The 57,556-nt window shown below is 45.9% G+C and overlaps 1 protein-coding gene across 7 annotated transcripts; it reads left to right on the plus strand.

Moving 5' to 3' along the window:
- Positions 1-2,314: 2,314 nt before the first annotated feature.
- Positions 2,315-57,044, plus strand: Fubp3 (far upstream element binding protein 3). Of its 7 annotated transcripts, none has more exons than XM_075985777.1 (19): positions 2,315-2,487; positions 22,429-22,534; positions 32,406-32,439; positions 34,776-34,825; positions 35,178-35,249; positions 36,498-36,555; positions 38,449-38,611; positions 39,898-39,996; positions 41,977-42,081; positions 43,670-43,772; positions 44,320-44,420; positions 47,463-47,604; positions 51,039-51,199; positions 51,940-52,013; positions 52,251-52,322; positions 52,447-52,520; positions 54,204-54,272; positions 55,109-55,300; positions 55,764-57,044. In XM_075985777.1, exons 1-18 carry the CDS (start codon positions 2,404-2,406, stop codon positions 55,261-55,263), a joined length of 1,722 nt encoding a protein of 573 aa, XP_075841892.1. In that variant the 5' UTR covers positions 2,315-2,403; the 3' UTR covers positions 55,264-55,300; positions 55,764-57,044. The 7 variants fall into 7 exon arrangements, 6 of the variants coding, with proteins under 6 accessions (XP_075841892.1, XP_075841889.1, XP_075841887.1 ...); XM_075985774.1 differs by having other exon boundaries at positions 2,318-2,487; positions 55,109-55,236; XM_075985772.1 differs by having other exon boundaries at positions 2,318-2,487; positions 32,409-32,439; positions 55,764-55,883.
- Positions 57,045-57,556: the final 512 nt, after the last annotated feature.

Raw genomic sequence — 57,556 nt, forward strand, 5'->3', positions numbered from 1 at the left:
TTCTAACCCTCCATCCTCCAAGCGCTCAAATTACAGACATGCACTGTCATGCCCAGCTTTTTACTTTAAAAAATGATTTATTTGTGTGTATGTGTCACATTTGTGTGGTGCTCATGTGGGACAGAAGAGAGTGTCATGTCATTTGCAGCAGGACTTTCAGGAAGTTAAGAGCCACCTAATGTAGGTGCTGGGAACCAAACTTGGGTCCTTAGCAAGAGCTAAAGCTCTTAATGGATGAGCCATCTCTCTAGCTCCATGTCCAGAACCACATAGTTTCTGGAGGCCTATTGGGACAGCATATTTGAGCAGCAAGCATTTACTTTTCTGGCTGAGCTGACTCTCCAGCCAAAGGAATAGTTAATGACAGTCTTAGAGGCAAAGTCATCTACAACCACAGTGTGTATGGGTTCTGTTTGTTCTTTTGAGACAGGATCTAGCACAAGCTGGACCTACCTCACTGTATATCGGAGAGTGACCTAAACTCATCCTCCTGCCTCTGCCTCTAAAGAGCTGGGATTCTACTGCAGCAGCCGCTCGGCTTCTGCAGTTAATGTCGAAGACTTTTTCCCTGTCCTCTTTGGACAAAATTCTTTTCATGTGTTCATTGAACAAATAAAAAGTCAAGCAAGTGCAACAGGGGGTTTATAATAAGTGTTAGATAGTGAAGTCCAGGACAGTAGAACATTCCACAGTGGCCTGACCAGGTTAGAGTCATTTTCCCCTTCTGTCCCCCTGGAGATAATCGACCAGACTAGAGAGTTACTCAACCAGAGTGAACCAGAGGATGAACCAGAACCTGGTCATCCTAGTTCAGTGGTCTGTGACCTTTGCAATGCAATCCTTCTGGCAGTTAGTGTCTTTACCCCACTTCTGCTTACACAGAGAGCCAGCGGGAGTGTGGAGGAGTGGAAATTCTTTCCTCAGAGGTATAAACAGTAAGCAGGCGCCTCACTGATAGGACGTCAAGCAGAACCGTGCCTGCCTGTGAGGCTGAAACTCTGTGAGCCATCCAGAGTGCTGGCTCCTGCTTCCAGGTGGTGAGCACTCTGCAGTGGCCACACTGCTCATGCATGCTTCTCTCCACGTTTTGAAACGATCTGTCTAAAAGTGATCAATTTCAATTTTGCAACTTGGTTATTCTTTTATTTTGCCATAATTTAGGAATTATTCAGCTTCAACATTATTCAATTCAAAATGACTTTCCTAAGCACCTCCTATGTGCCAAACTCTAGGAATACAGGTCAACACAAGAGGCGGCTCTAGGGTGGTAGATGGCTCATGGGTATAAGGGCTTGCAGCCAAGCCTAACGGCTTGAGTTTGATTCCTGGGCCTACATGGTAGAAGGAGAGATCCAACTCCAGCAAGTTGTCCCCTGACTCCACATGCATGTGGCAACACATTCATACATGCACACACAGAAATGAAGGAAAGAAGGGAAGGAGGGAGGGAAACAGAGTCTCAAGTATCTAGCCCAGGGTGGCCTAAACCTCACTATCTAACTCAAGATGACCTTGAACTCCTGATCGTCCTCCGAAATGTGTTGGCAAGTGAGCTGTGATTTTGTTGTTGTTGTTGTTCCATCAGGATTGAAGGCAGAAGAACGGTGTTCCAAAGTAAGACTCCTTGCCTTGAGAAATCACTGTCACTTCTTTTTCCCCAAGCCTGCAGACATTCATGAAGGCCTCTTGTCTCAGCAGGCCCGGAGGCACTGATGGTCCTCTGGTATTTCCTGTTCCCCTAGTGAAAGAATGTGAAAGAGGACACCCAGCTGGCTTTCCAGCCAAGGTGGCCTTCTTGAGCGGTGTCCTCAAACCCATTCCTGGCAAACGGATGGCCAGTCCTGGGGCAAAGGCAGAACACGGCCATTCTGGACTACTGAGCTTCCTAGTTCCACGTAAAGGTACTCGATCCTAGTCAATGCAGCACACCATGGCTACTGGGCGTGGGGGGGGGGCAGTGCACCTCGATGCTTGGATGAGGTGTTCGGAGAGCCACGTCTCTCTTCCATCAGGTGCCAAAATCTGACAGCGGGAACTTGACGGCCGCACCTGCGTCCCAGCAGCCGTCACACAGCCACCCAAAGCCGGGGACCCAGGACCCCCTTTGGAGGGCGGGGTCGCGACCCGGCCTTCTTGACGGACAGCCGCCTCGTGCGCTAGGCAGGCCCCCTCGCGCAACGACCACGCCCCCACTTCCGGCCGGACAGCGGTCACGTGCCTTGAGACCCCGCCTCACAGACGCGGCTTTTCCCCAATCTATCTCTCACTGAGCGGGCAGTGCCTTCCCTTCGCTTCCCTTCCGCCGGAAGTGGGGCGACTTTCCCTTTCCGGCTACGGGTCCCGGAGCGGAGCGGGAGGCCGGACCGGGGGAGCGGAGCGACGGCGGCGGCGGTGGGGTCGGCCATGGCGGAGCTGGTGCAGGGGCAGAACGCTCCGGTGGGCATGAAGGCTGAGGGCTTTGTGGATGCCCTGCACCGGGCCCGGCAGGTACGGGCGCGGGAGGCCCGGGCTGGGGGCGGGAGACCGCCTCGCCGACGCCTAGGGTGGGCGCCTGGGACGCGTGAGGCCCGGGCGGTTCCCTCAGGCGCCCCAGGTCCGGAGGAAACCTTAGTCGAGAGCTCCTGGCGTTTGCTCCCCCGGTTGCACCCACAGGTCTGCCAGCCGGGGTTCAAATCCTAGCAGCTCCTGGTGGGCACTCGGCTTTAGACCCAGGGCATCCATCTCACGCCCTAGACATAGCTCCTGCAGCCGTGGAAAACTTCATCTTCCCCTTGCTGCTGCATTTCAAGCGGATTGGAGGAAATTCGAGAACATTTTATGCTTAAGAGGGTTATTTTATTTATTTATTTATTTATTTATTGCAGAAAGGAGAGGGGAGGTGTTAAGTGGGTGGTCCCCAAGAGTTCCTTCTGCCGATTAGCCCTCCTCTGCTGGGAAAAGTGTGGGATGGACTCTCTCCGAGCGTGAAACTTTACCATCTGGCAATATCGTGCGTTTTGTCAGTGAAACTGGTCATTTAGAGGACTTGAGCTTCCCAGGAGAATGAGTGTGGGACCTCTCTAGCTCCTGGCATAGTGCCTAGAACAGAATTGTCCTTGTATCTTGCCTGAAACTTAGTGACAAGTTACCCTGACGCTCAAACTTCCCTCTGTTCAGTGATGTTTATCTTCTCTGACTTTGTAAGTTCGCTGGTTCTTTGAAAGCTGGGCTGTAACTCATGACGGGTTGATTCCTAGCAGAATGCCACAGGGCTTGTTCTTAGGAAGTCCTCACCTGTGCATGTAAAAATGGGGCCTTTTTAGCACCTCCTAGTAGTCCTGCGAGGGAACCCTACCAGTCTCCCATAGAGTTTGCATAGTACTCATGGTTCTGTAGACATTATCTTGGAGCCTAACACTTCCCAAACGTTGGACTCACCCAAAATCTTCTCTAGGCAACCAGTACAGTAGCGAGCATCCGTCTGTCTTCTTTAGAGTTACTCACCAGTTACAATGGATGAACATTCCACCCAGCTCTCCTGCCACCACTCTGCTCACTGGCACTTTCTAGTGTTTTCTTCTGCCAGACAGGGTCCTGAACCCTGTTTTGTACTAGTTTGTAATATCTGCTGGATTTCCCTCTATGCCAGAGTGTTGGTTTTCTGTGACCCCTACCAGTTAATCACTGCTTTAGAAAGTTCAGGTCTTTTGCTGTGGCCCTGTAGTTGAACATAAGAATGATTTTTTTTTTTTTGAGGCGGTTTCTCTGTTTAGCCCTGGCTGTCCTGGAACTTGCTCTGTAGACAGGCTGGCCTCGAACTCAGAGATCTGCCTGTCTCTGCCTCCAAAGTGGTAAAATGAATTTTTAAGCATTGCTAAGAAAGACTCTGCATCCCTTAACTTGTTCAAAGGGATGCCTTCTGGTAAGTGCTGCCTTAGTGTGGAGCGCTGGTGAGGAAAATGATCAGCACTGTTCTTACTTCTGAAGTACACCAATATCTGGAGCCCAATGCCATGCATGAGCTGCTTCTGAGTAACAACAGCTGGAAGGCCGTGCAACCTTTGAATATTTGAAAGGGATTTTAAAAAGAGAGAGAGCCTGGCATAGTAGTGCATGCCTTTAATGCCAACACTCAGAGGCAGAGGCAGAGGCAGGTGGATTTCTGAGTTCAAGGCCAACCAACCTGGTTTACAGAGCTAGTTTAAGACTGCCAGAGCTATATGAGATCCTGTCTCCCTCCCCCTCCACACACACACACACAAAATAGGGGTTGGTGCTAATTTGGGGGTTATTTTAGTAGATTGCATTGGATAAAGCTGGAACATTAGAAATCTGCATTGTAGAACTCTCCTCTTGGAGAGGACCTGGATTGTATTCCCAGCACCCACACAGTGGCTAACAAATTGGTAGCTCCAGTTCCAGGGGATCTGATGCCCTCTTCTGGTACTGCATACAGGTTATGCACACACATGTATGCATGCAGGCAAAACACCTACACACATAAAGTAAAATTATCTTTTAAAACATCTGCATTATATGCATATGATAAAGCTTAGCAAGGGAGATTCTGTTTGAGTATCTGGATAGTCAGGTTTCCGTGTCTCTATTGCCAAGATGAGATGCCTCCCTCAGCCCAGTAAGTGGAAATATTTTGTTTTGTCCTGTTTGTACTGGGACTTGAACCAGGGATATGATAAGCAAGCCTTTCAACATACAATGAAAAAATATTGAGGTCTCATTAAGATGCCCAGGTTGACTTTGCACTCAGGCTTCTGCTTCAGCCACCCACATAGCTGGGATCACAGGTGTGCCTCCTAAACTATATTTCTTCATTTTTTTCTTTGTTTTGTTTAGCTTATTTATTTTTATTTTATGTTCATTGGTGTTTTGTCATGGGTGTTGGGTTCCCTGGAACTGGAGTTACAGACAGTTGTGAGCTGCCATGTGGATGCTGGGATTTGAACCCAGGTCCTCTGGGTGAGCACTCAGTGCTCTTAACCGCTGAGCCATCTCTCCATGTTTCATATTTTAATAAGCATAGAGCTTTCTCCCTTCTTGAGTGATCTCATAAATATCAAGGTTGAAGACGGTAACATGTTAACAGGGTCATATGCCGTCACGGTGTGCAAACTACAATAGCCTCCCACTAGCTTTCCTGAAGATAGGTTCATTTGCCGAAGTCAGTGTTCTTTAGGGCTTTTAAGTTCCTGTTTGTTATGGAGGTGATTTTGTTGAGGCAGGATTTTACTGTGGCGTTCAAAATAGCCTCATGCTTAGTTTCCTAAAAAGCTGGAATTATGGAATTAGACACCATCAAGGGCCTATGATATGCATTACCCAGCTTCATAGTTAGTGTATGTACTCAAACAAAGTGCAGTATAGATAGGTCTTCAAGAAGATGGGCGCCATGCCTTGCACCCAAATAAAAGTGACCAAACCATTATAAAATCGAGGTTAGCAAAATAGCTTAATGGATTAAAGGATTTGCCACCAAACCCGAGGACTTGAGTCTATTTCAGGACCCATGTGGCACAAAGAGAGAAGTAACTTCCATAAAACCTATGACCTTCACATGGGCCCCATGGCACATGTGCAACCACACAAATAAATGTAATTTTAAGTCAATAGACGATAATCTTTTAGGAAGTTTGTAGGCCTGGAAATCTAATCATTTCTGGCATCTTTGTGGGGGAAATATTGATTAGTGTGTGTCCTCAGAAGTTCAGCCGCCTTGTGGTGCTGTCATTTCCTACTTTTGAGACTGAGAGTAGACTGCTTTGGCTAAGTGTCCTTTTCCCTGGGCTAATATGAAGCTTCAGTACAACAATGTTGGCAGAAGCAGCAGATTTCTTTTAAGAGAACAGAGTGTGTCTGCTAATAGCAAAAGCTCCATTCCCTGGCTATTGGATGCACCTTGACAGCTCATGCTTTTGCTCGTTTAATATGTGGGTCTGGTTCCTGGCTCACTTGAGTTGCTGAGTGCTGAACAGAATGAATTTGTGTTTTGCTGAAATCAGTGCCTTGTGTCTGTATACTCCTTTCATCTTTCCCAGATGCTTTGGGGAATCCCTGATCTGCTCCTGAGACTTTGCTCTGGTGGGGCAGTGCTGAACCCTTGTTGAGCCAATAAGAGTTTCACTTGGTGACTGCCCTGTGGTAGTGCAGCAGTTCTAACCTGTGAGTCTTGACTCCTTTGAGGGTCGCATATCAGGTAGTATCTACATTACAGTTCATAATAGTAGCAAGGCTACACTTAGGCCGTAGCAACAAAATAATTTTATGATTGAGCATTGTATGGCAAACTCATTAGGAAGGTTGAGAACCACTGTACTCGTAGAAGTTGGAAACTTACTTGGTATTGAAAAGTAGATAGTAAGATAACTGCGTTCCGTAGTACACAATACATTTTTCTCACTTCCAGTGGAATTTACACAAATAACAAGGAGTGTTTGAAATTATCTTTAGGTTTCATAGCCCACTTATGTTACCAAATTTTGCTGTTTTCTGAAGTCCCAGCTATGTAGTAAATACCATGACCACAGCTCTCCAGCTAGTGCCTCGTGGGCTAGAGAAGACCCCTAGAAACCCACAGCTGTGTCTTGTCTCACCCATGCTGCAATACTTAGAAGCTAGTGCGGTTTCACATACAGATCTAGGCATCTAGCTTGTCCAGCAAAGCTGACTGCTTTCAATGTCTGGCACAGAAGTCTTGCCGCCTTGCTGCTGTGTTACACTGCCTGTAGAGGTTCCTGACTGACAGTTTTTCTCCCATCCTTTTCCAAACTGAGAGCCCATCAAGAAACCCAGGTATCTTATAAGTAGCTACTGGCCCTTGGTTGTCATGTTTGAGCTCCACACTGTTACTAGGACTTTGATGGAAAAGAACTTGTGGGGCAGGTACATTGATTACATGCCACCTCTGTGCTGCAGGACTTCCTCTGCGTCTCTGCAGTAATTCCTACCAACCAGAGAAGAGAGGGTTGGTACTTTATGGAAACAAGTCAATTATGTGGATCAGACTCTAGAAAATGTTGCTCTAGGTAAATCTCAGCAGCCCCTTCACATCCATGAACATGCAGAGCTCCATCCAGCTGCCGCTAGAAAAAATGGCCATGTTTAGTGTGGTCTCTTTGCTTTCTACCATATTTAATAGGTGTTTGTTCACACTCTTCTGCCTTGCTTTTCTTTATTTTTTGAGACAGGGTCTCTGTATGTAGCTCTGACTGTCTTGAAATCTGTATAGACTGGGCTCGCCTTGTAATCAGAGCTCTGCCTGCCTCTACCTCCCAAGTGCTAGGATTAAAGGTGTATACCATACCCCACTGCCTTCTTATTCTATTTCACCTGTGGATCATCCCAATTGAAAAGAACAATTTTGTTCTTTTTAAGTAGAGTCTCATGTGGCCCAGGCCAGTTCACAGTCACTAAATGTAGCCTTCAAACTCTCCTCCTTTTTGGAGGAAGGCTACTTTTTTTGAGACAGGGTTTCTCTGTAGCTTTGAACCTGTCCTAGAACTAGCTCTTGTAGACCAGACTGGCCTCGAACTCACAGAGATCCGCCTGCCTCTGCCTCCCAAGTGCTGGGATTAAAGGCGTGTGCCACCACCGCCCTCAAACTCTTGATCCTTGGTCCAGCTCACAGGTGATGGAGCTAAGATGTGCATTACCACAGTCAGCTGCATTTGGAGTCTTAGAAGATCCTGGGAAGAACAGCCAGTCTGTTCTGCAGGCACAAGCTGCAGTAGTACTGTGAGAATAGGTAGTAGCAAGTCACTTGCCATAATAGGAAGAGCTGAGGATTTGCCATATCCAAGGCCCCTTTCCGGGGCTGGGCCAGTGGGAAGATAAATCACACACACTTGTGGCTACTTTCGTTTTTCTGTGGTGTAAGATACAGGGCAGGTGCTAGGATTCTCATCTCATGTTTGAAAATAAGCCAAAGGAGATAGAACAGTTTTTTCTCAAAAAAAGTATCGGGGTCTTGGAAGATAGCCCAGATGGTAAAATACCTCACCACACACTCATGAGGACCTGAGTTCAGATCCCTAGGTGCAGTGGTTTGTAACTAATCCCTAATCTACCTGGGGCAGTAGAGGCAGGAGAAACTCACTGGTCTTGTACACATCTTAGCTCCATCACTTGTGAGGTAGACGAAGAGCCAAGAGTGAGGGCTACATTTAGTGACTGTTAACTGGCCTGGGCTGCATGAGACTCTGCTCTAAAAGAGCCCGCCTAGCTGAATTGATGAATTCCAGGTTCAGTGAGAGACCCTATCTTAAAAAAAAATGGGGCGGATGACTGAGGAAGACATCCAGTGCCAGCTTCTGGCCTCACACAGGCACATGCACACAAGTAACGAATACTTTATATGGTGTGGCTCTTGGGGCTGGCTCTTAATTTTAAGTAGGATTTGATTCTTCTGTCTAGTTCCTTGGATCATTTTTCCCCTCAGTGAGGTGACTGCAGCTCTCTGACCTGGAGCAGATGCAGAGGAAGAACGCCAAGGGGCATGCCATCCTCAGCCCCACTTGTCAGCCCAGTGTCTCAACATGATCCTCTCAAGTGGACTTCTCCATGCCTGCTTTGCCTTCCGCAGGTGTTTATTAAACACATGCCCAGCATCAGGCAAGGTCTACTCTAACCCTGGCAGGATATGGACCCTTTTGAGACTCCTGACAGCAGAACTCTGCAGAAATATTTTATAGAGCACCTAGTTAGTCGATGCTCCAGGGGACCACAATGGCTGGGCAGGCCTGTTCCTGCAGAGCACCCCTAGGAGGCAGTTTAACCACCTCACTGAGCTTGTGCTGCTGAGTTCCTGAAGTGCTGCAGATGTAGGAGAGTTTCAGCCTGCCCCTGTGGATGCAGTGAATGGTTAGGAAGAGCTGGGAGCTGACATCTCATGTCAGAATTCTTTTGCTTAATGTGTAGGGGCCAGACCAGAGTTCTTACATGGCAGCTCATTTGATGGTCTTAAGGTCCCCCAGTGGGTGGTAGTGATCTGACTCTGATCTTGCTGTGGAAGTGGACCGTCCCACTAAGCAACAAGGAGACTTTGACAAGGTCTTTTTGTTTCCTCTTGGGTGATATCTCACTGGTCAGCCAGTGTCTCAGCTTACAAGCATATGCTACCATACCTGGCTTATTTAATTCTTATTTAAGCGTCAGGTTTTCATCTGTGAAGTGGAAATTTTTGATGTCATTAATTTTCTTAAAAATAGTTGATACTGGGCTGGAGAAATGACTCAGAGGTTAAGAGCACTGCTGTTCTTCCAGAGGACAAGTTCAATTCCCAGCAACCACATGGGGGCTCGCAACCATCCATAATGAGATCTGGTGCCCTCTTCTGTCCTGCAGGTATATATGCAGACAGAACACTGTGTACATAATAAATAAATAAATCCTTAAAAAAATAGTTGATACTGAAGAGATGGGAAATGTTCCTGAATAGGAGTTCCTAGGCATAAAAACATTGTTTCTTTTAGGTCTGGCTTGAACTCCATCTAGGCTTGGTAAATGCTGTGTGCAGGTTCTGCTGCCACACCCTAGCCCAGTGTTGATTTAGGATCTCTGTGCTATAGGCTCTGACTTTTCTTTGTTGCTGTTAACACTTCCACAAAAGGTTCAAGCGGCCATTTCTGGTTCCTAGTACTGTGTCCCAGGCTGTTCTGAGTACTTTGTATTTGTCACATTGTTATCCCCCGGTAACCCCCTCACAGTAAGTTCTTCAGAAGGTCCCTGAAGATCTTACAATGGAATGAAGTGCTGCAGACATCCTCAGTGTGTAGGGAATCTGATTCTGATGTGTCACGTTTCTCTGTGATGTAGTTGGGCATGGAATGCAGGACCAGGACTTGGCCCTGTGGTTTGTGGCTCTAGATCCTAGCATTGGTTCTATGGTCCTGGCCACAGTCTCCTGCTGGTAGAGGGAGCAGAATATGCCAGTCCAGGCTCGTATTCCCCCAGGCATGGTTACTAAGGCTGTTGAAGACCACACAGGTCATGGGAAACACATATTGTGTGGGCCACTGCCTAGCCTTTAGCTGTTCTGCCTGTCTATAAGGGTGAATTGGTGGACTCTAGTTTCCTGTTTGGGTTTGCAAGATGAGCCTTCATGGTATTGAGCCTGTCATCTCAATGTTGAGTGTACTGTGAATAGCAAGTGCCAGTGTCCTAGTAACAGTAATATACTGTGACTCCTTCATGACTTCTGCAGTGTTTGTGACGTCTCAGTACATTGCTTACTATTTTTATTTTGTTTTATTTTGGGGTTTAGGGTGTTGCTAGAATTCTTTCCAGGGGAGCAATGTCTGCCCCTTCTCCTAAGGTCCCAACAACAAACTGCATAATTACACCATGGAACCAATGAATTTATCAGACTTCACAGAGCATAAGTGAGGATTCTTCCCCTAAGCAGGTCATACCTGAAAAGCAACTATCCAGCAGTAGTGAGCCCCCCCCCCATAGATGCGGTCCCTGGCCCATTGTATAGTCTGACCTTTCCCCAAGACTCCTGCAGTTCCGGCAGTGTTATATACAGAGGGAGGTGTTGGGAAGTGGATGGATATTGAGAGTCTCATGGCTCTCCAGCCCTCCATAATGAGGTAGGTGTAAACAGTCAAGGAGCCTAGGTGGGATAATCCTTTTGCATTGAACTCTCCAATGACAGAACACTAACCCAAGCTGGCCTCTAATCTGAAGTCCTCCTGCCTCTGTATCCCAGGTGCTGAGATTATAGGTTCATGACAACCACATTCGATTTAAAATATCTTTGTTTGTTTTGAGACAGTGTCTAATGCTGCATTCCAGGCTGACCTGGAACTTGTGGCAGTCCTTCTGCTTCAGCTGCCCGAGTGCAAGCACTATAGTCATGAGCTACCTTGTGTGATTCCAGTTTAAAATATTTTCTTTTCCTTTTTTTGGTCATGTGTGTTGTATACATACATATTCTGGTTTTGTTTCTTAAGACAGGATTTCTCTGTATAGTTCTAACTGTCCTGGAACTCACTCTCTAGACCAGGCTGGCCTTGAACTCAGAGATCCACCTGACTTTACTTCCCACGTGCTGGGATTAAAGGTGTGCGCCACTACCACCCAGCAGCATTCATATTCTTGTTTTTTTTTTTTTTTTGGTTTTTTTTTTTTTTTTTTTTTTTTTTTTGGTTTTTTGAGACAGGGTTTCTCTGTGGCTTTGGAGCCTGTCCTGGAAAGCATTCATATTCTTGTTGCATGTGTGGATACACTCTGCAAGTATGCTTTGAGGCCAGAGGTTGACATCTGTGTCTTCCTCTTCCTCAGTTGCTTTCCATTTAATTAACTGAGAAAGTCTCTCACTGAAACCAAGCTCACAGAGCTAGTGTAGGCAGCGACTCTCTTGCCTCTGCCACCTAAGTGGACGAGATTGCAGGTGGGCCACCATGCTTGGCTGGCTTTTTTATGTGGATATGGGGGATCCAAACTCAACTCCCCAGGCTTCCGTGTCAAGCACTGTACCCATTGAGGCCTTGAAATAATAAAAGGGAAGACTTTGCTATGCATATGAGAGAACTAGGAACAGTGTGTGTGTGTTTTCTTGAAAGCATGGGTCCTGCACCTCCCAGAACAGCCCAAGAAAACGAATCTTGCCACCTTACTCACGGTCATGCATACTGGATGGACTCTGTGAGACTGTATTCGAATGTGTTCTTGCAGAAGCTAGATGGGAGAGGGCTGTTGGGTGTTCTGCTCTGTCACTGCAAATCCTGCCTCTCAATGAACCTTCAGCTAGTAAACTCCAGCAATCTTTTTGTCTCTTTTTCCTTCGACATTAGAGTTGCAGGCATTCGTGGCTATACCCAACTTTTTACGTAACGGCTGGGGATTTAAAGCCTGGTCCTCATGCCTACAAAGCTGAGCACTCTTACCTGCTGAACCATCTTCAGGCGCAAAGCCAGGATTCCTGACTTGATTCCTGGTACTATGCTGCTTTTTTACTTGTCCATCACTGTTTAAAATATAGCCCTTGTCCCTCCAAAGAGAAAAATTACTTAATAGAATTTCACCAGCAGAGTCCCCTTTAGGTCAGGGCTGGAGGTAAGGACTAGAGGACTGCATTTTGTGGACTATCCCGTTTCCTGTGACTTCAGCCTGCACAGTCTGAATAGAGGGCTGCCTGTACCTCACTTTCCTAGAGCAGATATCTGAGCAGCTGCTGCATAGACAGTCAGCTAGGATGGCATGCATACCTTGAATGCTGTACTGGAGGTTGCCTAGTAGCTAGGAACCTTGCTGAAGAGTCAGGGAAGTTTAAATGCTGTTTTCTGCTACTTCTGAGGTGGGTGGCATTAGACAGATCACTCAGCTTTTCTGTAAGTGTATAAAAATAATGCCAACCCCTAGAGCAGTGGTTCTCAACCTGTGGGTTGCAACCCCCTTGGGGAGGAACAACCCTTTCCCGTGGGTCACCTATGGCCATCCGAAAGCACAGATTCTTACATTCTGATTCACAATAATAGCACAATTACAGTTACGAAGTAACAATGAAAATAATTTTATGGATGAGGTTACCATAATATGAGGAACTGTGTTAAAGGGAAACATTAGGAAAGTTGAGAACCACTGCCCTAGAGAATGGTTGGAAGGAATAAATAAAAAATGTTCAGACTGTTTCTTGTTGTTTTATTATATACCGAAACCATTTCTTGAAACAGGGTTGCATTGTTTTTTGGTTTTGTTTTCTTTCTGGTTTTTCAAGACAGGGTTTTTCTGTGTAGCTAGCTGTTCTGGACCTTGCTCTGTAGACCAGCCTGGCCTCAGATTTGTAGAAAATCTGCCTTGCCTGCCTCTGCCTCTGCCTCCCAAGTACTGAGATTAAAGTTTTGTGTCACCCAGGTCACATTTGTATGATAAAGAAAAACATTGTTTCTTTATGCTGTAACAAAAAAGTGTACAGTATAATATAAGTGATATACTGTAACAAACATTTGTATCACCAGGATTCAAATTTAGACTGCTTTAGAACTACAGTATGTAGCCAGTGGCAGAGATTTCTGTCCTGTCCACCTGATTATACCCAGCAGTGGCTTCCCAAACTACTACTCGGAGGCTTATATTAATTATAAATGCTTGGCCAATGGCTCAAACTTATTACTGGCTAGCTCTTACATTTAAATTAACCCATTTCTATTATTTTTTTTCCTATTAAAAAACTTCTGTGCTTTATTTTATTTTATTTATTTTTTTATAAATTTATTTATTTATTAAAGATTTCTGTCTCTTCCCCGCCACCACCTCCCATTTTCCTCCCCCTCCCCCAATTAAGTCCCCCCCCTCATTTCTATTATTTTATGCTTCTCCATGTGACCCATAGCTTGCTGGTTCTTTCACATCTCGCACTTTGGGTGGCTCACAGCGTCTGTGCTGACTGCCCTTCATCTCCATCTTCAGTTTGATTATTTATACAGCCATTGGCCAAACAGCTTTTTTATCAACCAGTGACAGCAACACATATTCAAAGCATACAGAAGGACATCCTACAACATTTCCCCCTTTCTGTCTAATCAAAAAGGAATGTTGTAACTTTAACATAGTAAAATTACATATGACAAAACACTTTACAAGTAAGAATTATAGTTACAATATCTAGTCTATTTGTATTTGACAAAATCAGAAAATTCTTGATTATCTATCTTGGTGAATCTAAAGTTTCATATCTGATTTATCTTTTATCATAACTAAGGAAAACCATAACCATCTAGTCTTCAGTTACCTTAAAGATCCCAGAAGGATATAATACGTGAATAAACAGGGAGTGCCTTGCAAGAACCTTCCAAAATTCTAGAAATGGCAGAGACATCTGGCTACCTGGATAGTCACCGAGAGTTCTTCTGTAAAGCTGGGGCATTCATCTTTAGCCTACAGGCCTAGACTATCTGGTAGACTTTTTAGCAAAAAAAAAAAAAAAAGAACTATGCCACATATATTGACAAAGTTCATCAGTAGCTTTCCTCTGTTTGGAAGAATGTCTGGCAGTTTCTTCTGTGAAGCAGAAACCTGAAGGAGCACCCCATCTTTGGCAAAGTTTAGTGGTCACTTTCTTGTGGGTCCTACATGTCCAGTTTATACAGCATACTGTCAAGCAGTCCAGGCAAGAGCAGTTTCTTGCCCAAATGGCAGCCTTGCCACATTGAAAGCAAACTCCATAAGGAGCTTCTTTTATGCCCATCATCCTCTTTGAAGTAATTGGTGCTGCTATAAGCAGACATGGCTAACTGTTGAGAAAAATCTAAGTTCTTAAAACATCTTAAATGTCATATTCTGTAGGTCTTTGAAGTGGTTGGCGATTACCTATTTAATTGAAATATATCTTTGTATACCTAGAAAACCTAACTAATACATCTGTAAGTTTGCCTATTATAGATGACCATTAATCTGTGTTTTTAATTATACATTACTTTTTAAAAATTTATTTTTTTAATGTGTGTTGGTGTTTTGCCATGGGTGTTGTGTCCTCTGGCACTGGAATTATGGACAGTTGTAGTTGTCATGTGTGTGCTGGGAATTGAACCCAGGTCCTCTGGAAAAACAGTTAATTCTCTTAACCACTGGGCCATCTCTTCAGCCCTATACATTACATTTTTAAATGAACTGCATAAACATAATACCTTAAACAAGAATAGAAATATACATACAGTATAACAAAATAGACTTTTAATTTGGATCAGTAAACTAAAATCTATACCAATGTAAAATATGTTGAGGTTAACAGTTGTTTTTTTTAATTAAAGTAGATTCAATAATCTATCCTTTTTCAGTCAAAATAATAAATTGCAATAATATGTATATCAGCTGGACGATGGCGCATGCCTTTAATCCCAGCACTCGGGAGGCAGAGGCAGGCGGATCTCTGAGTTCGAGACCAGCCTGGTCTACAGAGCTAGTTCCAGGACAGGCTCCAAAGCCACAGAGAAACCCTGTCTCAAAAAAAATAGTAATAATAATAATAATAATATGTATATCATATCCCCTTCTTTAGAAAAAGATTGACTAACCGTTGACAATTTATAGCCAACCCCCTTAAATGAGAGCAAACATTCATAAACAATATTTTGGGAATTGGGGTGTAGTTTTCTAAACTACTTCCTGCTGATTGGGGTGGTATTGGCAATCTAAAGGGGACACTGTGAAATTTTAGAATTATAGTCAAATCCCGACTGGGGTATTTTGTTCAGCTGGTCCATCTCAGCCAGCAGCCTTGAAGCTGTTTTGGATGTAGAACTCAGAGGGAACTGCAACAGGCATTCTGAGACAGTGGATAATCTAGTCCATCTGTCTTTATTGGTGCCTCATCCCCTTGTTCTGAAAATATATAAACTTAAAGGTAAAATATATTGCTGTATAAATATAAACTGCATTGTATATAATCTAGTAAAAGATAATTTATTGTTTTATGTCTGAGCAGGTAAAATATACATTATGTGTCTTGTTACTTTAGGTTTATTTTCCCATGTCAATAGTTAGGATTTTAAGGTATTTTCCTCAATCAAACCTTATTTTCCTTAACCCAGAATGAAATCATAGCCTCTTATTTCCTGTGGAAACGAAAACACAACCTCTTTTCCAAAGTGACATACCTTTTTACTTAAGTTTTGGAATCAAGATATTTTTAAAATATATAGATCGATTTAATTCAGTACCTTATATAATCAAATGTCTCTCAGCAATTAGTTCATTAGCAGCCAAAAAAAAATCTAAAGAAAATACAGCAACATACATAGCCCAGACTCAGTATTTTCCATCCTTATATAACTCATTTCCTTTATATTACTCTACTCCCCTCTCTAAGGACTTTATTGTTTTAAATCTATATTTTTAATCTTAGGTTATATATATTTCTCTTCTCTTTCTCAAGCCTATGCGCATTTTTAAGCACACTGTACCCATTTAGAGGTTTTCTCCTTCTGAATCTGGCATTACCATGCATCTATAATCCTCTTCTGACCATGTGAGTCTTTAAATTGCCAAGGGGGCATGGCTAGGACCAAAGCCTGCTTTGGTGACTGGCCCTGCCCCATTAGACTTCCTAAGAGACTGTTTCATGGCAGAGATACCAGCGAGAGTCATGCTTACTGCCTCAACTCTGGGAAGCTATTGGGGCCATGCCACCAGTGCAAACCAGGAAGCCTCGTCTTAAAGGAGCCATGTCTCTGATTACCACTAGCAAAAAGAACCTGCCCAAGAAAATGTTGCTACCAAGAAGCTGTGCTTGCCTCTGTTCTTTTGTGTGTTTAGAATCCTTTTTTGTTGTTGTTTTGTTTTTTGTTTGGGTTTTTTGTTCTTTTTGGGTTTTTTGTTTTTTAAAGCTTTTTCGGGGCTTATATGAGGAAATTTTCACTGAGTCTTTTGGTGCCATATGTAACCAGTAGCAGAACTTTCCGTCCCATTCGCCCAATTATACCTGGCAGTTGCTTCCCAAATTACCACTCGGAGGCTTATATTAATTATAAATGCTGGCTGATGGTTTAGGCTTATTACTAGCTAGCTCTTACATTTAAATTAACCCATTTCTATTATTTTATGCTTCACCATGTGATCCATGGCTTATCAGGTCTTTCACGTTTGCTTCTTGGGCAGATCACAGCATCTGTCCAGACTCTTTGCTTCTTCCTTTCTTCATCTTAAGTTTGATTGTATAGCCTACCTTATTCTGTCTCGCCATTGGCCAGATAGCTTTATTATCAACCAATGACAGCAGCACATATTCGCAGCATACAGAAGGGTATCCTATAGCAACAGTGGGTCTTGTTTTGTAAATTTGTTTGGGGGTGTTTTTGAGGCAAGTTCTTGTTAGAGCCGGGGGTGTAGTGCAGTGGTAGAGTACTTGCCTTGTATTTGCAAAGCTCCAGGCTCGATTGAGTTAATGTCTACCTTATATAGTCCAGGTTGGCCTTAAATTTGCAATATTCCTACTTTGACCTATGGTGGGTTTTTTGTTGTTGTTCATTTGCTTTCTTGCATTTTTATTGTGAAACTATTTTTATTATGTATGTGCATTTGTATCTGTGTGTGGGTTTGTGTACATGCATACAGGTGTCCTTGGAGGCCAGAGGTGTCAGATCCCCAGGTAATTGTAAGCCACCTACCATAGGTCCTGGGAACCAAACTCAGGTCCTCTATAAGAACTCTTAACTGATGTGCCATCTTTCCAACCTGCTTTTGTTTACCTGCTCGCTTGTTTGTTTTGAGACAATGTCTTGCAATGTAACTCAGGCTAGCCTGGAACTCCTGGCAGTTCTACTTCAGCCTTCCTAGTGCTGGGATTACAGACACGGCTGCCATACTTGGCTCTAATCTATTTAACTGTTATCCCATACTATTATATGCTATATACATAATATTGTCTTAGTCATTTGTTATTTGTTGCTGTGAAAGGCACCCTGACCAAGGCAACTCATAAAGGAAAGCTTTTTTTTTTTTTTTTTTTTTTTTTTGAGACAGGGTTTCTCTGTAGCTTTGGAGCCTGTCCTGGAACTAGTTCTGTAGATCAGGCTGGGCTTGAACTCACAGATCTGCCTGCCTCTGCCTCCCAAGTGCTGGGAGTCATTTTTAAATTAATGTTTTAAAAGATTTGTTTTTATTATATAACTGTGTGTCCACCAAAGCCAGAAGAGGGTCAGATTTCCTGGAGTTAGAGTTACAGATCATTGAAAGCCACCTGCCTTGAATGCTGGCAACCAGACTTTCTTTCTTTCTTCCTTTCTTCCTTCCTTTCTTTCTTTCTTTCTTTCTTTCTTTCTTTCTTTCTTTCTTATTCATTTTTATTGAGCTCTACATTTTTCTCTGCTCCCCTCCCCTTCAGCCCTCTCCCATGGTCCCCATGCTCCCAATTTACTCAGGAGATCTTGTCTTTTTCTACTTCCCGTGTAGATTAGATCTATGCATGTCTCTCTTAAGGTCCTCATTGTTGTCTAGGTTCTCTGGGATTGTGATTTGTAGGCTGGTTTTCTTTGCTTTACATTTAAAAACCACTTATGAGTGAGTACATGTGAAATTGTCTTTCTGGGTCTGGGTTCCCTCATTCAAAATGATGTTTGCTAGCTCCATCCATTTGCCTGCAAATTTCAAGATGTCATTCTTTTCAGCTGTGTAGTACTCCATTGTGTAAATGTACCACATTTTCTTTATTCATTCTTTGGTCGAGGGGCACTTAGCTTGTTTCCAGGTTCTAGCTATGATAAACAATGCTGCTATGAACATAGTTGAGCAAATGTTCTTGTGGCACAGTTGAGCATTCTTTGGATATATACCCAAAAGTGGGCAACCAGACTTTGTGCAAGCACAGGAAGCTCTTGATTGAGTTTCTCTCCAATCCCTGGGGTCGTTTTAAAAAGTTAGTATGCAGAGGGATGGCTTGACTGTTAAGAGCATTGGCTGCTCTTCCAGCTGATCCAGGTTCATTCCCAGTACCCACATTGCTCCTCACAACCATCTGCAACTTCAGTTCCAGGGGATCTAACACCCTCTTATGGCATCTGAGGGCATAGATATAAGTGTAGACAAAAACACCCATAAACATAAAATAAAAACAATTTTGTGTATGTGTGTGGTATGTGTGTACATGTGGAAGTCAGAGGACAGCTTATGAAATGTTTTCCCTTTCCATGGTCATGTGGCTTCTGGGGTCAAATTTACATTGTCAGGCTTGGGTGGCAAGCTCTTTACCTTCTGAGCTGTCTTGCTAATCCTCTTTGGATTTTTACTATGTGCTATGAATGTTTGAGGCTGCTTTTAAAATTAAGATGGCCCAGTGTCAGGTGTGACATTCATGCTTACAATAGCAGGGGTCAGGTGGCTGAGGCAGAGGACTGCCCTTAGTTTGAGAGGATGGAGTAGGAGCTTGTCTAAAACAAAAGAACTCTGAAAGAGGGCTGGAGAGATGGCTCAGCGGTTAAGGGCATTGCCTGCTCTTCCAAAGGTCCTGAGTTCAATTCCCAGCAACCACATGGTGGCTCACAACCATCTGTAATGAGGTCTGGTGCCCTCTTCTGGCCTGCAACACACACAGACAGAACATTGTAAAATAAATAAGTAAATAAATATTTTAAAAAAAGAACTCTGAAATGTAGCAGCGTAAACGAATGCAGACAGGTTGTAAAAATATATATAGTTTTAATGTAGAAATAGACTTACAGAACCACCGTTCCTGCGGAGACCAGGAAAGTAGAAGAGACAGCTCGGAGCACGCTCGCCAAATTTATAGGCAGACATTAGCCCGAGGCGAACACGCCCCCTAAGGGGCGGGACTTATCCCTACATCTCCCCTTTTTGTTTAAATAAGACAGAACTAAACCAAATACAACTACATACAATAACAACAAATAATAAATATAACAAACAATATTGAGAACAAAAGCTTTGCTAAACATTCTATCTCAAGGAGTCCAAATAATGTAAAGAGTAACTACAATTATATAATCTTCAACTCCGTCAAAGATCTGAGAAGGGAATAAACACTACTCAACAAACGAGATATATCCAAAATGTGCAACAATTGACAGAGACAACTGACTACCTGGGCAATCACCCAAAGTCTCGTTTGCAATGTTGAGTCAACCAATTTTGGCTAAGGCCTAACATAACTGACATACCATTATTAAAGGCAAGGAACTTTTCAAAACTATCTTACCCTGTCTTGGCAGGATATGACAGTCCTGTTTTATCCATTGATGCACGCTCTGTATCTGTGTCAGTGGTTGAGGTATGGGCATTTCTTTGCCCAAAGGCCAGTTCTACCAAATAGAAAGGCTCCAGGTGGAGTGTCTTTAGTGCTCAACATTCTCTCGGGAATAGAGCGGTGTTGCCAGGAGCAATTGTGTCTCACTATCACGAAACTCTGAGTTAGATTAAAGGCCATTTTCTACAGCTCTTTGAAGAGGTTGAAGATTATCTATCTATACTGAGTATAATCTCTATATATCTAAAGAACCTGATTAGTCTGATTATAAATGACAAACTTAGATGACTATTTATCTATATAATTCTCAATATCTATCTAACTTAAAGACTAAGACAATAAACAACTGTGTAAGAAATGAGGATAATGACCTCCAAATATAAACACTGTACAAATATACATTGCAATATGGTAAATATATATCAATACACAAACATTATATAAGTATCTTAATCAGAGGTAGAAATATACATTGCAATATGGTAAATATATACAATATATATATCAATACAATATATGTCAATACATAAAAATGTTTTAAACAGACATAGAAACATGCATGCATACAATAGTCAATATAATTTAACTTTGTTTCAATATACAAGAATTGATACCAATATATTTGTCTAAAAGCAGTAACTCACAATTATAAATCTATTATCCCATCATTCCCTCTTTTTTTTTTTTTCAAAATGATCCCTGAGCTTATAAAATTCCTCCCCCAACCTCCCAACCCCTAAATGATGCCCCTAAACCCAGGGGTAAACTTTACTGGGAGAGGGGACGTCGTCCTCTAGAATTACTTCCAGCTGTCATGGGGGCGACGTTCTTTCTGGGGGATCCTGTGAAAGTAAAATGATGGTTAAATTTCAAGATCAATGTCTTTTAAAATTGCAAATAGTCTCTGAGTATTTTGTGGCGGTCTGGCCAGAATGTTGTACAAGATGTGCATCATTTCAGCTGACCAAGTTGGGATCGTCTTGTGCAGCTGGTATCCAAAACAGGTCTTGTAGTAGCGCTATCAGTATCATGACGTCATATCAACCAGGTAGAGTTGTTGTTGTGGGGCCCCATCTTCTTCCTGGAAACTTCAAATGTCACTTCAGGAAAAACTCATTGTTCATTGTGAAAAACTTAAACATTAATCATATAGACATATATATATATACATACATATATATATTCAATGAAAAGTATGATAGATATGAAGAAAAGCAAAGATATTTTCTAAACTCATATTTCTTTCTGTCCCATATCATGGCTCTTGACATGAGACAGAAACTCCAGAAACTCTGGGTTTTTCTCTTACTAACAGACTTGGAATTGGAGAGGGACTGAGCCAGAGTCCAACTTCAAAACCAGCTCTATATATTTATAAAGAAATGTTTAATAAGACATATAAATAAAAATTAATACTTACAAAATGTGTCCATCCATCAGTAATTAAATATTCAGGGTCCCTCAATTTCTTTGAAGATGAGTATTTTCCTGTGGAGATAAGAAAAGAACCCTGCCTCCAACCTATCTGTATTTCTTACCATCAGTATGTTTGCCATCCTTATGAAAGAATTGTTATTTATCTTTTCCAAGTGGCTTCTCTTCTTCAAACCGAACCTTTATTAATTTTGATGGTATCCACAATTTTTCCTCACCTGTGGAGATAAGAGCAAAACCCCTTCCCCAACGTAGCACATATCCTGGCTTCCATTGTGTTCAGACATTTTATTTATAAAAGAAAAATTTTTTACCTGCAATGATCAGTTCCTGCCAGTTGTTGGTCTCTGTGTTTTTGGAGCCTGTCCTAGAACTAGCTCTTGTAGACCAGGCTGGCCTCGAACTCACAGAGATCCGCCTGCCCTTGCCTCCCAAGTGCCGGTATCAAAAGCGTGCGCCACCACTGCCCGGCCAAGTCACTTTGTGTCAGACCAAATCTGCTGCTGTGGCAGCTTTTGTTGCAAAACCGCAGGTACTTGAGCTTCTGCTAATTCAGGCAGTGGGGTTCCGCTGCAAAACTTAGCCAAGGCAGGCAGAATGGGCCTGTGTGGCCGAGTATGTCTCGGACTCGGCACTGGGGCCGGAGTCATGAACTGAAAAACAGCACCCAGGAGGGTGCTGTGTTAGCTAGCGGGCTACCCGCTTGAGTCGGGGGCAAAATAGCCCAACGTTGGACGCCAAAATGTAGCGGCGTAAACGAATGCAGACAGTTTGTAAAAATATATATAGTTTTAATGTAGAAATAGACTTACAGAACCACCGTTCCCAGGAAAGTAGAAGAGACAGCTCGGAGCACGCTCGCCAAATTTATAGGCAGACGTTAGCCCGAGGCGAACACGCCCCCTAAGGGGCGGGACTTATCCCTACACTGAAAGATGTGGCATACATATATTAAGGTGGCTGAAAGTTGTGGTTTTCTTAGGGGTGGTGAGATGGTTTAGCAGATAAAGGCAATGTGAGTCTGAACTGTGGACCTCAAGTGGTAGAAAACCAACTGCCATAGGTTGTCCTCCACATATACCTCCTCTCCCCTGAATTAAATTTTTAAAAGACAACGTATAGGGAATTAATTTCTAAAGTGACAAAACCAAAGAAAATTCAACAGGTGAAACATTTGGCCTCCCAGAGAGAATGGCCCAGATGGGAGAAATGGGGTTACATCCCCTGAAAGAAGACACCGTCTTCCCTCCCAGAATACGACTAGGACTTGCTACCAAGTATTTAAATTTGATTTCTCTCTGTAGATTGCTGCTAAAATTGATTCAATTCCTCACTTGAATAATTCCACACCCCTGGTGGACCCCTCGGTGTACGGATATGGAGTACAGAAGCGGCCCCTGGATGATGGAGGTAAGTCGCTGTAAATGGCTCACCTTTGATGGCAGTGAACCTGCCAGTGATTTTGAGTCTGTGTCAGCCGTTTCTGAGCAGTTCTTCAGCGTCACATTCCTAGAGGAACAGTGAAGAGCAAGTAGTTAGGGTGATTTTTCTTAGCAATTGGCTGGCATTTGAGTTTCTATTTGCCTTGATAATACAGGAATCTTTTCAGCTGGGCTCCACAGTAAAGACTTGGCCTCAGCATCCACTTGGAAGTAATTTGACTCATTTGAGAATTGTGTTTGATTTAGTTCTCAGTTCCTCTGGCACTTGCATAGAAATTGAAGTTACTACTTTTGTGAAATACTAAGATTTGGTGCAAGTCCTGGGGAAGCTGTAGTTTAGTTGACCTCTAAGAAAGGGCATATTAGTGACCTTTCCAGTCTCTGCCAGCTTTTTACCATTCCCATTTGTTTCTGGTATGTGGTTGTTGTTGATTTTTTTTTTAAATCAGCATGTGCTTACTAGGTTCCATGGTGATATTTTTAGGTATGCATTTTACATACTTTAACCATATTCCCGTCCATCTTCCTCACCCTTCTCCGAGCCATCATCTTCCCCATAGTCCCCAGATATCGTCATGTATGACAGACTCTTTCTAGAAGCATCCATCTGTTGGTTTATATTTCCAACTCAGAGTGTCTGTCACCAGTGCTCCACCCTTCTGTTGGTCACAGAGTTCACACTTGCTTTGTCCTTTCTTCTGTGGAGCACACTGTGAGGGTGGTGAAGTGCACAGAATGACTCATGGGTTTGCATATAGCTGGTGGGACTGTCTGTTCTGCTTGCTTTTCTGTTGATCTGCGTACATAGCCAGTTGTGTATGGATGCTTCTGTGGTGTGTTGTTAAGGGGGAAAAGTCCACCAGATATTTAGAATATTGTGTTGTGTAATCTCCTTTTCAAAAGTGTGTGTTTTTTGTTTGTTTTGAGACAGGCTCTTTGTACATCACTCTGGCTGGCCTGGAACTCACTATGGAGACCAAGCTGGCCTTAAATTCAGAGATGTACTTGCCTCTGCATATTGAGTGTTGGTATTAAATGCATGAGCCACTATGCCTGACTTGAGTGTTCGTTCGTTTGTTTGTTTTAAGACAGGGTTTCACCAAGCAGTGGTGGTGCACACCTTTAATCTCAGCACTTGGGAGGCAGGGGCAGGTGGATCTCTGTGAGTTTGATGCCAGCCTGTCTTTTGAGGCTAACTCTTGTGACTCCATACTCTTTTTAGAGTGAAATCTCTTGTCAATTTAAAAACAAAACAAACAAACAAAACAGTTCATGGGCTATGGAGGTAGATATAGCTCAGCACCTGATGACCTGAGTTCAATCCATGGAAAGAGAGAATTGATTGCCATAATTTGTCCTCTGAACTCCACAATGCATATGTGCATGCATGCATACAAAATACATTAAAAGAAACAGGAACAAAAGATCGGCAGTGATGGCACACACCTTTAATCCTAGTACTTGGGGTGGCAGAGGAAGGAGGATCTCTGGGAGTTCGAGGTCAACCTGGTCTACAGACTGAGATCCAGGACAGCCAGGGCTACACAGAGAAACCCTGTCTCATAAAACAAAACAAACAAAAAAGACAAGCTGTTTGTGATCTCACACAGAAATTCACCTCAGGGTTGTCAGAATGCAGGTAACCTTTTAAATCGCTGCTGTTAAGTGTGCCCTATGTTCTCTCTGTTTTTGTAGAGTGATTTCTTAGACCTGGTGTGGCTGAGTGTGTTAAGGGCAGTTTTGCCCAAGTGAGGAGAGTGGCTCGGAGAAACCTTCTTTTTCCAGGGCATTGTGCTTTGTTTGCTCCTGTGGGACGGCAATACAAAAATAAAATGGAGTTGTCTGACTCTGAGCACAGATCTTCTTAATGGAACACTCTAGCCCAGTATTCCCAGAAATCGTGATCAATCACTTTACAGTTTGCCCAGTCCTGTCTAGCAATTTAGTCTGTGGAATCGAAGTGCGAAAAGTTGAGCCATGTGGTCATAGGAAATTCCTAAATATTTGCTAGTAAAACCCTCTGGCACTTTTAGGATATTTTTCTCCTGTTTGAAAGAAATCAGTAAACATTCTGAATTTATCTGTAGTAATTAAGGCAGCGGGGCTGCGTCCCCAGCACCCCGGCTGCCTGGCTAGCTTATGCCCGAAATAACAACACACAAACTGTATTCATTTAATCACTGCTTGGCCCATTTCTATCTAGCCTCTTCTAGGCTAATTCTCACATATTAATTTAGCCCATTTCTAATCATCTGTGTAGTGCCCCTAGGTGCGCTTACCGGGAAGATTCTAGCCTATGTCCATCCTGGATCGGAGCTTCATCGCGTGCATCTGCCTGGGAGCTGGGAGCATGGCGTCACTCAGAGGCGTCTGCCCCCAAGAGAGGAGAGCTGTGGAGTCTGAGCTCACTTCCTCTTCCTCCCAGCGTTCTGTTCTGTTTACTCCTCCCACCTATCTTCTAACCAATGAGGGCCAAGCAGTTTCTTTTTATTTAACCAATGACCTTCCTCCATCATTTATCAATTAAAAAGTACAGCATAACAAGCAGATATGGGTGCTGGAGACAGAATCTCAAGGGAAGACCAGACTCTCACATAAAATCCCAAGTCCTTACTATAATGCATGTGTTTTCACTTCTTTTATTTGTTTGGTTTGGTTTTTGAGATAGTCTCACTTTGTCTCCCTGGCTATCCTGGAACTCACTTTTAAGAACAAACTAGCCCAGAACTCAGATCCACCTGTCTTTGCCTCCTGGGTGCTGAGATCAAAAGGCAAGTGCTACCATGCCCATTTGGCATTTGTTTGTTAGAGGATAGCATAGGCTGGCCTTCAAATTGCCATGTGTAAGGTTGATAAGGACTTCATCTTGGGTTATATAGCAATTTGGAGGTAGATGAAGTTCTTCCTAACCCCACTGTCTCTACTTCCCAGGAACTACAGACATGCACTACCATGTCTGCCTTCTTACCTCCTTCTGAAATATACACTTTCTGTGTCTACTGTTGGTGAGTAGGTCCTTAAGGACAGACAACTCACCAGTATAGCTAGCTACCTTGCCCTTCCCCTTCATGGTTGCTTTCTTAGTACAGAAGTATCAGGGAGAGTGCAACTGCATCCTGCTAGGTCTCCCATACCTCTGCACACTTGCCTCCTCACAACCGACTATACTTGCGGAACAAGACATTACCCTCAGGTGGTCTGCACTATGCATTACAGTTTGATCAAATAATCCTCTTTGTTAAATGGCTTAGGAACATTGTTTATTTTTCTTCATTGGTCTCCAAGTTTGGAATTTGGGTTTTCTGATGAGCTGAGCAAGAACCCTGAAAATTGGGCCTAGTCTTGGCCTCAGCCTCATCTTCTCACTTCCCAGTGACTAGGAATAAGGTCATTAGGTCAGATCTGGGGAGCTGCGTCCTGTGTAGAAGGAGAGAGAGTTAAGCATATACAGGGCCATACAGTCAGAAGTGTTCTGTTTTTTTTGTTTGTTTGTTTTGTTTTGTTTTTTTGGTTTTTCGAGACAGGGTTTCTCTGTGGTTTTGGAGCCTGTCCTGGAACTAGCTCTTGTAGACCAGGCTGGTCTCGAACTCACAGAGATCCGCCTGCCTCTGCCTCCCGAGTGCTGGGATTAAAGGCGTGCGCCGCCACCGCCCGGCCAGAAGTGTTCTGTATGGAAAGGAACAGGTCAGTACATTATAGGGAATGGCAGTTGTGAGCACTCCCTCAGATGACTTCTTTGTTTTTTAATGACTTTTAAAATTTTATATACATTGGTGTTTTACTTGCATATTTGTGAGTGTGTGGTGGTGTTAGATCCCCTAGAACTGAGTTACAGACAGTTGTGAGTGGGTGCTGGGATTGAACCTAGGTCTTTTAAAGAGCAGCCAGTGCTCTTAATCTCTGAGCCATCTCCATCCCTTGAGATGGCCTCTTAAGCCCACTTAGTCCTGCAGGATAGCAGCTCAACTCACCAGGCCTACCTCAGTGTTCTTCCCTGGCCTCTTAGTCTTTTTGAGGCAGGAGCAGGAATTGGGTTCATCCTGTAGCTCAGTCAGTCAGTCACACACTCATCACTTTCTTTTTTTAAGATTTATTTATTTAATGTATATGAGTGCTCTATCTGCATGTGCACCTTTGTGTCAAAAGAAGGCATCAGATCCCACTACAGGTAGCTGTGAGCCACCTTGTGGTTGCTGGGAATAGAACTCAGTCCTCTGGAAGAGCAGTGGTCGATGTACTTAACCTCTGAGCCAGCTCGCCAGCACCACTCGTTACTCTTTTACTCTATGTGTTGTGTACTTGCGGTGTGCACAGAGATCAGAGACTCTACATTTACATGTGGGCTCATGGATCAAATTCAAGTCATCAGACTTATAGGCAAGTCATCTTGATGAACCGTGGTCCCAAACTCTCAAACCCTTCACTCTGAAGACTGTTACCCACATGTTCTCCATCTTTGAGATACACCTTTGACAGTCCATCACTTTGGAAATCCCTGCTCTCGGCTGCAGTGCTTTCCTGTCAGACGTTTGCATGTGCTGAGGTGGGCAGCTCCCAGAGCAGTCCAGCCTGTTAGGGTTCTCTCCTAAGCCCCAGATCGCCCTTGCCTGGCTGTCAGCCTCTGCTTCTGCAGCAGCCTGCTCAACTGTTGCTTCTCTGCTCTGCCTTCATCTAGTCCCCCAGCCTCTGTTGGTGCTTTCCTACTTGGTGTTAGATTGTAAGGTTGATGTGACTTTCTTCTAGAAACAGTCTTCATCTAGGCTTAGTCCTAGTGTAGAGGGGCTGGATGGGTTGCAGTCAATGACAGCTCTGTCATGAGACTATCCATAAGGACTGTAACAAGATGTTTTTAAGGGTTGAGACTGTAGCTCAGTGGTAGAGCTAGGCTGAGGCCCTAAGTACAATCTCCAGCACTGCCACAAAAAGGAAAGGAAATGCTTTTACTTTAAAACTATCACTTGCCGGGCAGTGGTGACGCACGTTTTTAATCCCAGGACTCGGGAGGCAGATCTCTATGAGTTCAGGGCCAGCTTGATCTACAAGAGCAAGTTCCATTACAGGCTCCAAAGCTATAGAGAGACCCTGTCTTGGGAAAAAAAAAACTATCACTCGTGAGTGAGTTAAATCCTGCTTCCATCAGAACTAGTCATTATACACATTAACATGCATACATAACTGAATAAAGGATGAAATGTAAACCCTCACTGTGTGATAAATTGGTTTTTAAGAAAGCTGGGTGCCTGTATTAATCATGGGAGGAAAGCTCAGTGCTATGTCGACAGCCTCAGACCACTATCGTTCACTCACTGTTACTCTCAGTGCTGTGTCAACAGCCCCAGACTGATGGAGGAAGGTCACTGGTTAATTAATAAAGAAACTGCTTGGCCCTGATAGGTTAGAACATAGGTGGGTGGAATAAACAGAACAAAATGCTGGGAGGAAGAGGAAGTGAGGTAAGAAGCCTCAGACAGACGCCATGCTTCTGCTCTCCGTGGCAGACGCAATGGAGCCAGCCGCCAGGTCAGACATGCTGAATCTTTCCCGGTAAGACTGGTGCAACACAGATTATTAGAGATGGGTTGACCGGGATATGAGAATTAGCCAGTAAGAAGCTAGAGCTAATGGGCCAAGCAGTGTTTAAAAGAATACAGTTTGTGTGTTGTTATTTCGGGGCATAAGCTAGCCAGGTGGCCGGGAGCCAGGTGGCAGGAACGCAGCCACCTTCAACATCAGACCACTGTTACTCTTAGTGCTGTGTCCATAGCCTCAGACCACTGTCGTTCACTCACTGTTACTCTGTTGCCTCGTGGGTCAGGCCTTGGCTTTAAGGGTTTACTGGCGGAGGGGTACAGGTTCTTATTCATCTTTGACCCTCCCATTGAGTTAGTGTACATTGGACTCTTAAGCACCTGAATGTGTTTAGTAGTTGCAGGTGAGGAATAACAAATAATATTACAGGATGAGGAGCAACTCAGTGGTTATATACTAGCCTACTATGCAGGAGAGTCTGGGTTCCATCCTCAGCACCTTCTAAATAATGAGATAAAAGTGCCAGGATAAACAGTAGAACCATATGCAGAGCCCATGTAGATCCAGGCAGCTGGAGTGAGTGTGCAGGTGTCCTGTGCTCTGCCTTGGAAGGCTGCTAATGACAGCATCTCCCTGGTAGTGGGGAAAGCAGGTGCAGCAGGGGCAGTGCCTCATAAAGCTGGTGCTGGCGGTCTTTTCTACTCGTGAACAAACAAGAGTGGTGCTGAAACAAACTTGAACTTGCAGTTTTTGATGATAGCTTCAACTCCTGGTTCTTTCTTCACCTCTAAAGTAATGGACTAGCAGGCATGTGCCTACCTCATTCTTACTTTGTATTTTGTTTGAAGATTGCAGGTCAGTTTATTCCAGTCTGAGAGAAACTGCAGAATATACAGGCTATAACTCTCAAAGCTGCTAGTAGGAAATAAATGTGGAAGAAGAAGAAAGAACCGTGCCTTTTTAGTTAGGGTCCAGAAAAGAAAAATGACATGTTCATGGAAGTTGGCAGGCAGTTGCACGGGGTGGGGGGTTGAGGGTGTCTTCAGAAAATGAGAAAGCTGAGGGTCAGGGCAGGCATGCTTAGGATTTGGTCAGTATCCAAAGAAGGGATTGGTGGCTGGGCAGAACCTGCATGAGTTGAGTTAGGACTCAGGAAAGAAGGCAGGTTTAATGGTGAGGAACTGTTAAATAGCTGCCCGTTCTTTCTTTGTTGAGGGTGTCACCAAATATACCAGCCTAGCCTAGACCCTCAGTTCTCAAAAGCAAGTAATTGGAGGCTAGGCATGGTGGTTCATAACTTTCGTCTCAGCACTCAGGAGGCAGAGGCAGGTGGATCTCTGTGAATTCAAGAGCTGCCTGGTCTACAGAGTGAGTTCTAAGACAGGCAGGGCTGTATGGATAAACCCTGTCTCAGAAAAACAAGACAAACAAGCAAACAAAAAAATAGTTGGCAAAATCAGTAATAGATTATTTGCCCAAGGCCTTTCAGCTGGGCTTGGCAAAGAAGTGCTCTGTGGTTTGGGACAGGAGTTGCTATATAGGACACAGGAAGCATTTGTGTCCCCCTCAGCCACCTGGGTATCACTATCCTTAACTGAGATGAGGAAAAGGCCAGTTATGGTTAGAAGAAACATACCATAGGAGGAGGGAGGGCAGAACATGGAAAGGAATGTTGACAAACCAAGAGGAAGGCTGGGGAGGTGGCTCAGTGGGTACAGCACTTGTGTGAGATCATGGCAGTGTAACAATATATAAAGTGTGCAGTCCCAGTACTTTCGGGACCTTGGAGGCCTGTTAACCTGGAGTGTGCACCAGTGACCTGAACCTCCATGAAGCCTACACTACATGGGAAGGTGCTCTTGGACACAAATACAGCAGACTAAAAACAAAAATCTAAAGAGGAAATTGGTTTTGTTTTTGCTGAGCATAAAATCCTGCCATTTTTCTCTCTGGAGCTGCACGCTGGTATCTACCCAAGTACCTGTTGTCTGGGAGCAGGAACAGATGATTATTCAAGTTGCTGCTTGTTATAAAGTTGATTAGTTGGCCAGGAATACTTTCCTAGCATTTCTTTGCAAGGGACAAAAACAAGGTACCTTTTAAGGTTATTGCTGAAATTGGCAGTGTTACTCTTCAGAAATAATTTCTTATTGTCAGCTGCCTCATAGCTGAGAAATTCATTCTCCCTCCGCATCCCGGGCAGTTTCCATTGTTGGGTGTGGGGTCAGTGAGGACCACCCTGTGTGTGCAGGTATGCTGGAATTGAGGGGACTCGGGGAGTGAGATGCCTCCTTAGTGTGACCCTCTCCTCAGTCACATGTTAACTGCATGTACAGTACCCAGTGTCCTTTCTTACTGTTGGGTCCATTTTTAGGCACCCAATAAGATAGATGGCATGGAACCACACATGTGTAGCCACACGTTATCCTTGCATGGAGAGGGAAGAGAATTTGGGCTTCTCTGCCTGCCTGAGGCCAAATACTGACTTGATGAAGTCTGGTCTTGTCCTTTGCTGTGGCCCTTGAAGCCTGTGTATTTGGGAGTGGTGATGAGTGCAGGTTTGGTTCCAGTGTTTGGGAGCTCCTCCCAGTGTCAAGGAAACAGAATGATGCCAATTGCATGGCTAGTGACATGTTCCTTTGCCAACAAAAAGGAATTTCTGTTGCCGTGAGCACAGACTGTTGAATGGTGTTTGAACAGAAGCTCTGGAGTGTTCCGATGAGTCTCACAGGGTTCTTTTGTGGCCAGCTTGCCCTTTGCTGTGTTCCTGTGGCTTCTCTGAGCCAGGGACCCGCAGTCTTCATGCAGCTTTCACTGAGGACTGCATTCACTTGCGGGTGTTTAGTTCTTCCTGTATTCAGTGGATTCTTCATCCTCTAGTAGAGGAATTCTCATGGAAATCGAGGAGGCTGAACTATATAGCCCAGGCTGTCCTTGAAATCTGTGTGTGTGTGTAACTAAGGCTGGCTCAGCCTCCTGAGTGCTGGAGTTACAGGGCAAGAGCAGCTGTGCAGCCCCATGAGCCTCTACCCTCGCTCTTTGGTATTTTGGTGGTGGACAGATTTTGGGCAAAGCCGATGATGGGGATTCCTCTCCTAAGCTGGAGAGTGTCCAGTTTTCATGTGAATGAAAATCGAGCACTGGGTAAGGATAAAGAAAGTTTTAGGAGTCAGTTAAAAACAACTCTCTTCCCCTGAGATAAGCGACTAACAGTGTGCAGTGTCTGTGCTTTGGTTGCAGACTGTCATCTTGCTATTGATCCAGATGGAATATGGTATTTTTTTTCTGGATCAATAGCTTCAATGAACTCAATAGTTTACTTTTGCTATATTGTTTCTCTGCTTTCTCTCCTTTTAGGATGTCATGATCTGGTTTGCTTTTGTTTGTCTCTTTATGGGCCTCTAACTGTCCAGAGGATAGCAGGGGAAACTGGACAGGAGACAGCAGTTGGCCTTCTTAAGCCTTCTCACTTTTCCAGACGTTGATGTGATTGATGCTTTCCCGCTTTCCCCAGAGACATATTTTTGAATGCTCTTTTAGCATCTCGAAAGGTCCATTCAGTTCTTGGGTTTATAGTCTCCCTTTGTCTGCTGGCTGTATTTCTTAAACTGCATTTTCCAGAAGAGAAATAGCACAGAACCATTTCTGCTGATGGCTGGTGAAGGAGGGGCGCATCAATAGCTGAGAGACAGAAACTAGACCAGGGAGCTTGGCAGAGCCACTCTGGGAATGTGGTTTGCAGAGTCAGTTCTAACAGTGAGAGCCTGTTGGCACTCAGCTCTGTGAAATGAACTAGAGAAGCTGCAGCAGGAGGGAGGAACCTGGTCCTTTCTGGTGCTGTTCTAGGTGGGGTGGGAGGTGACAGAACAGGGACATATGTGCCTGTTCTTAGTGACTACAGCTGCCATGGAGCAGTCCTCAGCAGTGCTTCCAAGGAGATAAATCTTCTCATTTGCTTTTAAAAGAGCAGGAAGACCTGGCGTATCTATGTTGGGTTTGGATGCCAAGCGGTAGGGAGCGAGCAGGATTTAGACAGACAGGCTTCCTTCCTAGGCCTCTCAGCATGTGGACACACAGATCAATTTCTTATCCTTCGTTCAGCTGGACACTGGGTTAGAGACTGTTGAACAAGACGTCCCCTCCTGTTTCATATCACATAACGCATTCATTTCAGCCACTGAGCCTAAATTACTGTTTGCTTTCTTTCTGCCTCCCTCCCACCCCCTGAACAGTAAGAATGCGGGTAAGGATGAAGTTAGTTTATCCGTACTAATGCTTTGATTTTTCTTTTCTCTTTCTCTTTGCCACAGTAGGTAACCAGTTAGGGGCCTTGGTACATCAAAGGTAAGCAGTGGGTTATGTTTTATTATTTATTGATCATTTCTAATTGTTTATTGATCCACCATCTGCACTGGAGTGTTAGCAAGTCAGAGGTTGGGAGTGTGGGAAGCCAGGGGCTAGATTTCCTTAAGACCCATGGTTTTTGCCAGCCCTCTCCAAAACAGAGGAGCAGACTGACTGAGGCACTAAGCCAGCCCCTGTTGGGCCTCAAGAGACTTTCACAATGGTGGAGTTGCTCTCTTCCACTGTAGATTAAATTTGAAAGGAGGGAGTGCATTATCCTGCTGGTTCTGTGAATCTGCCAGTGCCTCGGGATCTCAGCCTCTTCACAGAAGAAGAATGCAGTTCTCGGTGAAGAGAGTGTGGGGCTTCAGAAGCGGGATGTGCCTGGGATTGGGGTTGTTGGAAAATCTTGGCTTTTGTGCCTAGTTTTTTCTCTCCCTCTCTTCCCCCATAGCCTTCTAGTAAGTTGAGGATTTAGATTAAAAGACCTTGGCTATAAAAGGGCCCATCTGTGCGATAAGAGTATCTGGTTGTAGCATCACCTACAGGAAGGGGGAACGTGCCCAGGAAACTGCTACTTCTCCTCTACAGACTGTAACTGTCAGTTATGTCCTTAATCTGCACTGCCAGTGACACAGTTCTGCCCTCCGTGTTCTACATGAATGCTGGGGATTCTAAACATTACCAAGAGTCAGTTAAATGGAAGGTTTAGACTCATTTTTTTGTTTGCATTGTTTTGTTTATTAATGAGTTAAAATTAATTTATATGAGGTTGTTAGTATGAAATGCTGATAAGCATTTCCTGTTAAACTGTAATTAGCATGTTAATTTTCCAGAGTGCCTATTCTTAGTGCCTTAGACCAGTTTTAGCCTTGCCTTCAGAAGAGAACTTGGGCTGGGTGTGGTGTCATATGACTATGCCTGCACTCATGAGGCATAGAGGGATGTCTTTGATTCCAAGACTAGTCTGGTCTACATAGGAAGTTCCAGGCCAGCCAGAGGTACATAGAGGGCGATTAGAGGGGAGTTAGAGATTGAGACTGATTGCCAGAGTTATTTGCAAGGACTGAGGAATTGCCCAGCTCTGTGGTATTCTCCACTGTATATGTTGTTTAAGGGATCTTGTTGGGATTGGTTTTGTTCTCAGGGCTGGGGATGTGTGTAAGGCTGCCAGCATGCATGCTAGGCAAGCATCCCATACAGGGCTGACCCAGTCCTGACATCACCCAGTGTGCTTGTGTAGATGGCAGTCTATTGGTTCCTGTGGACAGCTTGTGCTCCATAAACAGGCAGATGCCCTGGCCCTGACAGCTGCGCTGACACACATCCTGACAGGCCTAGCCTCTTTGGGGTGCTGTTAGTTCTTGAGGGCTTTTGGATGCAATGAATTGGACCCATTAGGATAGGGTGATGCGTGCCTGTATTGCCCAAGACAGAGAGAGATGGGGAAAGATCCCCTTGTAGATAGGCTGAGGGTGGTTCCTGTCTCTGTCCCAGTGATGTGGTGGCAGTGCCGTTTATGCTGTTGGATTTCTAAGTGCTGCACTCCCCTGAAAACATGCACTGTATCTGATCCTTTCTCTGATAACTAAAAATCTAGCTGTGTGGAAGATACTTAAAAATGTGTGCTTTTTAAAACTACTTGTATTTAGCATCCCCTAAGGTAAATGTTTAGATTTAATTGCTTTCCAGGGTGCTGGGCAATTGGATATTGTCCTCAATACACTGCATGCTACATTTCAAAGTTTATTTGAAAGAGCCAGTGGAGTCTTTTTTGTTTTTTTGAAGGCACCTGATGGACAGGATCATATTTAACAAGAGTCTCTCACAGCATGAGGGAAGCGATTATACTGGCCTGGCCAGCACTGATTAGGCTCTGTGGGATGCTGGTTTTCTTGGGCACATACTACCTTAGAAGACAGGTATATTGGAGGGAGGCCAGGAAACAAAAAGATGGAGAGATCCAAAAAGTTGGCCCTGTTTTTATCTGGAGAACACACCCTATTAGGTGTCTGAACCTCTTTCTAAATCCTAGCAGATCTGTCCTGGGGTTGACAGCCCGTCTGGTAGGCCCCGCCATGAGATTACACCTGTAAGTAGAACAGGCAGCTAGGGAAAGAGTTGGTTTAAGAATCTGGATGTTTCTCCTCTGACCAGAGGGGGAGACTTGGGTGTTCTCGAGGCGTGCTTGACCAAAGGGACTTGGAAATGATACTCTTCGTGTTCCTGAAAGGGCAAAATCAGCATGATTTGTTGTACGCTTTTAATCTTGGGGATCTAAGGTGGTTGCAAATTTGAATTCTGACTTATTCTTTAAAAACATTGTTTGTTTTTAGGGCAGTAATAACAGAAGAATTCAAAGTACCTGATAAAATGGTTGGATTTAGTAAGTATCTGCTTTGTCTTTTCCCTTAGTCTTGGTCTGTTACAACCTCTTAGGAGCATGTCACCTGTGGAAGAATGCTATTGGGAGTGTGGCAGGCATTGGGGTCAATAGAGTCAGAGCATTTGTGCCTGGCCACCCCTAGCTATGCTCACCTCAGCTAAAGTACCGTTGTCTGCTGGTGTCACGTGCAGCTTCTGTTGCTTTGATGCCTGGGAGTTGAGATGGGCTCCACAGGTCAGCTCGTAGTGAACTATGAGCAGAGCATAAATGTTTGCTGGGTTAATTAAATTTATCCATGCATGATTAAGTGTGGAAAGGGGGTTACATTCTGACCCTGCTCGTTTTGTTGCAGTTATTGGCAGGGGAGGTGAGCAGATTTCACGAATTCAAGCAGAATCTGGTTGCAAAATTCAAATTGCCTCAGGTAAGGACTGCTTTTTCTCATAGATTTGTATAGTAAAAATCAGTGTTACGGATTTTCCAGATTCAGTGTCTTTACTTTTTTGATAGAAGCTAGGGTAAGTATGTGTGGTTGCTGTCTGTTTTGCACTTATGCACTGGAGCACCAGAACAGAAGCCAGCCTGGAGATAGGAGGTTCATGCCTGCCTTCTAGGACAACAATCAACTCTGGCCATCATGGCCTCTTCTGACACCTGCCGGCTGGGCTAGCAACTATGTTTTCTGCACCAGAATGTGATGCCAGGCATAGTGAGTGGGGCCTGCACCCAGCTTCCCTGTACAACCACCCTTCCACTTTGTGGAGAGAGGACAGTAGGGGTCCTAGCTGATTGAGTGTGTCAGACACCTTTCAGGACGTCTCCCAACACGGTCATTGTTGATCATGTGATGTTGAAAGACACAGATTGAAGAACAAGTTTTTATTTGTAGTTTTATTATGTCATCTGATGTGTCTTCTTTCCATTTGAGAGGAAGGGTGTGGAGACATTCCAGTAGAAGATGTTTGTTATTTATATATAAGATACTCACTGCCATGTCTGAAGGCTGTAATTGCTGTTAGCTATTTGTCTTGAGAATTTTGTTTGCTTGTTTTTGCAGTGCTGGGGAGTGAAAACAGAGCCTCACATAGACTAGGAAACACTACATCCCCGTTCTCTCTTTCAGCTTTTTGAGGAAGGATTTTTATAAGGAGTTTTTAGGGTTAGTCTAAAACTTCATGTGGGTGTTGGAAGCAAAGGTTTTCCTCTCGTGTCAAATGGTCCAGGACCCGTGCTTTATTTCTACTGCCAATCTCTTGGGATATGGATACAATAACTGATATACCTGATGTGCTTATGAAGTCCTTACTAGTATTCAGCGCAATCTCCAGACCTGTGGCCATGAGACTGCTCTGCAGACAGAGCGAGGAAAGCATGATGAAGTGACTGAGGTGCTGCAGAGCCTCTGGGCAGGTCAGAGTGAGTGGAGCTTGGCATTTAGGACCAACTCTCGGAGCTCTGCTGTGTCCTTCTGGCTCCCCCATGGGACTCAGTCTCTATGTTGAGAACTACAGTTCTCTCCCCCAGCAAAGTAAAACTGGTCTTTTTGGGAGACTGTGCTTCTGTGGGGATGGTGTAGGAACCAGCCCCAGAGAGACAGTCTACACACAGAGGCAAAGGCACACGGTTGCCTGATGCCCACCAACACATCTCATCTTCTTGATTCTTCTTATAGAGAGTTCTGGGATTCCAGAGAGGCCCTGTGTACTTACCGGAACCCCAGAAAGTATTGAGTAAGTTTGTTTTATTTACTTTTTCCTTTTACTCTTCTTCCTCCTTCCCCAAGTGAGGAGAAATGGAAGGGCAAACTGTTGCTGCAGACTGTCGGTCTGTGCTGAATCCACCCCACAGCACACCCCCAGTAGGGGAAAGGCCTGGGAGGCTGCCACACCAGGAGAGCTCTTCTCTTACCTCAGACACACAAACTTAGACCTTCCCAGCTGTCGTGGCTCCGCCATGAACCAGGGACTCGGGAGTGGACGCTCACCCTGGCCAACCATCTCCTTGTTAACACCTCCCATACTGGAACAGACCTGGGTGAAGGGACTGGATCACTGTGAGCAACAGAGAACTGGGCACCAGGCCTTTTTCCTGGACTAATTGATTTGCTTACCTTTCTGATACTTGTGAACCAAGGGAATCCACTCTTTGTGGCCTTTGCTCCACTCACAGAGCCTTGTGAACCAACCAGCAGGTGCCTTGGCTTTGAAGGCCCCTTGGCAAGAGCCCTGATAATTTGCCTTGATTTCCTGTCCTGGTACATGCTTGCTCAGGGCCCTGTATCAAACACAGGCTCATAAACCCAAGCACCTCCTGGGGAGGAGGACTGTGCGGGCTGGAGTAGTTCTCATTCCTCTTTCAGTCTCTACAGTAGTGTTTCACTAGGGGATGGGGGAGCTGAGATTATGTCTGGCTCAATAGGTAGGGTTGTTTTATTGTTTCCATTTCTCAGGGAGCCTAGATGGGTTTAAATTCTCTTGTTCTGCTCTAACATTGCAAGCAGTGAACCAGAATAAATATCACTGGCAGGTGTGCATTATAGGGCAAGCTGGATGGTGTTGCTGGAGTCGCAGCGTTTTTTTCCCCAGCACAGGTTAATCTAGTACACTAGCAAAATACTAAAAAGCTGCTGCAGCTGAGGGCCCACAAGACGATTCTTCACACAAAGGCTCAAGACTGCAAAAGACTGCATGTCCATCCTACTCTTCTAAGCGGTCCTACTTATGTCTGCCAGAGGAGTTGAGGCTTCAGGAGGAATCCCTTTCTCCAACACAGCCAGCCTGTCTGGTTGCTGAATCTTTGTCAGAGGAACAAAAAAATAGATGGTGCTGATTTAGAGAATAAATTCTGCAAATAACAGCCAGGGAAGATTCTGGTGCAGAAAAGGAAATTGGCCCAGCATACGACATGGATAGACTGGGTTGTACTGTTGCCACATCGCAGAAATGAAGACAGATAGTGAGTGGGGTGAAGCACAAAGTTTCTACTGGGATGGACCAGTCAGGTGTTCCCTGGAATACAGCTGCAGCAGGACACTGCCCCTTGTGCCCTGAAACCACTGGCGATGTTGTGGGCGTAACTGGAAGTCCTAAAGCAGTGTTGCTGACCACAGGGAGACATTGGAATTGAGGAGCACAAGCGTGGTTACTAACCCTTGCTTTCTTCCGTCTTTCTCATCGCTCCTTCTCTCTCCCACCCTCGTTAACAAGCGTGCTGAGTGGTTTTCTGTGAGGATTATGCTGGATTAGGGAACAGAGAGATGGGCAGAGAAATAAAGAGGAGGTTTCTGCCACCAAAGCTGCTGATATTCAAAGTAGGAGGCATGGCATTGTGACGACGCAAGCAGGAGCAGAGGGCAGACATGTAGGGGCTGGGGTCTGTCAGTGGCCTGTTCTTTAGACTCCACCTGGAAACTGTAGTGATGTGGTGTGGTGTGTGCTGCTTTTGAATTACAGTTCTGTAGCATGGCGAATGGTTCAGACCTCCCAGGTTGTGAGGCAGGAGCTGGAGCTGGATGGAGGGCTGCCTTGACTCCTTCGCATTTTCCCCGGCACCATTTCCCTTCCCAGAAGACCTTAAACATCCATTTAATGCTGGGTCTCTTGTGATTTTTCTCCTTCCCAAAGACAAGCCAAACGGCTCCTGGGGCAGATTGTGGACCGCTGTCGGAATGGACCCGGCTTTCACAATGACATAGATAGCAACAGCACAATCCAAGAGCTTCTCATCCCTGCATCTAAAGTGGGTCTGGTCATCGGCAAAGGAGGGGAAACTATCAAGCAATTGCAGGTGCGTGAGCACCATGTGGTGCTGAGCTGAACTGACCTGGTACATAGTAGAGCCATGGCTCCCTTCCAAACCTCTCCTCACATAGGGCAGGAAAGACACCGTGGGAGAGCCTGGAGTCGGGGCTTCTAAAATCTGCTCCTTGTTAACATTGATTCTGTGCGCTTAAATATGCTCATTTAGATGGACTAGGGGCACATACCTGGAATTTTAGCACCTGAGGGGTCTAGGACAAGAAGATCAGGAGTTTAAGACCAGCCTAGGTTACATAATGAGTCTGGGGGCTTCTTTGGCTCCATGAGACCCTGGCTTGGGGGAGGGGTCCGTTTATAACTAGGTGTGGCACAGGCCTGGAGGCTAGAGTGGAAAGAATATATGTCAGAAGCTGTCTTGGGCTATGTATAGTAAGAGCCTATTTCAGAACATTGAGCAAACAACTAGGGAAGTCCAGCTGTGGCACACGCCTTTCCCCAGCATCCCTGCAGCACTTCAGGACATCAGAGCTGGCAGATCTCTGTGAGTTCAACCTCTCTGGGCTACATGGACGGACCTAAAAACAACAATAAAAACCCAAAGTGCTTGTTTACTTTCAAGTGCTCAGGGCCCTTGTCTATAGAAAGGAGAGTGACCATGTTACTGTAGTCAGAGCTGGGGGGTACTATTCCTTGACTTCCGTGAGTCGCCATGAAGAGACAGCTCTCAGCAGTCAAGAATGTTTGAAATTGAACATCTCCAGCTAAGGCAGCCACACTGAGCCAAGAATGGTTTGATGCTCACTTGAATGCATGTTATACTGAGTTTTAAGCAGACTTCAGAACTCTGGGATGTGACAGCTGCCAGTGATGGCTTGTTTGTCATACCCCAAGCCTCAGATTTATAGAAGACCTCCTACAACATAGGATAAATTGTAAAAGCTTAGGATTTGTTATCACAGAACCCACATTTCAGCAATTAGCCTTGAGTGGTTTGAGAGCCCATCTCACCTGTGCCCAGAAGGCAGCAGCACTTGATTGCATGGTGGGCGCAGGTTGTCATCAGCCAATGATAAGCAGAACACATAGCTTAGTGTGTAGCACTCAATGGGAACAGCTCCCTAGAGTTGAGGTACTCCAGACATGAGTAAAGAGGATGGGCACGTGGGCATTATTTGTCAACATTCCCAGGTGAGAAGACTACCTTTGGGAGATGAGACATAGACTTAGAATCAACTGACCCAATTCTGCTTTCTTAGGCATTGTGCATTTTCTCTCATGACGTTGACGGCTGTGTGGTTGCATGTCCCCCAACAGGAGCGGACAGGTGTGAAAATGGTCATGATCCAGGATGGCCCACTGCCCACAGGAGCAGACAAGCCTCTCCGCATCACTGGAGATCCATTTAAAGTACAGGTAGGAAGGAACTTGTGGGTTAGATTTGTCTGGCCCAGTGCTTCTCAACCTTCCTAATGCTGTGATCCTTTAACACAGTTCCTCATGTTGTGGTTACCCCCAACCATAAAATTATTCTCATTTTTACTTTATAACTAATTTTGCTGCTGTTATGAATTATAATGTAAATAACTGTTTTCTGATGGTCTTAGGTGACCCTTGTGAAAGGGTCATCACCACCACCACCCGGGTAGTTGTTGACTGCTGGTGATACCTCTTTGGGGAAATGTGATGGGGATGTAATCTCCAGTTAATGCCCAGTGCCAAGGCCACTGGCCAGATGTGTGGCCACATGACAGGCCCCTGCCTGGGACAGTGCACACACTAGTTTTTTGTATTGAGGATGATTAAGTATATAGTTAGCATCGCTGTGCTGTGGGCAGCTTAAATCCAGACCAGCTGGAGGTGCAGATGAAAACGAGTGCCAGGCATGTTTACCTCAACACAGCTTCCTGTGCTGAGGAAGCAGAGTTCAGCCTGTGGCTGCACACTCCATCTTGCTGGTACAGAAATGTTAAGTGTCTATGGGTGTGTATTGTCAGTGAAATTCTAGTGTTCTGTCATCCGCAGCCTGTCTTCTTACTGCATCTAACCTGCTATGCTTATTTAAGAGCATTGGGACTGGGTGGTGCATGCCATTAAACCACTCAAAAGGCAGAGGCAAGCAGATCTCTGAGCCTCCAGAGCAGCCAGGGCTACCCAAAGAAACCCTGTCTGGGGTGGGGGAGCAGGGGGGGTGTGGACTCTGACCCAGTAAGGTTGGCCAGTCTCTCAGTTTCACTCCCCTCTTCCCTCTCCCTTTAGCTGTTCTCACTGTACAAGGTTAGTCCTGGTGAGAGCTGGGTGGAGGGATGTCTGTATTATAGTTCCTCCCTCCCTTCAGGCCAGCTGCTTCCGTGCCCTTTCTTCCCCCAGGCTTCCAACTTTCTTTAAAATAAGATTACTGGGTAATCTCAGTTTAGGGAAGTAAAGAGCGGTAGATCCTGGGAACTCTCTGGTCAGCCAGCCTAGGCTCCTTGGAGACCTTGGAGCCAGTGAAAGCCCCTCTCTTAAAAATCAAGGTGTACAGCTCCAGAGAAGCAATACCTGAGATGGTCCTCTGGCCACCTCCTGCCAACACAAACATAGGTACACAATCGGATTGCTTCTTGTCTTTTACCAGTCAAGTTTCCAGGTGTGAGCTGCTGTATCCAGCCACTGTGTCACAGTTTACTCAGTGCTGGGGTTGAGCCTGGATCTTCTTGTGTGGTAGAACCACTCCACAAACACGTACATCCCAGCTTCTTGAAAAGTGTCTTCAGGAAAATGCCCCTATTTTATTGACCTTTATTCATAAGTTTGCAGGGAAATAATTGTGATTTTAAGGTCTTCACTTCTTTTCCTTTTGTTTGGCTACAGTCCAAGGTATTGAACCTGAAGTCCTAGGCAGGGTAAGCAAGCACTAAGTTCACTTCTTATGAAAAGCAGGACAGTGAGATCTGCCTCGTGCTTTCAAGTCTGTGAGGCCATCTTAATCAGAGTTTGGTAACTGCTGCAGTTTAGCTGGCCTGGGGTGTGACACTCTCATATACCACATACCTAGGATTGTACATGGTCCTAGATTCCACCCCTAGCACTAACATATCTAAGAGTTCTGAGGGCCAGGAGCTGTCTCTGTGGTCTGTGCTGCCTGTTCCTGCCTGTTCTCTGGCTCAAGGGAGCCTCTGCTAAAAAACATTTGGGGCCACTGGAAAGTTTTCTACCCACCTGCAAGTAAGTGGGCGACTCTTAGAGTTTGAACCTTAGAATAGATGAACAGTGTGCCCTAAGACTCTCATCCTTGTCAGCAGCTGAACACCTTCACAGTCTTGGATCTCATTGACCCTGATCCTGGCTTTCTGCCTGGTGCTGTCCTTTTCCAGGATTTTCCTCCATTGGTGCTTTTTGTTTTTGTTTGTGCAGCAAGCAAGAGAAATGGTCCTAGAGATCATCCGAGAGAAAGACCAGGCTGACTTCCGGGGTGTGCGTGGCGATTTCACCTCCCGAGCAGGAGGAAGTAGTATAGAGGTGAGCTTGACCCACAGGTCAGTGGGCAAACAAGGTTGAGTTTAAAGCCAGCCTGCTTTACATAACAAGCCTGGGCCAGCCAGGGCTACATAATGATATGATCCTGTCTCAAAAAGAGTGCCGCTAAAATCTCTGGTCACACTTCTCAGCTCCTTAGCCTCAAACTGGTTATGTTGGTTTTTTCATCCTGAAAACTTAAAGAGTCTACACACTGCTCACGGATATGAAGGGGAAACAAACATGAAAAGCCAACTGCCTTACAGAGCAGGTCCCTCCTCTGCTTTTTACAATTTTGCTTTAAAGGTTAACTTGATGTCCAGATAGGGGCCAAGTTTTCACAGTGATAGATCATGATTATATCAAACTTGGAATCTTGTGGTGGCGGTGGTGGCACACGCCTTTAATTCCAGCACTTGGGAGGCTGTGAATTCAAGGTCAGCCTGGTCTATAAAAACTAGGTCCAGGACAGCAAGGGCTGCAACACAGAGAAACCCTGTCTCAAGAAACCAAAACAAATAAACAAAAAATTGGAATCTTGTTTTATTGGTGAGATGAAATAGTGTCAAAATCTGATCTACAATTTGCATTTATGCTTTTACGTGCAAACATCATGCTTAGTGCGGTGAGCCGGATTCACAGTGGCTACGCTGGGCAAGGTGGAGTCAGGCAGAAAGCACAATAGAAGCAAATGGCGTTGTTCAGTGGTACAGAGTTTCTGTGGTGACCGATAGGCACTGGGTCTAAGTGGTGCTGCTGCTCGCTCCATCATGACTGTATCTGAGGCCATTGGACGCCACACTTGAATGACTGCGTGGCAGATGCTGCAGCCTGTGACTTTACTACAGTTTTACAGATGAACAAAAGACTGTAAAAGGCCACAGGTATAGCCAATGTGATATATTTGTATGTAGTTCCATGGAATTTGGGAGATAAAATGTTATTTAAGTCTTTTCTCTGTAGGAGCTTTATATTTTAATTTTTTGCTTTAAAAAGAAAGGCCAGGTGCTGCAGATGTAGTTCAGCAGTTAAAAGCTATGGCTGTTCTTTTCAGAGGACATGAATTCAGATCCCAACACTCACAGCAGTTCAGAGCCACCTGTCACTCTAGCTCTGCACTGCCTCTGTATGCACATGAGTAACACATGTACTCATGTGCATACAAGACACACACGCACAATTAAAAATTTTTTAATTGGCCAGGAGAGATAGGCTAACTGCTCTTCCAGAGGACCCAGTAAAATTTTCAGCACCTACATGACAGCTAATAGCTGTCTCTGACTCCAAGATCTGACACTTTCACACAAATAAACATTCAAGCAAAGCATGAAAGCATGCCGGGTGATGGTGGTGCACGCCTTTAATCCCAGCACTTGAGAGGCAGAGGCAGGTGGATCTCTGTGGCCTCTCTGAGGCCAGCCTGGTCTACAAGAGCTAGATCCAGGACAGGCTCCAAACAACAGAAACCCTGTCTTGAAAACAAGCAAACAAAAAACATCAATGTGCATAGATAAGAATAAATAAACTTAAAAATTAAATCTTTACAAAGTCACATGTGAAGAAGCTTTGGTGGGTTTGTCTGTCTGTCTAGGTGTCTGTGCCTAGGTTTGCTGTTGGGATTGTCATAGGAAGAAATGGAGAAATGATCAAAAAGATCCAGAATGATGCTGGCGTGAGGATCCAGTTCAAACCAGGTTGGTATGGTATTAGATCTACCAGTGGGCTGTGTTAGCCATGTGTATTTTTTTTTTTCTTTCTCTTTGACAATCTCCGTTTCCTCCCTAGTCATTGTGTCTTTTTAGTTGTGTGCTGGTTTGATCTTCTTTCTGGCCTGTGGTTTCTAGCTACCCCACCTCCACACACATCAAATACATGAAGACTTCAGCATGGCTTTTCCAGTTCATAATTTTGCTAAGTGAAGATTTCTTTACAAAATACACTGTTTTGATCTTATACAATCAGACATAATTTAATACCACAATGAAGGATAAACACCTTTCATGGAAGGGACGAAGATCTTACTGTGTTGCTTAGGCTGGCCTTGAGCTCGTTATTGTCCTGCCTTAGCCTCCCAAGTGCTGGGTCGTCTGTACTTGCACAGTGATTATTCTGACACATATAAAAAGGCACACTTGTACACAGTCCTCATCACACTGCTCTGAGGGTTTAGACTGTGAGACAAGACTTTATTTGTTGTTTGATCTCAGGCTTTTCCTTACCCTCTCTGATCTGATTCCACAGACGACGGGATTAGTCCAGAAAGAGCAGCACAGGTCATGGGCCCTCCAGATCGGTGTCAGCATGCAGCGCACATCATCAATGAACTCATTCTAACAGCGCAGGTGGGTTTAGCATTCTGGGTCTCAGAGCCGACCCAGAAACATAGTGCATCATGGTACTCTGACTGCTCAGGCCCCTAATTGGAGCTCAGAGACATTTTTCACATCTGCCTCTTCCTGCCTGTGTGCTTTTCCTTACTTGTTTGTTACCCCCTGCCTTGATTGCCCAGAATCTAGGTTTTTCACTACACATTTATTAATACAAGTGTGTGTGTGTGTGTGTGTGTGTGTGTGAGAGAGAGAGAGAGAGAGAGAGAGAGAGAGACATACATACATACATACATACATACATACATACATGGTATAACATGCATGTGACAGTCGATCTTCTGGAGACTCCTTCATGTATGTCCTAAGTATCAAGTTTAGTTGTTAGATTTGGTTGTTAGAGCAAAACATTTCACATACTCTAGGTTTTCTTTATGCAGGCAGCTATGTCCCGTCTGTGGCCCATAGGTCATATGCACCCAAGCTATAATTATACAAAATTGCAAACTTATGTAAAGCTTTTGAAATTTTTTTTTATTTAACTTTTTGTTTTGTTTGGGTAATCATATTTAATTCATGTGTATGAGTGCTTGCTTGCATGTGTGTGTACCACATGTGTATAGTACCCATGGAGGCTGGAAGAGGCTATCGGATCTTCTGGAACTGGAATTACAGGTAAGCCATCTGACATGGGTGCTGAGAACCGAACCTGGGTCCTCTGCAAGTGCTCTTTACCACTGAGCATTTCTCCATCCCCAGCTATGTGGTTCTGAAGTGTGAGCTTTGTGGACAGATGATGGCGTCACAGCAGAGTACCTGTTTCCAACAGTCAGGTATATTTGTTATAAAATCAACATGGAATGAATCCAGGAAGCACAGCAGAACCTATTCTGTCCCTGATGGCACATGTCTTCATACACCTGGGGTTTGCTGTTGATGTCTTGGTAGGCATTTTGATGCAGGCCCTGACCCTGTAGCGCAGAAGGGCCTCAATTTTTTTTTCCTTAATTTATTTATTTAATTTGTTTTTACTTAAAATTTTCCACCTCCTCCCATTTTCCTCCCCCTCCTCCTCCCTCTCCAATCCAAAGAGCAGTCAGGGTTCCCTGCGACGGGCCTCAATTTTATGATGATCCTTCTGTCTCAGCCTCTCAAGTATTGGGATTGGAGGTGTGTTCCCCTAGTCCTGCTCTTATATTTGGTTCCAAGCTTGCGTTTAGGTGAGTTTGTGTGTGTGTTAGCGACTATTAATCTGAGGGCTTGTGACATTTACACATGTCAATAGTGTTAGCACACCCTCCAGGCCTGCAAGAGTGAAGGCTACCAGTAACTAGAGTCAGGGGTCTAAGCAGCCTGTTGGGAATCATCTTATCTATTTCTTCGTTAGCTCGTGACCTCTGACAAGTTCTGAGGTGCCTGCAGGGATTCTGCCTATGTTGGCAGCACCAGACCAGGGCTTTCACCAGGAGATGTGTCCGGTGTGGCTCTTGCCAGCAGTCTTAGAGTAAAGGGCTGCTTTCCAGTTGTAAATGTGTACCTCCTGTTCAGTCCCTGATTCACCTTTGTGTGGCTTGGGTTTTAATCAGAGCCCAGGTGGTTTGTTGGGGTTGAACTTAGTTAACACCTTTTCTGTATAAGTTTAAAAGCTGCCTGCCCATGCCAGAGTCTCAAGGGAAACCCCCAGAGAACTGTGTACTTGTTAGGCTCCCAGCTTCTAGGTGAGTGTGCAGTTAGTTATCCATAGTCAGCAGGCACTTCTTCACTATGCCAGCCTGCTTACCAAGACTGTAGGTTCACTCCACACCCCAGAGTGAAGCCTGCTGCCTTAGAGTGCAGTCACTCTAATGATTCCTGGGACACGCCCAACCTTGGGCCAGCTTTTCTAGGTCCCTCTGTCCCTCAATCTCTTTGGTTTTCAAGACAGAGTTTCTCTGTTGCTTTGGGGCCTGTCTTGGGACTTGCTCTGTAGACCAAGCTGGCCTCGAACTCTGCCTGCCTCTTCCTCCCAAGTGCTGGGATTAAAGGTGTGCAGCACCACTACGCAGCTTTCTATCCCTCAGTTGTAAAGACAGGCTAGCTTTCCAACTCATACTTCTCCTGCCTCAGCCCTCTCCCCCTAATTCTCTGGGGGTTTGGACATCTGCCACCATCCTTCCTAAGAAACCACTCTCTTGAGGGTCTTCCTACACATTCTTGATAGCATAATTTTAAAATTATATTTATGTTTACTCATTGTATGCACATGTTCACATGCCATAACCTATGTGTGGAAGTTGAAAGACAACTGGCAGGATTTGGGTCTCCCCTTCCACCAGGTGAGTCTCAGGATCAAGCTCAGGACCATCTCACCATACCGAGAACTTTTTCCTTAAGTCCTTTTGTCCTTTCTACTGACCCTTGTGGAGAAGTAGAGTCACGCACTGCCCCTCCTGCCACTCTCAAATGTTACTTGTGGTAGCTCTTCCGCATCCACCATCTGACAGACCCAACGTGAGTTAGCCTCAATTCAAGTAAAGCCTAATCTTGAGGGCCTTGTAATGTAGATGATCCCAGGCTTCTGCACAGAGTTTCTGGCTTCTGGTTTTAAGCAGGTGTTTGGATGTTGTGTGAATCCACAGGTATCTTTTTATAACAAAATGCTGATTAATTCTGTTCTGAATTGGAGCTTCCAAGTCTAAAACATTGAGGGTCCAGTGTGTGGTACTGGTGTGTTCTGTCATTTAACCGTCTCACAGAGAGGGTGAGATGCGCTGATGCAGTGTGTGATGCTGGTGTGTTCCGTCATTTAACCGTCTCACAGAGAGGGTGAGATGCGCTGATGCAGTGTGTGATGCTGGTGTGTTCCATCATTTAACCGTCTCACAGAGAGGGTGAGATGCGCTGATGCAGTGTGTGATGCTGGTGTGTTCCGTCATTTAACCGTCTCACAGAGAGGGTGAGATGCGCTGATGCAGTGTGTGATGCTGGTGTGTTCCGTCATTTAACCGTCTCACAGAGAGGGTGAGATGCGCTGATGCAGTGGCAGATATCCTCACTGTTACCTTTCTTCCTTACCAGGAAAGAGATGGCCTTGGAGGCCTGGCGGTAGCTAGAGGAAGAGGTCGTGGCCGTGGGGACTGGAGTGTGGGCACTCCTGGTAGTGTCCAGGAAATTACATACACAGTGCCAGCTGATAAGTGTGGCCTTGTAATAGGCAAAGGTAAGAGGCAACTGTTGGGGTTTCTGTCCCCATAGCTGCTCAAGGGAGGGGAAGCCAACTCTCAGGCCTATATTTATGGCATCCTCTGGGGTCCCTGACTTGGCTTGTTATGATAGAGGCAACACACCTGTTTGGGTGTGGGCAGGCAGGGAATTAAACCTACCACCTGAATCTGTTCAGCTGTTAGAGATTGGGAGGTGTGGGTCTCAGGCTCTTGTCTGTAGACTGGAATGAACTTAGCCATGTGAGGTCATCACTCATGCCTTCTGCAGAGTGCTCTCTGACATGAACGTTAAACTTTCCCTCACTGGATTTGCCCACTTGGTCTTCGTGGACAGCATAGGAGCCTTTGAGTAATGCCAACACCCTGTGAGGAGAGTAGAGATTGACTTGCTAGTTGCTCCTAGACATTTGGGGGTAATTTGTAACATTGGGTGGAACACCTCGTTCCTTCCTGCCAACTAGGAGGGAGCAGGCAACATAGGCCATGGGCCACCGAGACTTGGCTGGCATCCCCGGGATCGCTGAGCTGAACTTTGCTACCAGCAGGGCTTCTGTTGACATTGGCTTTTGTTTTCCTTCACTATTCATTTGACAACATGGGGAGAAAATGACTTCTCCACAGAGTCCCTAAGATTTCTTGTTATAGGAAATGTGACTTGGGCTGTCCCCACCCGCAGATCTTAGCCCAACCATGTGACCTTGGGAGCTGAAGTGGGTATTACCACGAGAGAGCCCCAGGATATGTAGTTACCACTCCTCGGGGAAGTGTTGGTGCTCATTCAAGGTATTACTCTCCTGTAGCCACATCTTTCAGATTTTGGGTGGTAGGAATAGTGAAGAAGGGTTTTGGTTTGAGACCAGACTGCCTCTACATTGTGATCCTCCTGTCTGTCCCAGCCTCTAGGTCAGTGCTTCTCAGTCTTCCTAGCACTGTGGCCCTTTAATTTCCTCTTGTTATGGTGACCCCAACCATAAAATGATTTCATTGCTATGCCATAGCTCCTGTTATGAGTCGTAATATGAATATCTGGTATGGAGAATATTTGCTGTCACCCCTGTAGGGGTCGTGACCAACAAGTTGAGGACCTCTGCTCTAGATGCTGCAATTGTAGCATGGTGACTAATGGAGCAGTTTGTTTTTGTTTTCTGGTACATGCTGCCAAGTGTGTCATTGATCCTGCTGGCTACTTAGAATGGTAGACATTCCCCGCAGCCCATCGAACCCGTTGCCAATACTAAGAGATTCAATTCACCTGATACCTATAGATAAGGGATCAGTTCTGTGTGTCTGGGCCTTTTGAAACCATCTTGTGAGTGATAACTCTCATTTGAGTGTCTGAGCAAACCCTGGCAGAAGCACTCCATCTGTGTGCATGTATGTGGTATCGTTGTTCGTCCTCCACAGAGCCACCCAAGTAGTTCCTAGAGGACAGTGACAACAGGGAAGTTGTGGTGGACACCCTGCTCCTGTGTTCCCCCACACTGTGGGACCCATAACCTAGGGTGACCATGGCAAGGATGTCTCATGTGAGCAGTTTCCTTTTCTTGGGAAAAGCATGTGGCTAAAGCAGAGAGAGCTCTCCCAGCTTCTGCCCTTGGACAGCCTCCCGGGCCCCTGCTGGATTTCCATGATAAACACAGCAACATTGACAGATAGTCTGGCCAGCCCTGCTCTTGTCAGCCAGGCCTTTTAGCAGCTTTGATTAATTGCTTTACGATTTCACATCCAGCCGGGCTGCTGGTGGGTCACTTCTGCCCCCCATCAGGTGGAAGAATGGAGCAGGCTGCTGAATGAGTCCAAGACAGCCACCATGTGCCAAACCAGTGACCTCATTTTGAAGGAAGATGAACTTAAATTAACTCCTTCTGGCCCCATGCAGTTTTGCAGTGCCTCCATGCCCAATTAGCATACTCCGGAGGTCCCGGCTAAGGTGGGCTGCTGGGGGCTCCGCTGCCTGCGGCCTGCCAGTCCTCAGTCTCAGGCACACTTGTTCTTGCCTTCTGGCTGGGGGCCATCTGAGACTGGACTGATGCAGGTGCCTGTGGTCACAGTCTCTGTTTTCTTCTTTGTTCCTCATTGAATCTACAAAACTGATTGGGAGCAAGCTGCTCACTCTTCACGGGGCAGAGATGGTGAAGGCCATGGCCTCTGAGCAAAGGGTCCCTGAGCTGCACTGTAGCAAACACTCACCTGTCATCCTCCAGTCTGTGCTCAGTGAGCCTGACTGCCCTGCTTCAGGAAGGCTCGCTATTTTTGTTTCATGTCCCTTCCAGATGGAATAAGACAAACTTGTTCCCGCTGTTCTCCATCTGCCTCACTTTGGTGGTGTGTGTAGAGGAACCTGCATGCGCTGAGGAAAGGTTGGCGTGTGTGCAGCAGACTTTGGGATATGCTGCGGTCAGTCATTTCACGCTGAGTCTGATTGGAAATGGGTAGGGGCAGCCCAGCACTAGCTCATGGCCTCCCTGCTCTTCTTACAACCAGACCTTCAACATTTTATCTTCTTCAATTTTGTAAAACTTGTGCTGGGCGGTACTCACGCCTTTAATCCCAGCACTTGAGAGGCAGAGGCAGGCTGGACCAAGGCCAGCCTGGTCTACAAGAGCTAGTTCCGGGACAGGTGCCAAAGCTACAGAGAAACCCTGTCTCAAAAAAACAAAAACAAAAAAAACCCAAAAAACTTGTGCTCCAGGTTTTCCGTGTATTCTGTCTATACTCTACTCCCAGAGTTGGTGGAGTACATCTGTAAGTTCTATGAAACTTCAGAAGAATTGGGTCATTGTTCACTGGCTGGTGGAGTTTTTGTTACGCACATTGCATTAAAAGACCGAGTCTTGCTGGTTTTCAGAGAAAACAACTATATTTCCATCTCCCTGCTCCATCCAGGCTGTGCCCCGCCTCCTCCCTCTCTTGTACTAGTTCTGTCTAGACCCATCCCCCCCACCAAGGCAGAGGGACCTGAGAGGGAACAGGGTGTGATATTAAAGGCCAGAATGGGCTCCAGGCATTGTTGGGGCCTGTAGCCGCCCATTTGACCTGTCGAGGGAGGGCAGCCCCTACCCAGGCTGAAGGCTCCATTGTGTATGGTAGGGCCATCAGGTCTCTGATCTCACAGTGAGAAGGATCAGCCTTCTCTGGGTGGACTTCAAGGCAGGAATGAGTTCAGTGACCAGCAGATCCAAGGGCCTTGGGCCCAGACCTTCTTATGACCTCAGGCCTCAGTCCAGTTCCAAATGGTGATCTTTACTCCAGGTAGCTAGTGTTGCAAACAAGAAGCCCTAAATTTTGTCAGGGCCTTTGTGTGCAGTAAGCAGAAGAAAGTGGCTAGCTGTGGGCAAGAGTTAACATGTACCTTCCAGCCTCCCCTAAACATAGGCAACACAGACTCAGGGCCACCTCTGGTCCAATCAACTGTATCTCCTGCCTGCAGGGGGCGAGAACATCAAAAGCATCAACCAGCAGTCAGGTGCACACGTGGAGCTTCAGCGGAACCCCCCTCCTAACACCGACCCCAACCTGCGGATATTTACCATCAGGGGTGCTCCTCAGCAGATCGAGGTGGCCAGGCATCTCATAGATGAGAAAGTTGGCGTACGTACACGGGCCTTTCCCCACCTGGCTTATACTAGCTGGATTTGCTTTTGGATGTCCAAGGTACCTGTTTTCCCCCAGAACCTTGTGCTTCCTGCGCCTTTCCTTCCTCGTATCACATGGGGGCAGCCTCTCCTCCTCTGCCTAAGGGAAAGTCCAAGGCTCAGGGAATGCCAGGCCCAGATGCAGTGAAAGGAGCCTGTGGCATGACTGGCCATGGCTCCAGCAGTCAGACCTCCAAGCGTGTCCCCGCAGGCATAGATGAGCAGCCGGACAGCAGCCTTCCCCCAGCACTGCCCCCAGGCTCCCTCAGGCGTCACCCTGGCCACCAGCCCTGCAGGCAGATTTCATTGACTCTGGCTTTAGTTTCAGGCACCTCAAAGCAGATAAAGAAAGGGAGTGTTGATGGAGGACAGATGGGCCACTGCTCACCTCAATGGGGACGTAGAATGGCAGAAAGAGCCCTGGGCCAGCCTAAATTGACGGGAGAGTCAAGCAGGTTGGTCCTCCCCCAGGGTGACATGCCAGGGCAATCATGGTGGCAACTGGCTGTGTGGTGGTCTTGGTCACTTGAGGGGCAGAGCCACCACTGCAGACACTGTCTGCTGGGGGAAGGAAGCTAGTATGAGCGCAGAACTGTCTCCTTCACTTGCCTCCCATAGTGGGCTTCCCTGGGCGGGCTTGGGCGGAGGGCACGGTAACACGGTGACAGGGGTGAGAACTCCTCTGTGCCCACACAGGGTGCCAGCCTCGGAGCCCCTGCAGCCTTTGGACAGAGCCCCTTCAGCCAGCCACCAGCTGCGCCACATCAAAAGTGAGTCCTCTGCCTCCGTCTTGGTGGTTTATTACCTGCCCAACCTCCTCTGTCCTGCTTCTCAGAAGTGCTTGTCTAAGTCCTGGGCAGGGACGGCAGCACTGTGTTTTCCTCTCCTTTCTGTGGATAACTGAGCAGTCAGGGTAGAGCCTCAGAGCTTGGGGTGTGTGGACGGAGGGGAGGGGTTTGAAAGGGCAGCCTTTCCTGCACATCAACCGTTCTCCTCCTTCCCTGCAGCGCCTTTCCTCCCAGGGGCTTCCCCAACATGGCTGCTAAAGTTAACGGGAACCCCCACAGCACCCCTGTGAGGTAGGTGATTACCTGTCCTTCTGCCAGTAGGAAGGGGAGGGCATCAAACAGAGAAGGATGATTGGAAAGCAGGGGGAGGGCATGTGACCCGTGCTGTCACGAAGGACTCTTCTGTCATCCACAGCGGCCCTCCAGCTTTTCTGACCCAGGGCTGGGGCAGCACTTACCAGGCTTGGCAGCAGCCCACACAAGTCCCAAGTAAGTGATTCAAGAGGGTGAGGGTGTGCGCCAGGTGGCCTGCCTGAGGCTCACAGATCCAGGGAACTGAGGGGCAGGAGGTGTTCTGCTACATCTTGGTTTAGTTCCTCCCCAGAGATGGGGCCCAGGAGCCCCTGCATGTGGGAATGCCCAGGAAGCTGAGACTACTTTCCCCGGCTCATGGGACCCCCTCAGAGTGTGGAGTGGGGCTAGAAGTGACTGGGTGTGGTTAGGTGTGATGAGAGTCTCCTTTCCTTCTGAGGGCTGAGCTGCAGCTGGAGCTTCCCTGGGCTCTGCTCTCCACAGCCCCCTCCCCTGCTGAGCACCCCTCTCAAGCAGTCTTTTTGTGTCACGGTGACCTCGTTTCTCATCAGTGACTTAGAGGGGCTTTTTCTGTCCCTTGGACTTCTGGGGAGACTAACAGAATTGTCTCTGCTAAGGGCTACCTGGCCGGGACACTACTGAAAAGAGGGGCTGTACAGTCTTCAGCCCCCTCCATCTCCACACCCAGCTCTGCTCTGACTTTCCCAAACATGATGGCACAAGTGTCAAACTATGACAGGTGCTTCCCTGTCAGCAAGGCCCCTGATGGCGTCCACCCTCTGTCGCACTGACCATGCTTCCTCTGCTGAGCTGGTAGCACTGGGTTCCTAGTTGTCATCTTCTCCAGCACTCTGCTCTGTGCTCGACTCGTGGAGCTGGTTCTTGTGGTGCTGGCCTGTCAGATACCGTTCTGCTCTGTGCATTCCCTCAAGCCCAGAGGATGACAGAATTGTGGTTTCATTTGCCCCGTTGTTCCCAGTAGAAGCCCTGAGAGGAAAGCTGCTTTTCCCTGTGCCCCCAAAAGGAGCACTAGGGTGAGGGTTCAGCAGAACATGAAGCCCAGTTGATTGGCCTTGGTGTGGGTGGCAAACAGGAGGAAGAAAGAAAGGCTGGCAGCTTCCACCTGTCTGGCTGAACTCTGCCTGTGTACAGTTCAGGGCCTGTGGAAACAGGTTGGAAGCAGTCCTGTGCACACCCCTGTGTTTCAGGAAAGAAGACAGAAGCTGTTCCCCTGCAGTTCAGCAACTGTCCTTTTTCCCTGCCACTGCTCTTCAGCTAATTGGCTTGGCAAAAAATAACAGATAACTGCTGAGCTGTGTGTGCGGCACATTCCTCACGTCCCTTAGACTGCCCTTCATCACCACAAGTGCTGTTCCTGGCCTCACTGCCTGAAGGCCTAATGCTACCTTGCCTTGACACTGGGCGTGTCCTCATTCCTGCCTCCCCTGCCAATAGTGGGGAAGGAGGTGCCTAGGGCTCTGTGCTGTTTCCTTGCAGAAAGGCTAGATAAGATCCCAGCTGGGTGCTGTTATTTCTGCCACTAGCACATGCACAGTGTGTTTCTGACTTCAAACCCCAGTCCTGGGCCTTCATGTCACAGGGGATTCCCACCCCCCTCACATTTCTTGTCCAGAGGGATAGTGGTGAGGCATGAGGGGCCTGATGAGGTTTCAGCACCATTTGAACACTGTCCATTAGGAACTAGGTCCAGAAAATCTAAGAAGACTGACTTCCAGCTCTGCCTCCTAATGACCTTGGTTGCAGCCTTGCTCAGTGAATACTGTGCCTTCACAGCTGGGGCCCAAGTGAGCCAGGATGGGAGTCCATGAGCAAGGCCTGACTGTTCTCTTCTCTGCACAGGCCAGCAGAGCCAGCCACAGAGCAGCCAGCCCGACTACAGCAAGGCCTGGGAGGACTATTACAAAAAGAGTGAGTCAGCCACCGCACTGCCTGCTGTGGGCTTTGCCGTCCTGTCACCTCCTCTGCACCCTGTCAGGGGAAGCAAGATATGGCCAGGGGCTGCTGATTGCATAGTCCTCACAGGGGTGGGGGTGGGGGGTGGCATTTTAGGGCAAGCAAGAGGACACAGTGCAGGGAGGGAGATGCCACTTGACTGGATGCTGGTGGCTTGTCTTTCCTGTGAAAGTCCATTCTCTTTATAATACTAGGAACCAAGTCAGGCTTGAGGGATGCCAACACCAAAATGTCCCCTAAGTAATTGTCAGTAGCAAAGGGTCTGGGCTTATTCTAATTTAAACCAGTTCTGGGTCTGCCAAAGGGCTCCCATGGCAGCATCTTGCACCGAGAACAGTCTCTCACCAGTGGAAAGGTCCAGGTAAGGCTGTCAGAAGCTGCCTGGCCTTGAGGGCAGTCCTCTCTGGGCCACTAGCTCCTCTGGTGACTTGACAGACGGTGTTGGGTGGTCTCCTCACTGGGGACCTGGAGGAGTTCAGGTGCCTCCACAATTTACTAACCTGCATTTCCGATTACCCAGGGCCTGTTTAACACCAACCCCACCCACCCCGTCTGAGAACCACCCTGCAGTCTCTCCCCTCTGTGGCACCCAGAGTTGCTGGGCAGGCAGTTGGTGTGTGGGAGTCCTGTGGATGTGTAGCTTCTAGGGGAGCTGTGGCAGAGCCTAGCGCAGAAGGCCCACACAGCACTTCATATGGCAGCAGTGGTCTGGGGAGACAGATGCCTCACAGCCTGAACAGAAGGGCCTCCCATTTCCTCCCTTTCTGTAACTCTGTCTCTTTGTCATCCAGGTCATACCACCAGTGCTGCCCCTCAGGCCAGCTCCCCACCAGACTACTCGATGGCCTGGGCGGAGTACTACAGGCAGCAGGCCGCCATCTACGGGCAGACTTTAGGGCAGGCTCAGGCCCACAGCCAGGTCTGTAGCCAGTCCCCAGCGCCATGATGCCACCCAGCCTTTGTGCGTGCCTAGTAGTCCCAGGGTGAGCACACAGGCCTGTGGGGATCTCCTCTGTCTCCTCTGTCCCAGGGTGAGCACACAGGCCTGTGGGGATCTCCTCTGTCTCCTCTGTCCCAGCCTTGTGTTTGCTCAAGTGCTGCCCCTTCTCCAGCTCAACTAAATAAGTGTCAGGTTTTCCCTGGGTCTGCAGTGAACTCCAGGGCCTTTGTTTGCACAGCAGTGGGGCCAGGTGGGTATAGGACCAACTTGATTTCTTTACTTGCACAAGCTTGGAGGACTCTCCAGTCCTCCGCCACCTAGTGCTCCCTCGGGACTCCTTTCTGGGGACCTGATGCCAGTCAGGCCTTGTAGGAAGTTGGTGATGGGGCTGGTAACCCAGGAGAAGCCCTCCCCCATGTCCTGATCCTAGACCCTGGGGTGCTCAGACTCCAGCATCAGGTGGCTGGGTGCTGGGCGCGGGGCTGACCCTCTCCCTCTCCCCACAGGAGCAGTAGATGGGCGTCTGCAGCGGCTCTTCCCTGAAATCAGTGTGAGAGAAACCTGTTTGTTACAGAGATTTTTAGATTTGCAGACCTTTCAATGAAGAACCTTTGTTTGTTCTGTGAAACACTATATTTAGATTAACAGAGATTTTCTAAAAATCGGGAAAATTAGTTACTAAACATTGCTGGTAATTTCTGTGTCATGATTTCTTTGTTACTCCAATGTGTAAGCTCTGGGGTTCTGGAGCCAAACCTGCAAGCTCAGGTGCCCGGACCTCCTCAGAGTCCTGACGTTTCATCAGATAATGGGTTTGTTTTTATTGTTGTGTCTTTTTATTTACAGGTTTTTTTTGTTTGTTTGTTTCTGTTTTCTGTTGCAACAGAAAAATGGCTTGGAAGTCTTAGGTGGTAATGTAACAAATTCTTTAAAAAAATTTTAAGCAGTATTTAAATATTCGTAAATGTAAATTCATTAAGTGTTTCACCTCCAATTTCTTGTATCTTGGCTGTCCAGTTTTATTGCGTTTTTTTTTAAACTGAACTATTATGTATTGTAATTAATGATGTGAATTGTGAACTGAGACGGGTCCTTGTTGCGGGAGGGCGTTTGTGGGTTGTGTCGTTCTGAGGGAAATGCAAAGACAGACACAGTCCACCTTCGTGTAAGCTGCCCATCTCTGTTACCCGGTGCAGTTGTGTGTCTAAGACCTCCAAGCGGTTTTAAAAACAAAAAGCCTTTCTCTATTCTCAGAAATATAAATACTGTTATTTTTAATATTAAAAAGAAATTCAATATAACTTTTAACAAACACTGTGGACATTAAACCATATAAAAATGTAGTAACTATTTTTTAATTCCAAGGTGTTTTTTTGCTTTTTTCTTTTAAATATTTTCTTAATATTTGTCAAATTAACTAGATAAATAAATAAATCTAGTATTAACCACAGTATGAGTTAAATAATTTTGATTTAATAAAAGGGATAATATGATTTCCAATGTTTACTGTAGTGTATCTTGTACAGATAACATGTATTTTTAAAGAAAAAAAACTGAATTGAAGCTATTTTTTTCTTGCATTTTGAATTGACCCCGAGGAACATTCCGTCTGAAATGTGCTCTGGTTACAGTCTCCAGTTCTCTCGTTTCCTTGCCATGCTTGAAATGTCTAACTATTAAACAAGGCAGTTGGAAATGCTATGCATGTTTGTTTGTTTTTTAAGGTGTTCATTTTATTTGACTGACAATTCATTTTACACTCTATATAATAAAATTTCCACAAGATATCTTGTGGGCAAAGTGTTCTCAGTCTGTTTTGTTTGCTGGCCCCTGGCTCTTGCACTTCTTAGCTGAGGTCACCTTGCCCTGCATCAGCCTGACCTGTTAGTGCACAGCCCCTGGTCACTTCTAAAATAAAACTGTTTTTTTTTTAGGTGTAACTTTACACGAGGCCTTCTGACCTAAGGACCACAGTGAGGACAAGTCTTCCCTGTCAGAGCAGACCAGTCCTGCCTGGGCCTGGGAAGGTGTGGGTGGTGTCAAGAAACGCCAATGGGTCTGTGCCCCATCCTAAGCCTCTGGCCCTGGTCATGCACTCGTGCGCACGCCTGTACCTGTGACCCACTCAGCTGTGCTGTGCTGGGAGGTGTTTATTCTCTCAGGCTCAGGTGGGACTCTGGTTTGTTAGGACATGAGATAGCAACAGATGCAGGCATTTGTTCAAGAAAATCTAAGGGGACTATACCGCCCCCCCCAGTCCCCTGCAGGCCTGACCACAGGACCTGATGGGGCAAAGGCC

This window comes from Microtus pennsylvanicus, chromosome 9 (assembly GCF_037038515.1).
Source record: "Microtus pennsylvanicus isolate mMicPen1 chromosome 9, mMicPen1.hap1, whole genome shotgun sequence".
In the NCBI taxonomy this organism is placed as follows: Eukaryota; Metazoa; Chordata; class Mammalia; order Rodentia; family Cricetidae; genus Microtus; species Microtus pennsylvanicus.

What these genes read in the sequence shown, in the direction of transcription:
- Fubp3 (XM_075985777.1), top strand. Translation starts at nt 2,404, where the DNA reads ATGGCGGAGCTGGTGCAGGGGCAGAACGCTCCGGTGGGCATGAAGGCT. An exon ending in GGGGCCTTGGTACATCAAAG is followed by an intron (nt 32,440 to 34,775) that starts GTAAGCAGTGGG and finishes GTTTGTTTTTAG; the next exon opens with GGCAGTAATAACAGAAGAAT. An exon ending in CAGGAGGAAGTAGTATAGAG is followed by an intron (nt 42,082 to 43,669) that starts GTGAGCTTGACC and finishes CTGTCTGTCTAG; the next exon opens with GTGTCTGTGCCTAGGTTTGC.